Here is a 68,924-nt window from a genome sequence, read left to right as displayed (position 1 = left end):
AGAGCTCAATGAGTCCCCGAGAAAGAAGCCGAGCACATTCTGCTTGTGCTAGAGCAAGGTGATCCGGGTTCATGCCCGAATGGCTTGCTTTGGTGGGATTGATTTCTCCATTTTTCTTAAAGGGAATTTTGACAAAAAAGTCAGAGTTTTGCCAAAGAGGGTTGGAGCAGATCCGAGCAAACCGCTGATGAGATTCTGAACAATGAGAGAGAAGAGATTGATAGATGGGATCAAGGATTTCCGGTTGGATGAGAAAGAGTCTCTGGATTTCAACAAACTCTTGGAACTTCTTTTGAAATTTTAACCCCTTAGGGTTAATCTTGAGCTGTGGAAGTTTAGAGAGAATATCCCAACCAATGATGAGGTCTTTGTCATGAGATGGACATCCAAGGATTTGGGTAGTGATTTCACAACCAGGGAGGATATGAATGGTGAGAGGTTTACTACGCAGCTTTGGTAGTAAAAGTTTCTCCCGAGGTTGCCCGGAAATATCCGGTATATGGTGTCCAAGATTCTTCCGGGAGGATTTTGGTATCTAGCGGGGATGCAAATGCGCCAAGATCAATGAGGGCAATGACTTGGATGGATTTTTCTCGGAAGGTGGAGCCGGACTTGGAAAATGTGGGGGGATGGAATGTAGGGGAGTGGATTACGAAAGAATCGAGCAAGAGGAAAGAAGGAGAGAATATCTCCCGGGCCGAGTCCGAATCGAAGAGTAAGTTTCAATGGCACACAAGGTGTCTGGAGACGGTTCTTCTTCAATGGAGAAGATGGATTCAACGTCTTCATCACCGAGAGAGATCCCAGTGTTTTGAGAGATTTTCCGGATCATGTAATCGCCCTGTTTCTTTGCTTGGGGGCATTTCTTTGCAAAATGACCCTTTTTGTTGCGTATATAACATCCGTCGGACTTGGGTTTTTTGCGGTGCTTTGCGGAACGACCGTGTGATTTCTTTCCGAGGAATTTCCACTTGCTTCTTCGAGGCTTTGCAAATGAAAACTTCTTGAAATGAACTTTCTTCTTGTGACCCGAGCAAGACGGATCATTACGCTTTACGGTGCACTTGATCTTCCATTCTCGCCTTTCACGCTTCTTGTCATACTTACGATTTTCTTTCAAGAACTGGTCGAATCGTCTTTTTCTTACGCATTTTTCTTCAATGGCAATATGAACAGCTTGCTGTATTTCTCCGAGTGTAGATTCAAGGAGAGGCCTTTGAAGATGCTTATCAACTTCATCTGCAATCTCTTTAGGGATGGAGGCTAAAAAGATTGGTTTGAGATTGATGTCTGCTCCGAGATGATAAAAGAGTCGAATCATCTCTTTGAAATGTCTGTCAAGATCTTTTCGAGAAGTGGAGCAACATTTTCTTTCGAAGAACTCCTTTCGCTTGAGCTCTTTTTCACCGGTGGGTTGACCAACAAAATACGGGTGGATGACCTGCATAGCCCGATTGAAGTTCATCGGGAGAAAAGCAATTTGGTCCTGTTTCGAGATAGAGGTCCACCAGTCTTTCGGGGTTCCAATGAACTTGCTAGTAAATTCTAAGAGAACCTCATAAGTGCTTTGTTCAGCTAGATTTCTGGCAACAAGCCATGTATGGAACTCCTGGATTTTCATGGGCCAACGATGGTAAGGAACATCATCAAAGGTAAAGTATGTGCTTGATGAGGAATGGGCCGGACGAGATGATGGGCTTGGATCCGAAGGGGTTTTAAGATTGACAAATTCCACTTCTTCATCTTCTTCTTTTGGGACTGCCGCAGCCATCATAATAGCTGGGATTTGGCCCGAAAGTTCAGGATCATTTTCGGATTCCCAAGAAGGAGATGTTTCTGACGGTGGTACAGATGATGTCGAAGAGGAATCATCTTGTTCAATGGCTTGAATTGTGGAAATGGATGGAATTTGTTTCCTCAAAAAACTTTCAATGGGATTAGAAACCATGAATGAAGGTAGCTTCTGTGAAGGGGAATGTGGAGGTGAGTCGGGAGGTTCTGGTGGTGCTGGGGAAGGAATTGGAAAAGTAGGAACCGATGATGAAGTGTCAGAGAATTTTGTTCTTTCGGCATCGGCTTGAGCCTTCTTGATTGCTTTGAGACGAGCACGAAGAGCAAGGACATTTAGACCTGAGTCCGAAGGTACTGTCTCAAGAACTTCTTGGAAAGGGGACGAAGAAGTTTGGCTAGAAGCCCGTGATGGACGAGTAGTAGGATGTGTATGAGAAGGGAATAAGGGAGCAGGGAAAGTAGATGAGGGAAAAGGTGGTCGATACTCAAGTTGAGCTTTCTGATTTTCAAGAATGAGGATCTGTCTCTTCACCTTCTCTATTTGAGGAGTCTAATCTTCTAAATAATGATGATGGAGCTGCTGATTTTCCATCATGTAGACTCTCTTTTGAAAATCTGCAAGCATCTTGCGGATGTGTGTGGAAGCTTGATCAACTCGATCTACTTGAGTGGAAACTTTCTCAAGAGCCACATTCTGGGCTAGGGCATTTTCTGTTTGCCAATTGAGAACAGTTTCGGATGGAGCTGGACCTTTCTTTTTCCCATGTGGGTCAATCTCGGTTGGTGCGGGTATTTTAGGAGCATGGTAGTACTTATTCTGAGGGTCGAAAAATTTTCTGAGTGGTGGAAAATTTAAAGTGGATGAGTGAGATTCATCTCCGGGCTGAAGGGGAGGAAAATCGCCAGGTTGGAACATACAAATGCTTGGAAGTGGTGCAGGGATAGGGGCACATGGTTTTGGGAGATCAATGGAACAAGTTGGATTTTTCTTGATCCATTTTTGGATGGGTTTATAAAAGGGACCGGTAACAGGTTTCTGAGGCGGTGTTGGTGGATATTTTGGGAGGTCTGGTTTACAAGAGGATAAAGAAGGAATTTGGGGTATTGGTGGAGTGCCATACTGAACAAGGTATTGCCAATTTCTGCCATCTTCGCCAAGAGGACCTACGGTGGGATCACCGTCAAGGTACCGCCGGTACAAAGGATCTTTCTTCTTTTTCTTTTTCTTTGAAACAGTCCTCTCATCTTCTTCAGCAGGAGAAGTACAAGAAGAACAGGAACATTCCGGATCCCAAAAGCAATGACCTGAAGGGTCTTTAAAGGCATGAATTGGTTGTCCATTAGAACCAAAGGACTGGACGAATTTCTTTGGATCCGGGTCTTCCATACTAACAGTTTCGGATGGACATGGGGTGAAACAGAGAATAGTAGGGAAAGAAGGGAAAAGGGACGAGGAGTCTTCCTTTTCTTTTGCAAACTTGATGGTCACAGTACCATCTTTCTTTTTTGCGAACCGAGGTTCAAATGACCGAACCGGTCTTGTATTCTGGTGAAGTTTTTCATAATTGGTGACCCAGCTATCGGGAAGAAGTTTGATGAGCTGGTCTCTGGGTATCTGCCCGGGAACATGAACACAGGACGTCCGGTCATGGTCTATGGAGATGATAAGAGCATCATCCGAGGTGGGATGGTTAAGATCAATGGCATGATTCTCAACCCCGTAGACCATCCGGTAATGGAGTGTAGCAGCCAATGAGTTAGGAGTCCGAGGAACTCCGGTAATCTGCAGTTGTACTTTCAAGGCCGACAGTAGTCCCGGGTCTGCAAGTGCCATGTTGAAATTTGGGAACAAGGTAACAAAGACTGTCCCAGCATTTAAAGTAGTCTGGATTGTGCCAATACGGGCATGCTGGTAGTCTAAGAACCGTGTGTCCAAAAGGGCAATTCTGGCTACAACAGGAAGACCTTTACGGCCATGGAAGGAAAGAGCAAGTCCGATGGCTCCGAAATGAAGATGGGTGAACCCTTGTTGGATCCACTGAAGTGGGAATTCGGGAGGAATCTGGAGCGTAACAAACTGTTATTGTTGTGTAGCTAGAATATGATGCTGGTCAAACTTAGAGGATCGAACATACTCTTTGACGGAGCGGGGAGTGTGTCGGATAAGGTGCTTGATGGAACGGATTGGAGAAAAGGAGGTGGGTTTGGCAAAGGCCGAATATGGGTTGATTAAAAGAAGATGGGTTTCAGAGATTTTGCTGTCTTCGAAAAAGGCTACCTCGTAGAGATAGTCAATTTTAGAAGCGATTGATCTTCGTAACTCGGGAGGTGATGCAAGAGAAAGTGGAGACCGATGCTGTATAGGGGCGAGCATGGTGTCGTCTTGCTGAGTTTCCATGGTGTATAAGAGTTTCTCTTCATCACGGACCTTCAAATACGAAAATATCAATACTAATCTATCTTCAATGGCATATGGCTCTGATACCGAAAAGGAGCGGAAGCAAGAACTTGATCTAAGACAGATATTAACCCTTTTTTTAATAATTTGGTTTAGGTGGTTAGAATGTCCAATCCAAAAATATTATCTCGTAGGTGGAGGAAGACTATATGTGAATAAGGCACATTGTAATCACACATTTAAGCGGTATAAGATTATACTAAACATTTATGATTCCTTCCATATTAATGAGGTGAATGGACACTTTTTTAATTGCTAATAAAAAGTGTAAAAAGTTTCTCTAGACATTATGAGTAATTACAACATAGAGTGGTGTTAAAAAAAATTATACTCAAGCGGCTTTATACTCATTTGAGAGAGCGGATAGCTATAATTCTCAAATCAACGGTGGATAAGACCACTTGTGTGCTCTATTTTCCCTTATTTTAATGCCACGTTTGGAGGATTACTAGGTACCGCATGTGAGAGCATTCATGTTTGACAATTTATTTGAATTTTGAATAAGTTTTGGTATATAGATCTCTCAAAGATGATAAATTTATTGAATTTACTCTTTTGAGATCATGACACGTCACATTAACGTCAAAATAAATATAAGTTTGTTGCCTCCTATTGTGAAGGAGATAAGTATTAATATCACACTTCGTATTATGAATATAATCCCGGATGAAACTTAAATTTTGTTTAAGCTGCAAGACAAAGCAAAACAAAAGGTGCGAAACTGGTCAATCTACCATAGCTAAACGATGTGTTTTTCCTTTGTGGTTGGACATCTCATATTACATGTGTTTGTCACGGTCCATAGGTTTTCACACTCGAAGGACTATGAACCATAAAAAAACGAAGTCTCTCTTGAGTTTTCTAGAATATTCCCGAGAGCAGACAATATTGTAAATCTCTCATAGTCTAGAATGTTACTTGTAATTTAACCGACAGAAAGGGAGATGCCATCTCTCATAAATCGAGGAAATAGTGATCGAGAGAGTCTTTATATAAATAGTTATCCTCTCCCCTCTCATTTGTATATCTCTGTGATCTTTTTGAGTGTGTGAGGAAAGTCTAACTTGAAAAACTAGATCGAGGAAAGTTTTTGTATAAATAGCGATCCTCTCCCCTCTCATATTCTATACTCTAGAGAGTTCATAAAATAAGGGTTGATCTTTTGCTACTGCACTTCGATTTATATATAAAAAAACTAAATTACAATAACCAAAAGCAAAAGCAGGATATTGTATTGAAGCAAATATGTTACCAAAGAAAACTTCAGAGCACAAATTGTTTTTGGAAACTCATGCCACCCCTATATCAAAATAAAAAAGTTTAAATTTGAATGTAAAACTCGGTTTTAATTTTATCTTTCTAAAAAGCTCATCCTCATTTATTGTTAACTCTGCAAAAAAGATAATAGAAATCATTGAAATTTCCACAAATATTTGTTACATTGGTCGCTAGTAAAAATGCATGCAATGCTCTTGTTGAATTAACATTTTACCTAAATGTATTAACCATTTATTTCATTAAATAATCATTTATTAGCCACCTAACAATTTTTTAGACAAACATTAGCTATTTTCTACAAAATCACAAAACCAAACATGTTTGATGATCAATATTGTTGGATTTCATTTGTTATTGATAGATAGAATTTTGAATTGATTTGTTGAAATTTTAGAAGATGATAATCTAAACACAAAAATCTGAATGGTAGGAGATATTATAATGTATATATCTAATTCTTTTGAATGGATACTCATATACATATACATATACATATACATATACATATACACATAAAGTTGCAATTAAATGATTTTTTTCTTATAAATAGGAGGTTTTCTATTATCTAACATACATTAACTAGATAAATGGACAGATCAATATATGTGTTGTCTCAATTCTATGATATAACAGAGAGCCATGTTGGAAAGATTTAAGAGTGTGACATGCATTCTGTAATGATTACTTATGCATAGAAAATAAAATAAAATAAAAACAATATGTTTTTTGAAAATTTCATCCGATATTTGACAAAATCCAGATTTCGGAAATCTGTATTCCAACTGAAGTTGAGTTGCAAAATCCCTTCTCAAAATTCCACTATAAATGGAGTCTTCTGCAGCTCTACTGCACATGTCGTTGAGTGGGAAGAAGATGGCGAAAATTTGTTACCTCATTTTCACTTTTGTCCTTCTGGCAATGGCGAATTGTCAACGAGATCTTCTTTATCCTCCATCGCTCGGATCAAGTTCTAGCTGTTCTCAGATCATTTACGACATGATCGACTGCATCTCCTTCTTGAGCGGCGCGGAAGGCTCCGCCACAAAGCCAGACGCTTTGTGTTGCTCGGGCTTCAAGTCAGTGTTAAAAGCAGATGCCCATTGTATTTGCCAAGCCATAAGAGAGGCCCCTCAAATGGGGATCAAACTGAACAAGACGAGAGCCATCGAATTACCTTCTGATTGCGGAGTTTCTCACTTTTCCGCCTCGAAAATCTGCGGCTGTAATGTGTTTTCGATTCTTTTCAATAGTATTAGGTTTACGCGTTTTTTTCCATCGATAATAATAACTCATTATGCGATTTTACGTGCAGTTTTGGACTCTCCAGGAGCTCCCTCTGGTAAATTAAATTGTAACTCAAAGAAATATCCAAGCATTTTACTTGGTAAAACCATTTTATTGACATAATTTTATTGATTGATGCAGCTAAGTCGCCAAAACTATCTCCACAGACGCCAGTGCCGCCGCCAACAAACACTCCCACCCCATCGCCGTTGCCACCGACAAAAAGTCCCGCTCCTTCGCCGCGGACAAAGCCTCTTGCTCCATCTCCAACATGGTCAACATCCAACACACCCGTTCCATCACCCGTCTCGTCACCGGCAAAATCCACGAGTAGTGCTCCATCTTCCCTAGAAAGAGGGATTAGTCAAGTTCCGGCACCTACTCCAGAAAATTTAAAATCCGGAGGATATTCCCAGAGAGCCTGCTTTGCATTGTCATTAGTCTTTGCGCGATTCATGTTCATGTTTCGGTTTAATTAAGCTGTTCAAGATTAAGCTTTTACTTGTTGGAAGTTTTATTTTCATTGCTTTCCGAGGTTTTGTTTAGTATGCGCTTGCTTTTGCTTATTGTAATTTATTTTTTTCTGTAGACAAATGGTAGTGCCACTTTCATATACAATTACACTTTTGCATCAACAATTTCTTCTCAACAGGGATAGGATCCCAATTTATACAAAAACTTCCCCGATTACGATCGTACATTGCAACTCGAGATTGCGCCCTTTTTACCCCTTGCGCACAAAAACCCCCAAAGCCCCGAGCCTAGCAATGGGTTCTCAATCCCAGGCATTAGGGTCCCGGGCCTGGGTCCTATCAATGCCTAGGCAGTGGGCACCTAGGCCGGGCACGGGTTTGGTCTCAATGGTTCCAAAAGTACCTGTCTCGGCCAAATACCAGAAAATAATGTCATTTTTTGTAAAAAAATTCGAAAAACATTTTTCAGAAATAAACGGAGCTTAGTGTTTATATGTTATTGTGATGTTAAAGTCGAGCATATTGTGAATAGTAAGAGAAATTACCAAGTCTGACCACAATTTTGGATTTGCTTTGGATTACAACTTGCAAGTAAGGCACCCTTAACAAGGTAGATCTCGAAAGATATGAAAGAAAGATCTTCCACCAAAGGATAACAGAAATAATATAGGCTTATCTATTACCTCTGGCATCTTTCAAAATCCAAATTAATTTAATTGACACAGTTGCTATTGTCTCTAACATAATTTTGATTTAATTTGTAACGATTTATAAAAAAAAATTGATTTTCGAATGTTGGGGCACATGTTGCTATTATCTCCAAGGGAAACATGTTGCTATTATCTCCAACAACTTTGATTTTCCAGAATCAGTTGACACACGTTATTATCACCTAACTGCATGATAAAATAGCCCACGAGTTCTTGATTTTAAATGTTATTTGTTTTCCTTTTGGGTTTCAGATGTGTATCTTAGCCTACAAGAGTCATTTGACAAACGTTATCATCACCTAACTGCATGATAAAATTGCGTACAAGTTCTTGACTTTAAATGATATTTGTTTTCCTTTTGGGTTTCAGATGTGTATCTTAGTTATCTGTTAAACCTTACATGTATACCATTCATTTAACCATTTTCTTAAAATTATAATTGATAATGAGTGTGATAAATCGAAATGATTTTTACTTTATTAATATTTCATATTATTTGCATATCTAAAATATGAGTTGTGGTCATTAAATTGTAACAGCAAATAACGATTATCAAAGGTGACGATTCATTGTAACGGTTCAATTAAGAGTACAATTGAAACTAAATTAAGAGTATGTGACAGGATAGGTTCTAGATAAATTTCAAATTCCAAAAATTGGAGAATAGATTCTAACCGATAGGTTTCAAGTTCCAAGTGGAACCTGGACCAACCTCGGAACCACTCACCCCTATGTATGGTAGAAAACAAGCACACTCATTTTATGTAAAAGGACAATGAAAAAAATGTGTTAAAAAAATAATGTTCCCAATTTGGGTCCGTTTTGGAAAAATTATAGTTAAATTGTTAACATGCAAATGTTTCGATTGTATATATACCGGTTAGTCAAAATGGAGAATGAGGACAAGTTTTAACAGATTCAGACACAACATGAAAGTTTTAAGACTCAAGATACATTCATTTAATAAGGTTTGGGATTTCCATCGTAATCGTTCCAATTTAATATTTCAAAAGTGTATTTTTTTTTTCTCATCACTCAATTGCATTATCATTATTCCCCATGGTAAGTTAAATCATTTTTATTTCACAAGCATTTAAATTCATTTTTCCCAAATTTTTCAATGATTTTTTTTCTTTCTTAGATTATTTTAAAAAAGATTAAATATATCTTACTTCACAAAAAGTTCAATTTCATTTTCCTAAACGCCTCTATCGAAAGCGTTACCAAATGGAGACATGGCAAGTTGGGGTCTCCAATTGCATAAATTGAGAGATCTCTAGGTGCCCAATTGCATATATCACGTAACTCGGAGGACTAAAACTGAATTTGTCTTCGGGAGTCAAATTGCAACATAGAAGTCCCACCAACCTGAGAGAAAGAGAGAGAGAGAGAGTCAGAGTGCCTAGCCTTGTCAGGAGGTGGATGCATCAACCCGCATCAGTTGTTCGCTTTCAGGAGACGCGGAAGACGACGAGAACAGCAATGATTCCCTGCCAAATGATTGCATCATAACTCGCTCTCCAGGTGATTGTTTTTTCGCTTTTCCTGTCTCTCTTTCTCTTGTGGGTTCTTCTTGCGCGAACAATTCTTTCTACTTCGCGATCGTTCTCTTGTTGCAGTGGCATGTTGTTGGTTGCGTGTTATTTATGTCAACGGGCATGTCATTGAATGATTCATGGGAAAATAAATAAACAAGAAAGTGAGAAGGAATCATATTTAGGCCGCATCATCTTACGACTCGCTCTCACCTCGTTTTGTCATACCTTAGAGATCTGTGGTGAGTTCGATTGATTCTGTTGAAAATTTTTCAGCGGGATCGGACGTTGATTGTCACCGGGTAAGAATCTTGAAAGGATCCCCTCCTGATTCTAAGTTCGTGTGACTTCATTTTCTTGGTTTGTACTTATACAGGGTTAAAGTTCTTTAATTCTTCGGGGTTTCTTGAATTCATTGGGTGCTTCCGCGGGTCATCCTCTTGCTATGAGAGTCATTTTACTGGAAATGCATGAAGTTCAGAATGGTTTCAACTTAGTCATCTTTGATGGTCGTCGACAAGGGCATTGTTCATTCTGTCTTACTTTTCGTTTGCCTAATTTGCTTTTGATGAAGTACATCCAGCCTGTTGTTGTATCTTATAAATGGGATCCTTTACATGTGCTTGACTAGTGTTAGAGAATGTCTGCTTAAGAAGATACTAGTGTTGGGTTTAATGTCTTCAAAGTTCTAATGGTATGCGGTTCATCTTGGAACTCCAGAATGGATGCTGCTGTCTGTAATCCATTTCTTGGAACTTCTTCTTCTCGTTGTTATGTAAGTAGCAGACCCTGCGTCTGTCCGGATTTGAGGGGCAGCTCAATGAGATTATCTTCGGAATTTTTCAAGGTTGAGATTGGCAGGTCGGAAAGAAGTCTTTTCCAATCTAGCGGAAAGAAACCCAGTCCCATCATAGCTTTAGCTTCTCAAACATCAGTTTCTGATCCATTTTCCACATCTTCAAAGAACAATTACAGTGACTCATCAAAGAAATCAAGTATGTACATTCACTCTCTACCACATTGCCCATAGATGATTGTTTGAGTGAAGAACTAAAGACTTCACTAGTATTTTCTATTTGCTTAATCACACTTAGAAAAAGCTTCTAACCCACTTCATTTTAAAATGCATAGACCTGTCGGATGAGTAATTCTAGATGCTAAACATCAAAGGCCAGTCTACAGAATTGATTTCCAAGAGTAATGTGACAAACTTTCATTGCTATTTAAACAAGTGAGCCAAATTCAAGCACCCAATAGAATCTGGCCACACCACTCTGTAAACCAATAATGTAAATCCATTTTGGTAATTTTAGTATTGTTTTTTTCAACTCATAATTGACCCTAGACAAAGCCATGTGTCTTCTAATGACTAGAAAACTGGACAGCTTTTTAGAGTGATATCTTATGATCTGTCTTCTCTGTCATTTCAGATGAAGCAGCATTGATCCTAATTCGACATGGGGAGTCCCTATGGAATGAAAAGAACCTATTTACGGGTAGTGTTGATGTGCCACTTACCAAGAAGGGTGTGGAAGAGGCGATTGAAGCAGGTAAGAGGATCAGCAACATACCTGTTGACATGATATATACGTCATCATTAATCCGTGCACAGATGACTGCAATGCTTGCCATGACTCAGCACCGCCAACGGAAGGTACAAGCTTAGCCCCTCTCTTGCCATGCAGACTAGTCAATATAAACAAAAATAATCATGCATTTTCCATCTGTCAGCTGTCTTAACTCTTAGGGCTGATTATTACATACTCAAGTGGTTTAGGCTATTGGGTGTCTTATACATGCAGATCCGGGTAGGATATTGATAGGCCTGGTGCATAATTTGGGATTTGTTTGTTCAGTTCCATGAGCATTGTCTTCCATGAATGAGAAACCCTAAGGACATTCATGAGTTGCGGTCCTCTGCAATTTTTAGACTCAGCATATGTTAAGTTTGAGGTTGTATTTCTAGAAAGTGGGTTTCTCTCTAGTGCTGTTGAGAATTCTCCTCCGTTTAATCTATTTTTAGCTGGCATGTAGGTGCCAATCATATTGCATGATGAGAATGAGAGGGCAAGAACATGGAGTCGTATTTACAGTGAAGAGACCAAAAAGCAATCCATTCCAGTTATAACAGATTGGCAATTGAATGAGAGAATGTATAGATCTCTTCCCTCACTGACATTTCTTCTGTTTTTACTTCTTCATTTAACACGTGCATAAACAATTATTTTCTCAGGTATGGTGAGTTGCAAGGTCTCAATAAACAGGAAACAGCAGAGAGATATGGGAAGGAACAAGTTCATGAGTGGCGGCGAAGTTATGACATTCCCCCACCTAATGGGGAGAGCTTGGAAATGTGCGCTCAAAGAGCTGTCATGTATTTCCGCAATGAGGTGTTTGAATGACGACCCTAGATCTTTACTTTTTTAATTTGCCATAATGACATAGTAACTGGTCTGACAATCAACCTCCCATAGCTTACAAGGCCACATTCATGCCATTAATTATCCTGTTACGGTGGATAATTGGTCTTGCAGATTGAACCTCAACTTTTTGCTGGAAAAAATGTGATGATTGCAGCCCATGGCAATTCACTGAGATCCATCATCATGTGTCTGGACAAATTAACTTCTCAAGAGGTGAAGTGCCGTTTTTGGGGGATATAATTGCTCCTGCTGATCTTTCCTATTCATACTGAATTGCGTGAGAAGTTAAATTTTCTTTCTTGGCAGGTTATAAGTTTGGAGCTGTCAACTGGAATTCCGCTACTGTACATTTTCAAAGAGGGAAGATACGTAAGGAGAGGTAGTCCAGTGGGACCTACTGAAGCTGGTGTCTATGCTTATACTAGGGTATGCTGCTGCTGAGAGTCTCACTCTATAATTCTGGTTGTGCTTACTCTCAAGATCTATATGCAGAATGCAGCTATTTAATCTTGGTATCAGTTTGACTTTTTCCTCGGTTCCTGCCTTACATTGTGCTTAAGCAAGAGATAATAGTCTGGTCTCCTAGTCTTTGAAAGAAATATTTGGATGAACAAGTGGTTTTCATCATCCTCGTGGCCCCCACCTTTAAAAGTTACAACATTCATTGTATGGAAATCATGCTGTTTAAACAAGACATGAGTTAGGAAAAGCAATATGGGAGTTCCTGAAAGAGGCCAGGTGGTCATGTAAGATTGTCTTTGAGAACTGTTCTGAAGAACTCGCCTCTCAGACCATTTGATGTCCTTCAGTACAGAAATATTGCGGTTCGCGAATATGCTCTTGAGGAATTTATTGTACAAGCCAACTTTTTGAAATTAGTTTCTTATTAAGGGTTACTACAACTTGTGATTATTGGTCTTTGCTCATTTTGGTGTGAACTTCTTAAATATTTAGGTGTAAATATTTGGAAAAATCTCCACTTGTTTCATGACAGATTTTCGTCGATCAGACATGAAAATGGGTACTGCTAAGAATTCCTTTCCCAGCAATCGTTTATAAGAAACATATAAATTTAGAAAAAAGAGCTAACAGTTTTGGAGCAGTTTCCATTGTCAACTCGATTCTCCTTTCTGATCCAATAGTTGTATTCTAGAGTTCACGCGTTTCCACTTGCTTAACTTCATAAGGCCTTGCTCTCTAAAGGTCAGGCGGGCCAATGCACCAGCCTTGTTCTTATTCATCTTCATTCTTCATTAACTATAAGAAGCCTGCCCTTGGTGATAATTTGAATACCAGGGACCTCGTTAGGGTTGCAAAAGATTGATATACCCCTTTGCCCTCCCTACAAGTTTGCAAGAATATGTTTTAAATGTGGATAAGCTTTGTCACCAGCCTATTATACTGAGGTAGAGAGCATTAACTTTAGTACTCTTTGTCGTGAATTTTGCTACAGACATTGGCTCAGTACAGGCAGAACTTGGATGAGATGTCATATTAATGTCCAAGCAATTAAAAGGTATTCCTCTTATATTTTCTCCGTTGCTTGTAGCTTCTTAATATGCTATCACATGACATCAACTAAACACTCCTTTCTCTCTGTTCTGGTCATTTGCAGGGGCTATGTTCTAGTTGGGTTGTAACGACGAAGACAGTTATTGGCTTGCTGGAGTATAATGTTGAAATTTGAAGAGTAGAAGAGCTAGATGTACCTCTCTCTCTCAGAATATGGTTCCCTCAAATTTCTTTGGTTAGGTCCTACCGAAAGGTTTGGTCTAGTGACTTAGACTTCTTGTGCAATATATCTTTTGGAAGTAAAAATGAGAAAACAAGACACTCTGCACTGAGGATGTTCCATTAGGCTTGTGTTCACTTTCTTGCACATTAAAACGGATGGACGCGGTGGGTTTTCTTCCCGAATGTCACGTCTGATGGTCTGAGGATGCGCTTGGCACATCAAATGTCGTTATAAAGAGAACATCTCATACAGTCCGAAGGAACATGTCCTAAGAGCAGGTTCATCATGTTAAGATGCAGCAACCTTACCACCAACAGATCCATTTCAAAGAGAAAAACGCCCAACCATTGGCTATGGCTGTATCGGCAATACGTGGGTTTGTGTATCATGGTTGAAGAAGGATGAAGACTGGAATAGCAAGAAAGGGGACTGAACAGATATAAAATAGGAACAGAGCCAGAGGCAGGCGATGTGCCGATGACCAAAAACAGGACCGCTGTAATAGAACATAAATTGTCCTTGTAAATTATCCACATGGTAATATGGCGCTGAAGAACTGGCAATCCGATCCTTGTGGCAAATTTAAATGGCTTTTAACCCTTAGGATGTTCTTCGTTTATCCATAGCGTGAATATAGATATACACGTTTGCAAACATGTTTTGAACAAATACCAACAGCATAAAGACCAACAATGAAACGATTCAAGCCATCGATAATGATGGGTAGACCAGTGCAGATGGCAATGAAATGCCCAGGAAAACCTTGTTGGCACCCATAGTTATCTCAATGACACCACATTGGCCTTAAACAGTATCGAACAAACAGCTCAGATTTGAAAAGCGTAAACTTCTTTGGATGTTTTCCACAACAAAAGAAAAAAAAAATTGGACTACAACAAAAGGGAGATAAGTTTCCTTCCAACGAACAAGATTCTTGAACCCTCGTGATGTATAACTGCAGAATAATTAGAACACATCAAAAGGAACCATTGAACATGACCTGAAACTCCACATTAGAAAGTCACTTGACGTCACAAGGCAACTTCATCTAGTAAATAATCGACAGAGGATCACTTCAAGCTCCTAACTAAAATCCCGAATTGGTCAGAGTGTAAAATCCACACTTACTTGTCGAGGTTAGAATGACAGCAAAGCTTGCACCAGTTATCTTTCAAGAATGCACGCTCTCACTGCGGTTATCACTTAAATTTTTTGCTCTCACGGCATCAATGGGAGATGCTATCTCCGACTCTACCCTACCCATCAGATCCTCTGCCTTCTCGTTGTCTGAGGGATCAGAGTCTGATAAAGTAATGGAATCTAAAGAAGCGGAAACAGTTACGACTGCTGCTGGGGTTGCCAACGGAATGTTCCCTCTTGTCCAAGATGATGGCACCCTCTTGTCGTCTTCTCTCATCCTCTCCGCATACTTACCAATCTCAAAACCTGTAGCATCATTGCCTCCAAATGCGGATTCAAGCTGATCCATATCAAATAGATCCTCCATTATTTTCTTCGAGTTGAGGTCATCTGGGTAGACAAACTTCACCTTATTGTAAGTTTTGGGCTCAAGGAACGGTTTTACCACCTGAAGTAAAACAATATAGTGTTACAGCAACCGACTTATTAAGAATGACTGTATCCATCATAATATATTATGTGCAAAACTAGTCAACAATCACAATTTCCTATTAGCTTAGTTTATGCAACGAAAAAGTAACAAGTGAGACAAAATGCTGTTCATGCAGGCAGTTGTAATCCATTTTATCTGCTTTTTTTTATTTCAGAAAGGGTACGTACATGATAACACTAACAATATGGTGCAAGGGTTAAGGTGAAAGTACCATAGAAAAAGATAAAAGGGAGAGGACAGAAGGAGAAATTAGAAAGTCATACCGAAAAGAATGGTTCAAAGAATTTGGGAGGGTTATAGAGAATGGCAACACCAAGACGTTCAGGGTAATGATCCTGTAATACATGGGCCGTCTCTTTTGTCACCTTCACTGATAAGTGTGACAGATTGAAACCCTGGAAATCTATCAGCCAGACCATCTGCTCCTGGTTGGATGGCAGGTTCAAAATAGCATTTTCCATGCAATAAACCAAGTACTTAATTTGTCCTTTTGTTGACTTCGAGTTCTGCATTTAAAACGAAGTCTAAGTAAACAATTATAAGACAGTGCATGGCATCGCATTCCAATAAACTAGGTTGCCTTCTTGTTAGACTGCCCGAACAATTCAAGTTCATTCTACTTTAAGCCACACAAGTATCTGTGAGAGAGTCATCTTATCAAACAGTGTGCAGTTTCTTTAAAAAGATGAACTATTCCGACATATGAATCTATGAAATGATCTTTCTTCATAATGTGAACTTCCCAAGATGCATTGCATAAGAACAGGTCAACAATCCAATTTCTTGCATAAAGCAGCTGATTTGTTCATGGACTAATATCTCTTGCATGATTTCCACATAAATCAATTTACTCGTCACTGCAACCGTGAAAGGAAGAAGAATGATGTAACCTGGCAACTAGGTCTCATGACCAGAACTGTCCTGCCATGTTTATCTATATAATTTGTTCTGTAGATTTTCCCAGTCTCGGCTTCTTGAGCAATGTCTTCCTGCATGATACATTGAACTGTGTCAAACTGGGAAAATCTGCCCAACTGGCTTAGCAGAGAATGTTCAATTATTACTCGGTTAAGCGAAACAAAATAAAAAGAACATACATACTTTACACAGTTAGGTCAAGATAATATTCTATTCCTAATTATGCTTGAGCAAAAGCAATAGTACAGGCCTGATTGGCTGTGCGAGCCAATCTTTTAGCAATTGGTCTCACTTGAATCCACAAGAAGTTTGAAAAAACTAAAGAGCAATTAAGAACTACCTCCCATCGGAAAAGAAGCATTGAAATTGTGGAGGATAAATTGGGAACTCAATGCGATACAACATACCCAGCGAATTTCTTCAGGCTTATATTCTGATCTCCACTTCAAGGTATCTTTGAGCATCTTAGATGCTTTCTTCACATTCCAGTTCCGAGCCCTTAAATGTCTAGCAAGTGACGCGTCCGAACAATAAACCGATAACTTCTCCGGCAATGCTGCCGTGCCAATCAATCTCCTCACCTCGTTAATCTACAAAACAGGAAGCATCGTAAGTAGACTAGTTTGCTCCCGTGACATGATATTCGCATACACAATGTTCAAAATTGGGAAAGGGGGAGTAGTAAGGTACAGTCCAACTCATGCACTGAATTCTATATACCTTTGCCTGCTGTTCTCCAGATGTTAAAACTTTCTCATTCCCATTTGAAGAGGATTTCTTAGACTCAGAGCTCATCGCTTCAAAGAAGTCGCTACTAGATCAGCTGTCGGCACTTCAATAACAAAAGGAATTATCTCTACTGCTGTTAGCATTTTCACGTTATCAGTATTGCTAATATCAAAATTAAGTGATAAAATCTACTTTAAGAATCAACAAACTGAAGCAGTACAACCCTGTTCAAAACTCAAGTTAGAAATACATACTTGAAGGAACTTTCAAGAAAATCTGCCCAAAATTAGTGTCAATTATCCCGGGAAAAAAGAAAGAAAGAAAGAAAGAATGTGCAATCCTAGGAAGTAACATGCTAGACCGAGCGTCTTGGAAAGCCCCAGTTAGGGTGGTGATGGAAATTTGAAAATTTAATTAACAGTTTGTATAGGAAAGATATTCACCAGGTCGTTTGGACAAAACTCTTAACTGACAAGAAAATATGGCAACCAACAAAACCTTCAGATTATCTCCTTGATTTCTCTTTTGCCCAATTCTCTCATGTATATGTGATACGTTGGTAACTGTCAATCCGTAATGTCCCAAAATTGCCTTAGACGTACAAATAAATCACCCAGAGTAACTCGCTTCTTGGAATGTAGCACTTCAAAAGACTGATGTGCCATGTACTTAGCAACTCTAGAGCAAAATTAAGCTCATCAGGCTTGCAGACTATATGCAAATCTACCATCAGGAAAACTGCTGACAAATCAACCTTGCTGGGAAAATTGCTGCTGCAATCATGAGACATTAGCCTTATTTCCTTTTAGTAACGTTATTTCTAAAGTTTCGATCAAGTAACTCAAGCTTTTCAATGATACAGTGTGCACACAGCTAATTAGGTTGCAGAGTCACAAAGTAGGACATTGTAGCGCAGATCCATATTTCAGGGTTAGAGGAGAGGATTATACTTGAACTTAGCCTAACATTACCGAGAGGTTACTTCCTGGGTTCGGACTTATGACCTCAGGAAGCGACCTAACTGTTACACCAGCTGACTTCTACTTTCGTCACGGGAACTCTTTTGGTAACCAGGCTTTTTCCAGGGGCAAAAAGTACGCCACTTTGTCTAGGATAAGTTCCAAAGAAGATGGAACAATAGAAAAATGAACCCTCAACCCACTAACTGATTCTTAACCAAAGTTCACTGTTTTTTCACCATTTACCCAAAAAGCAATTCCCCAAGCTTCTATGTTCCACAAAAGTTGGATTCGGATGGCATGTGCATTTTAAACACCAAAATCATTATCTTCTTCTTTTTCCCTGGAAAACGAAATGGCGAATGTCGTTCGTCCCCAAACACATCAACCAGCTCAAGTCATTTTTGACGTGATGGACCAATCAGCATTAAGTACAGCACACGAAGATTCAATGTGATAAAGACCCGGTTATCTCTTTCGACAGGAATTCGCAGGACCCGATTGGATTTGGACCATCTACAACGAAAATAACGGTCGAACGACCAGCGACCGAACAGTAACACTCGAGGGAAAATCATGAAATTCAGCTCCCGACTGCCTCGGGATCTTCTTATCCGAAAGACGATAATAACACCCAAATATACTGAAAGTTTCTGATCATAATCTTCTCCCCCCTCCTTTTTCAAAACCATAAACATCCACCGACAATTCAAAAAAAAAAAAAAAAGAGAGAAAAATTATGGAATCCGACGGTGTAAAACGAGGAGCGAATGAGATGGCGATATCCCAAAGTGAGAGTCCAACCTGGAGCGAATCAAAGAAACGGGGAGAGGTAAACCGATGCTTCAGGAGATCCACAAGAAGCTGCCTCGAGAAACAGAGGGGAAAAACAGGGTCAACCTTCCAGCAAGGGAAACTCCGTACAAATAGAAGAGGTAGAGGAAGGAGGAGAAGAAGTCGGAGGGGGGGCACTTGCTTTTTGATTGCTTCTGACGGAATATTACGCGGATCTCTAGTTGCGGGCACGGCGTAGGGGAGGATTGAGAGCTACGAAATCGGCTCGTGCGTTCTCTCTTGTCCCACATGGAAACGTCAATACAAAATCTTCCCCTGTTTTTATCTCTGTTTTTTCTCCCTCCCAATCCGAAAATATTACAAATTTCACGGCCCGCGAAACAAACATTTTTCGCCCCCTTTAATTTTTTTTTTCCCAACCGATTCGAGCGATCATTTTTCACAAAATGATTTTTAAATTATTTGTGTTTCGCAATGAAATTCTTTCGAGATTCCGGTAGGATTTCGAAGCTTTTATTCCTATCTTGCCTTTGCTTTTGGATAATGAGAGAAATGAAGAAGACAGAGAGTGGCTTCCCTAGTTGGGAAATGGAAGCTAAGCCTTTGCTTTTAACTACCCACCTTAGCCCCTCCTTTTGCTAGATGGCGCAAAGGCAGATCTCATTGAAACCAGCCCCCACCACCACCCAAGCAGCCACCCACCCATCCGCCCACGACTTTTAAAAATTCCTCGAGACCGAACAAATCACACTTTTCAATCTTCAGAGGAGGGAAAAAAAAGTAGAGGACCAGGTCAGGTGTACTCCTCGAAAAATTAAGTTTTCAAAACAGTTGACCCGTTCCCACGAGATCTCGTGGGACTGACACAGAGCTGATATACCATAAAAAAAAAAAATCTCAAATCGATATATCCATATCATATTTACGTTTAAATTAACTTTTATGTAACAAAAAAATTCCAGATTAGTATATGCATGCCATTTTATACCCCAAATTGTAATAAATTTTGAATTTTTTTAGTCAACATGACACGGGTATATAAGTTTAGCGGAGGTACTGATTTATGATTTTTTGCTATCTAAAAATTAGCTTTCATGTGAATGTGGTACTGGTGCACCTATTTGGGATAAATCGTTGGGGTAAATGTCACATGTGTGCATTAAATTGGGGTTCTTGGTGGTATTGACCCTAAAATGTAATCAAACGGCGTTGAGTTAAATTTCTCGGGAACTACACAAAACTCCACCAATTTTAAAGATAATTTATAGTTATTCATAAACCTTAGGGAAAAAGCAACCAAAAATCTCAAATTATGCCCATCGTAACATATTTACCCCTGAACTTTTTTTTTGTGACATAAAAAATCCCAAACTATACTTAGTATGATATATTTATCCTAAACTATTTTTTGTGACACCAGAAATTCTAAACTTGCGCTCGTGTGACACATTTATCCCACATTATGTTTCCGTCAGAAATCACCGTTAAAAGTCCTACGTGGCCATTGACTTGGACGATTGACTTCAAACGTTGCTAACATGGCGCCAGCGTGGATTAAGTGAACAAAAGCCACGATTTTTTTTTTTTTTTAACTTTACGTGGCTGAAATATTGGAGAACGTCATTCACGGGGGCTCCACCTATCTTTTCCCCCTTCTCCGTGTTTGAAGCTCTCCTTACTCGAACTCCTTCTGCCGAAGCTCCATGCTCTATCTCTCTCTCTCTCACTTGGTCCACGTTCAAAGCGTTATTACGCCATGCTCGAGGGCTCTATCTAAAGCTCCATTTGTCCACATGAACAACGTTATTTTCCTCTTTCGCGATTTGTCCACAAGACTTGATTTGAGAATTTAAGGTTAGTATTCCGCTCGATTCTCTCTCGTGCAAGCTTGATTTGATCGAAGCTTGTTTTCTAGATGACTGGGTGGAGGCGATTTGGGGCTTAAGGGTTCCCTACGTTGGTGGTTTCTTCTTGGATTTTAAGATTCTCTATAAAATCTGAATGTGAGGTGAAGGCGATTTGGGGCTTAAGGGTTCCCCACGTTGGTGGTTTCTTCTTGGATTTTAAGATTCTCTATAAAATCTGAATGTGAGGTGAAGGCGATTTGGGGCTTTAGGGTTCCCTACGTTGGTGGTTTCTTCTTGGATTTTAAGATTCTCTATAAAATCTGAATGTGAGGGAATAGAATGTCAATTTGAGGTTGAGCGAATTGCCGTTAATGATTTAGCTTTACAATTCCAGCGCCAAATTGTTGATGATGCACTAATGAAATATATGCTCGACTTTGACCATGTGCGCTCAACGATTGGTCATGAATTTACTAAAAAATGACATATGCCCGCCCCGTACAAGGATTGTGATGATACATTTCTTGGGTCTAAGGAGCTCGATTCATGACCGAAGCACGAGTGCTCTCTGTGTCTCCATCTACCCAACCGGGCACTCGAATTGTAAAAGTTAAATCATTAATGGCAATTCGTTCGGTCTCAAATTGGAGAATCTTAATATCCAGTAAGAAACCACCAAAGTACAAAACCCCGAATCGCCTTCACCTTGTCATCCAGAAAACAAGCTTCGAACAAATCGAGCTTCCTCAAGAGAGAGAATTGAGCGAAATACTAACCTTGAAGTCCCAAATCGAGTTATGCGAACCAATCACGACAGAGAAAACAACGTGGCTCGTGTGGACAAATGGAGCCTCAGATAGAGCCCACGAGCACGGAGCAATGAAGCTTTGAAGGTGGACCAAGTGAGAGAGGGACGGAGCATGGTGCTTTGGCAGAGAGAACTCGAGCAAGGAGAGCTTCGAACATGGAGAAGGGGAAAGGAAGACGGAGCCCTGGCAAACGACGTCCTCCAATATGTCAGCCACGTGAAATTAAAAAAAAATTGTTAGTTTCTTTCACTTAATCCACGCTGGTGCCATGTCAGCGGCGTTTGAAGTCAGTCATCCAAATCAGCAGCCACATAGGACTTTTAACGGTGATTTCTGACAGAAACATAATGGAAAGTAATATATGTCACACGGGTGCAAGTTTAATACTTTTAGTGCCACAAAAAAAATTTAGAGCAAATGTGTCACAGTAGACATAATTTGGGATTTTCGCGTCACAAAAAAGGTTCGGAATAAATATGTCATAAGGAGCATAGTTTGAGATGTTTAGTGGCTTTTTTCCTAAACCTTATGTTGTTGCGGATTATCTCAATGGACTTTCATTTTGTTTCGGTCGTTAATCTTGATTTTTTCAATTAGCGTGGGACATTCAAGAGGGTAAATATGTATTTTTATATTAATTTCTTTTTAAGAAAATCTCTCTTTTACCATTGAACTCTGTGAAGAAGTGAAGAAACAAAGAAAATGGATAAAAATAAAATAAATAAATAAATAAATAAATAAAGGTAAGAAGCCCTTTATTATCCTCGTTGGTGCCCAACGTACCCTCTCGAGAGTTGATAAAGACGTCAAACGGCCAAGATCCATCGGCGGCTCAAATCTTTCAGCTTTATCGTCGACGAACTCGTAGCTTCACGAGAAGGAATACTCAGATTTGATCGCTCAAGGTAGTGACCATAGGAGACTTAAGGGCCAGTTTGATACGTTTACGTTCTCGAGAATAATTTCTGATCGGAAATAATTTTTATTTTATTTTATTCTCGAGAATAGTTTTGGAGCAGAACAAATAGAAAAGAGAACAGAAATGCATTTGATACGACTGGCAACGGCGGCGGGTGGTGTTCTATTTCTAAAATGACATTGTTTCTGATTTTATAACGAGAAACAAAAAAGCTACTTTTTTTTTTTTTTTTTGAATAAAAAATCAATTTGCATTTCCAAACAGAATTTTATTCCTTTTTGGTTCTCAAGAACAAAAGAACATGAAACAGAAAACATGAAGTATTACCAAACAAGCCCTAATTGATCAAATTTGGAGTTTGAGGGATCGAGATGAAATACTATACAAATTTAATATTTTGAAAATCTTTTCTTTTTTATTTAGAAAAATTTCAAATAAGAATTCGAAGTCCTCTCATTTTTTCAAATAAAAGCTTCGAGTGAACTTTGTTTCAAATAAGGGCATGAAGTAGCATAGTATGTTTCAAATAAGGGCATAGTTTCAAAAAAGGCCTAGTCTAAACGGCATTTTCGTGATTTTTCATTTTGATTTTTTCTTTATTTTTCTCTATTTTTCCTTTTTATTTTTTTAATAATTTTTTCAAAATTTTAAAAATGGGAAAGGAAAAGTCTAATAAAAAAGAAAAAAATCAAATAAGTAAAAAAACAAAAATGCCTTTAAAAACATGTCATTTTTTGAGATTTTATGGGCATTTCAGATTCTTATTTCAAATAACGTTCATTTTAAATTTTTATTTGAGAAAATGAGAGCAATTCATGGCTTTATTTAAAATAAAATTTACTTAAGGTTTTTATTATTTTTATTTGAGAAAAGGATAGAATTTCGGACTTTATTTGAAATTTGTCCTTTTTATTTTTTTTCTCGTTAACATTTGACCATTCTTCCATCGGAACTCCCCGACAAGACACTCGAACCGGCGGAAGCGATCGAGCAAAAATGAAAGGCCACCGCTGCAAAAATGGCCGATCCTCCGAATCCTCAAAACCCTAATAAATTTCCGGCTCCTCGTACTTGAATTTGCCCCCCTCGGAATCATGCTAATCTCATGGCGGTCGGCCTTGTCCCTGCTACTAGCCTCTTCCCTCTTCTTCTTCGACGAGTGGATCTCCACCCCGTCTTGCAGATTCGTTCCTCGCGCGGACCACGACCCCCGCGATGCGGCGGCGGATGATCGCGACGGTCTGAAGGTGATGATTGCCTCCGACTTGCTCTTGATGGGGTCTGACGCTGGCTTTGTGGACACCTACTTCGGGGACTATTACCTCTCCAAGTTCTTCAAGGTATGTCCTTACATGGCGGACTTCGTGTAGTTGGATCGTGTCTTGTCATTAGGGTTTTGGTTTGCTTTAATCGCGGTGATCTTTGATTGGGATTGTTTATAGGAGTAGTGGGTGAATGCTGGTAGATGGTATCTTCCATCAATGTAGAAAAAGAACTTTCAGTAGGAAAGAAGCTGAAAATGTCAGCTTTTTGGGCAATGTTGGCTTAAAATCGTGAGTTACTCTATTTTATTTTATTTTTTTGGTCGAAATGAGTTATCTAGTTGAAACGGTTGATTAGCCTCCTGTTGCTACTCCTTAGTTTTTTTTCTGTTTTTGTGCAAAAGACTATTACCTTTTCGGTGGCTCTGGCATCTGCACATGAGGTACTTCGTGATTTCCACATCGTTTGTTCTTGATTGCATCTTGGGTTAAACATGATTTCATTGAGCATTACGCATTCTCACACCAATGTTCTCTTGTGCATGGATTTCGCACATTTGCTGATAGTTGGCCTGAAATAGTTGCAAAAGTGAAACACTGTTTATGTTCTGCTGTGAATAGGTGAAATCTTTTTCAAAATGATTACATTTCTTGGGGAGTCGATGAATTAGACTTGCTAAATCTTTAAACTTCTATTTATAACACTTGAATACTGAAGTAATTAAGGAGAAGGTCAATACAAGTGCTTATGGTCAATCTGTGTTAGGGTAATGGACCACTGAATAGTTAATGAACTTTTATTATACGTTTCTTTCCGCTTCCACTCTATATCCCTTTTTCGCTTTGTAATATGTAAACAGAAATCATTTCAAACTCTCAAGCCTGATATGCTGGTGGTCTTGGGCGATTTTTCTGCCAGAGGTTCGGAGCTGACGAGACGCAAATGGGTCCCTGTACTTCGTCAATTTCATAGATTGATAGGATCCCTCATTACGCTCCCTTTCCATGTCATTTTGGGTGACAGGGATATTGGAGATTGCAGTGAACTAGATTCTCAGTTGGTTGACTGGATATCCAGTCATCTCCCTGGATTAGATTCAGCTGGTTGCGGTGCCTTTGAGATGGAAAACATTACCTTTCTCTCTCTTAATAGTGTTGCATTGCTTTGTGGCAACAATGCCCTGCGATTTGGCGTGGAAGAAGTGATAGAGAGGGAAAGCTTAGACTTCCAGACAGAAATTGAAGGGGCGAGAACGGAAATGACCAATGACTTTAGTTTAGGTAAGGAAATGTCTCCAAACTTTGCGTGGAGAGAGAATTCTATGGAATCTGGCTCTGGTCCTGTTCTCTTGCTTCACTTCCCATTACACCCAACGGGAAGGAGCAGAAATGATGGGCAACATTGTCATGAGAAAGCTTATAGCAACTCATTGGTGGATGTCAACGAACTGTGGCAGAGGTACACTTAATTCGGCCATTTCCAGTTTCATATTTTAGTAAATTCTGTAAGAAGTCAATGTTGATTGGATTGTGGTTGTTAGTTTTCATTTAACATTTCTATAAGGCTCACTCTTCTTCTTCTCAAATGTTTAGTCATGTGCACGTTATAACTAGTAAACCTATGTAGTTATCCCTCATAGATGTATTATGTACTGCTGCGGACAAGTTTGAATGGAATAATGAGAAGTACTTGTATTTTTTTGTTTTAGAGAAGATGCAAATTTTTACTTTATTTTTTGATAGTTGGGGACTAGATAGCAGTTTACCTGTTGCCATAACGTTAAATGTGCAACTGTTCTTTACGTTGAACACCCAAGATCTTTTTATGGCACATGAATGTGCCAAACTGCTAAGACATGAAAGCAAAAATATAAAAGCTTTGGGCCAATATTTTGAGGTAGAATGCAAATGCAACTTAAGATGATAGTAGAATTAGCTAAAATAGCAGATATTTATTGCTTCATGTGCCACTGTATGGAAGAGAAGTACCCCTTGAAGTGCCAAAAGAATTATGCACTACCAGCTGAAAATAAGTGTGTTGCAGGTTCCCTTGTTTGGGTGCCAGTGGCTTTGTGTTCACTATACAGACAAGATGCTTAAGATTCTGATTGATCCTTCTACTATTCTTATTATAAAGTAATTATGTTTGAATTACTGGAAGTTTCATTGCTTAGTCCCTTGTTGGACATCCCTTTTGGTCAGAAGGCTTGCTGGGAGTGGGCCCTATGAGTCATCACATAATATCCCTCCAAATGCAACAGAATATATCTTCCAAGCTCTGAGACCAAGGTAGAGGAAATTTTTTTGTGCTTCTCATTTTCCATACTGTATTTTCAGTTCAACAAGGCTGTAGCCTTTTATGGAGTTTCAGTTGTTTCTACCATGCGACTTCCAACTGATATCACGTGAGCTCTATGTGAAGAATTGAAAATGAACTCAAAGGGAAAGGGCATCATCCCTTGAGAGGGAGGGAGAGAGGGTCACGATGTTGTGTAAAGGACATAGGGTTGCCACCATTCACTGGCTACACCACAGAGTCATACCCTTTGCTGACAGCGGTAGAGGGTGACATTCCTTTGTTCACCATTGTACCTTATGGGTCTCTACCACTGTTAGCGAAAGTCATGTGGGGACTCTTACCCTTTTTCCGTGCTTTCTTCTTTGTTTTCTTTTTATCTTAATGCTATTCACGGAGAAAGACATTTTAGCTTTTGGTCAAAATTTTGGTTGAAAGAGGTCATAAGTGCATAACTAGAAAGTTTCCAAGTTCATGACATTGGGTAACACCAATTCGAAGTTTGATGATTCAATTGAAAAAGTTTTAGTGACCCCAAGGAATAGTGACATTTAGCAAGATCTAAACCAAGAAGTACAGTTTAGTTACACAAAAATCTGCATTTAGAAGGGTATGATGGTTGTTATGGTTAATTACTTGATGATAAACCTAGTTTCAGTCGGAGAATATATTTGTTGCCATATGGTTGTCATGGAGCGAGGTAAATGCTGGCAAGGCACATTAATATTCTTGGCTGCGTGACATCAGTAAGACGGAGCTGATTAGTCTAAAGCTAGTTTATTTTGCTTTCATAAAATTAACCCCATTATCCTATAGTAAGATCTATTATTGTTTTCGTGTTCATTATAGCTGTAGTCACCTGTATTTGTATCTTAACTATATGCCTCTGTCACTGCAGAATTGTTTTTAGTGGGCACAGTCTTGATTTTTGTGATTACCGACACCAGGATGGAACTCGTGAAGTAACTGTTCCAGCCATGTCTTGGCATGCCAGGGATGATCCTGGATTTGTCATCGCCACATTTAGACCAGGGAAATCTGTAGGTATCAGTCATTGTTCTCTGGGTAGGCAATCATATGCAATCATCTATATCTTTATGTTGGTTCTGTTGATGTTAATGATACTTCTCGTGAAGTTTTTGACAACATTCCGGACTATAATGATGGCTGTAGCTCTCCTGTAACATTTCTTTTCACATGATATATAATTTCTCATACCGAATGCGGCTGTTTATCGCCTCTAACTTTGAAGTACCGTCTGATCATGGACTTTTGGCCAAGTCGGTTCAACTCTGGGTGGACCTGAACCAGCTAAGATGTGTTAACAGGTTCAAGTATAGATTTGTCTCCTCAACTTGCCATTTCCCTTTTGCATAGTAGTACTCCAATTTGGAAGAACTTTCGATTTCGATCCCTACAATTCAATTCTCGATAAATTTCTCCCACATGGACAATCAGAGACTTTTATGACTCCCTTGAATCGTCCTAATTTTATTCTTTACAAATAGGCAAATTAGGCTTCCGAACATAGTTTGGCACACGACTAGTTCTCAAGGCGATGGAATTAATGGAAAAGTACTTGACAATTCATTATGCTCGTTACTTATTGATCCCTCTCACCTGCAAATGGGGAGAGGTTGCCATTCGAATCTTTTCGTGTTACACTTGCCAATTGAAATGCTAATTGAATTATGTAGCAAGCAATAAGATCCTTAAAATTGCAAGATGAGCGACTGCCAAATCCAAATATCAGGCCATCACAGTGATCGGGTACTCTTGATCTCCCACCTCCAAGAAGCGCCACCCTTCTTCTATTATCATCACGCCGTTTTCATCGGCTCGGCTCAGGTGGTCGCAAGGGTTCAATGCCAATTGGACCTCCACAGTTTGGCCCCCCTTCAGTTCCACACTCTGGAAGGCCACCAGCTGCTTCATCGGACTCCCGCTGCTCCGCTTGGCATGCCTCACGAAGAGCAACACCGGGTGCTTGCCCACTGTGTCTCCATGGTTCTTGACTTTGACTGTGACCACAGACTTGCTCTTCTTGCAAAACTCTGCTCCCAAGTCTGAAACCGGTCTGTACCGAGGGGAGGCATCCGAGCCTTCGTCAGGTTTAGATTCAGGGGATTGGTTCAGGTAGAAAAGTTCCTTGGTAACAGATATGAACTTGTAAGAATATTCCGTGTAGCTAAGCCCGTATCCATACTCGTAAACCGATTGGCCTTCGTAGAACCGGTATGTACGGCCGGGATAGCCAGTGGATGCTTCAGGCCTCATCCTCATGTCCGTCATTGGCACTCTGGTGAATTCTTGTGGGTACCAAGTTACTGGCAATCTCCCTCCTGTTTCAGAAGTGGAAGAATTTAATCACGACCTCCTGATTTTGTCAAGAAACTCAGGTACAAGAACGAAGAAATGAAGAGGGATCATAGGATTTTACCAGGATTATGTTCACCAAAGATGATTTCTGACAACGCCATTCCGCCAGCCTCACCAGGATAACCGGCCCACAAGATGCTTCCGATGTTCTGATCATCTCTGGCAAATCTTATGTCGACAGGACCTCCACAAAGAAGCACCAAAATGACCGGCTTCTTTGCAGCTCGGGCGACTGTCGTTATGAGCTCCTGCTGCCTGCCGGGGAGGACCAAATCTACACGATCGAAGTCCTCCCTCTCTTGAGTTTGATCTAACCCCATGATCAGCACCACGTGATCTGCCGCTTTCGCTACTTCCACTGCCTGGGCAATCGACGGTGACAAACACGCCACATCGTCACAACCTGGCTGATACCTCGTGTCCTTCACGTAACTCTGCAGAGCCTGCAGCAGCGTCACGGACTTGCACGGCGGTCCTGCATAGTTCCCAAGCAGCTTCCAGGCATTGTTAGCATTGGGGCCTATTACAGCAAGCGACGTGGACTTCGATCTCTGAAGAGGCAGACGCTTTTCTTTGTTCTTCAGAAGCACAATGCCACTTCGAGCAGCCTCGAGAGCCAAATCTTGATGCTTTCGGGAGCAGACCTGATCCGGGCCTATGTTGCCAAAAGGTTGTTTCTTGGGGTCGCCATTGAAGAGTCCTAGCCTCATTCTTACCGAGAAGAGGTTGTGAAGCGCTCTGTCTATCTCGGATACTGGCAGTTTTCTTTGCTGGACGGCGGATTTGGTGTGTTTCTGCAGGTAGGTTCCGCAGTTGACATCCATTCCTGCCGGTTTACGTACCATTCAATGAACCTTTCATTCTCCAGCGTCATCAATTCATGAGTGAAAACGAAAACTGGAAAGTTCCAATGCCGAACATTGTATGCATGCATGCATGCATGAATGAAAGTTCCAAAAAAAAAAGGCCATGCCGAGGCCCGACTAGCCGGAAATCAAAGAGAGATATTCTAATGCTGGACCATTCATCGGAAATCAAATCTCGAATCCCAAAAAGATCTCATTTGCCAGAAACATCAAGAAAATATGCGAAAAAGATACTGAGAAAAAAATACAGAATCAAAAGAATACATGCAGACTACTTGGGACAGATTCACAGAAGGTGGTGAAGAAAAGGCAACACGAAGGGCCAAAGGCAATTGACTCTTGAGGATAGAAGTGATGGACCAATCTGAACCATAAGGGAGCCCAAGTCATCAACTCTCACCAGCATGCGGTGGTCCCATTCGTATCCTCAACTCTCGTATTCATCTACCAAGATTGAAGGATTAACCCATTTTTTTTTTATAATTGATTAACAATATAATCTCGTTTCGAATGTAATGATTCCATCACTATTACTATCCGATATCTTGTAAGGCATGCATGATTTGAAAAGGTTATAACAATAGTGATTTTCTTTATAGAGTGATCTCTCTCTTTAGGTTACTCTCTGGTAATCAACATCTCGTGAGTGTTTTTTCTACCGGTAGGACAAATGTTAGGTGATTATCTTTACACAGCATCGCCTAATGAGATGCACTTGACATACCCTTAGGATATAGGGCTGCGCAACATTTTACCGATGGACACGACTCAATGTAAATTTTTTAGGCTAGCCATGAGCTTGTGTCACGAAAATGCAAAGGAATGCGTTGACAAACCGGCTTTGAGGGCATCCGCGACGGCGTCCTCCGGCGTCTTGGCGTACCCTTGATTGTCGTGCATGATGGAGACGGCGTCGCAGTCCGATGTTATGTACCTGCCATACCTCAGCTCCTATCAGCCGACACGCCATCATCACCTTCTCTACGAAAGCCATCTACCTAAAAAACGAGGACACGCTGCTTTCGCTTATCTTACCCGTGGAAAGACCATTGTCGGCGGGCGGTGTTGGATAGGAGGTCGTAGTTGGCGCAGCTGGGGACGCCGTTGACCCGGTTATAAGCGCACATGATCCCGCTGGCCTTCCCGTCCTGAATGCACCTCTGAAACGGCGGCTGGAACGTGTCCGCCATGTCTTGTGCCGTCACCTGAATCGACCCGACACAAATACCTCAAGTTAATTAAGGCCAAGCAGCCCAAACAGCGACCCGAATCTCACCACAACTGTTCCTAATCAGGTCAAAATGGCAACCTAAGAAGCGAACTTCCACGGTCCATGCCTTAAGGCGCCGGAGCGAGAATCAAGCTCATTCCATTGTCGGTGGTTTCATGATATCTTCATTTAGATTAATTATGACGGGAAAATCATTCATTATAAAAGTACCCTTTTTTACCCTCACAATGAGTAAATTCACCTACCATGAAGGCATTGGGTTAAAAAGCTATCTTCCTAATCCTAGCTATTTGTAAACCGGAAAAAAAAAATGAAATAAGAACAAGAAAACCCTCGAGAACATCTTTCTAGGGAAGTGTGAACAGTAGAGCTCAGACGTCTTTCAGATCATGACCCACATGATGTCTTATAAAATTCACTCATGTATGGGCCGAATTCGATTTTGGGTTTTTTTTTTTCCTGTACCAGCGATTTTTTTTTTTTTTTTCTCTGCTCTTTATCCTAGAATATTATAAAACAGCAGATTTGCAGCACTTTAATTAGTGAAAAAGCCCAACAAACAGTCAACACACCATTAAATTGGATAGACACTCGTGATCTGCTTCTGCTCTAAATCACATGCGTTAATCGGCATTAAACTTATGGTTGGTTGGACAGAGGAATCTTTGAACCCTGTCCTAAAACCGCATCAAAAACCAGACACAAACTTCCAAAACGCTCCTGAGCCGCAATTACCAATTAGCCCCCCAAAAGAAGAAAGACACTTGGGAATTCCGGCAAAAAGTGGAAAGAAACGAATACGGACAGAGGAAAAGATGCGTGGGAAAAAGAGTACGCGTGCTAGCGGTCGTCCGTCTGTCACTGACCCGGGCATCGAAGACGAACCGGTTCACGCCCTTCCAGTTGTCCAGATCGTATGCGGTGAAGTGCTTGCAGCAAGCGGACGCCTGGAGTTCCCCGCGGGGCTTCCCTCCGCCTTGGAAGGCGTCGCCCTGGACGCCTCGCACGTACGAGACCGCGTACTTGCCGGTGACCAGCGGATCCTCGCCGGGCGTCTCCTGCCCTCTCCCCCACCTCGGGTCTCTGAATATGTTGATGTTCGGCGCCCAGAACGTCATCCCCGTCGCCTGCCCCGAGTTGTACACTGCCCTCGCCTCAGTCCCTATCACCTGCAATGCCACCGATTCGGGTCGGGTCACGGTTGGGGTGAACCGTTTCTTGAAATGGGATTGGTCCTTTGGGGGTCGAGAGCTCACCTGGCCGATGCGGTACCAGAGTTCGGCGTCGAAGGAGGCGGCGGTGAGGATGACCTGAGGGAAGCTGGTGGCGGACTGGATGGTACCGTTGAAGCGGATGCCGCGGCCGGCGTTGGAGACGCCGTGGAGGGACTCGGACCACCACTCGTAGGCGGGGACGCCGAGCCGGGGGATGGCCGGGGCGGAGCTGACAAGCTGCGAGATCTTCTCGTCCAATGTGAGCCTGGAGACGAGGTCCTGGGCTCGCTTGCTGATGGGGAGGGAGGCCCTGCAGAAGGCGAAGGACTTGGGGGAGGGGCCTGATGATGGGTTGCACGAGAACGGCGAGGCCTGGGCGGAGGCGGCGGGAGGGGAGAGGAGGGCGGCGACGGAGGCGAAAGCGACGAGGAGAGAGAGGATTTGGACTTGGCGGTTCCTCATCATGGTGGAATGGTGGGGCTCTTGGAGGATGGTGAGAGTGTTGTGTGGCTTTTGAAGAGGAGAGTGTGAGTGAGAGCAGCGGGTGAAGTGAAGAGAACTCCATTCTTGACCTTTGCATTACTTTTCTTTCTCAGCAGCCAAAAAAAGGAAAAAAAAAAAAAAAAGCTCTTGGAAAATCTTTTAGGGATAACTAGAGATGTCGGTATGGGTCTTTGCCGCACTTTTTAATCCGTTTTTATTCAATTGGGTCTTATATGAGTTCAACAAATTTGAAAAATGAATCAAATATGGATCGAGACTTATAAAACCTATTCAAATATGGACCTTAATATAACCCATTTTCGACTTATTTTTCGCCCCATGACTGCAGCTTCCCAACCTACTTATAAATGGACTTCAACTCAAGCACATTAGTTTATATTTTTTCGCTCTTTATTTTTATTTTAATAGTTATAAGCAAAACAAAGAAAGAAAAATAAAAGTAAAAAAAATAAAATAAAAACTGTTATATAATGTTGTCGATTGCCGCCCATCGACCGTCATTCGCCGCCACTCGTCTATTGCCTCCACCTCCGACTAGAAATGATCCATGAACTTTAACTCATTATGCAATGCGATCCTTGAACTCTTAATTTGATCAATATGGGCTCTAAGCTATTTAACCAATATGTTCCATAAACTTTTGAAGCTTGTTCAACTTAGTCCCTAAACTATAGAAAGATGTTCAATGTGATTCTTCAATTAATTCAAATTTAGGGACGATATTGAATTTTTTTTTTTATAGTTCATGGACCAAGTTAAACATATTTCAAAATATTCGAAAATCACATTGAACAAATTGAAAATTCATTGACAACGTTGCATATTGGGCAAAAAATTAGGGACCATTTGTGTCATTTTTCCAAATTTTTATTGGATAGAAGGGCAAAATATGATTCGAAAATACCATTAAATGCCACTATCCATACTCACCCACTCCTTCGAATGCACTTTATGTACGATATTATGACACATAAATTATAAAATTAAGTACACAAAATCTTGTAAAGATTCGTAAATTTTAGGACGTCGCCCTTGGAGTTACGCAATTTCTAGTACGGCTTATGAGTTTTCGACCGATACTAGGAAAGCAACAAAACAATCTCCTGTTGGATAATTGATTGGCCTCCGCCCATTCAGGGGTGGGCCCCTTCTTTTCTGCGGAGAAAAGTCAAAGCTCTTCGACTTAGGGTCGTGCATCAATCATTTAATGCTGACTGGCATTCGGATAGCAGCATTTAACGAATCAGATTTGACTGACGCGAAAAGTTGATCATTTTTGTTTCGCCATACTCAATCAAATGTAAGTCCATTCCATGATGTTCGTAGTAGTACTAGGTTACAAATGTATTTTGAAGTATCTTTTACCAAGATGTCGGTCTCGACAGACCCCTCCCCTCCTTCACAGGTTTCCTCTTTCGTAGAAGAACAGATTTAAAAACTTGCCAAACCTCTTGCGTTTACCGTTTGAGCGATATGGTGAATGATTGAAAGATAATGAAAATAAAGGGAGGCAATCATATCTTAATCTAAGACAATATTCTCCGTAATTGTAACAACCGCTGTGATCTTCATTTCCTTATAAAAAAAAAGAACAATGAAGTCGGAACTTCCCGTCTAGAACTTTTTACTTAATAAATCTTTTGCTTCGCCACCTTTTGCTATTATGCAAAACCAAACCGTGGGAGTGAAGTCAAGATAGAATTGAATAAAATTCAATTAGGGAACCGGTTCCGATGAGTAATTTTCATGTGGAACCTAAACTGGCCCTCCACATTACTCTATTCGAAAGGCTCAAAACTCATATAGTGGGGAATCCCTTCCGTTCCTATCCCCTCCTTCACAAATGTCTCTTTTCAAGAGAGAAAAAACTCCAAACTCTTCAACCTAGGAGTTTGCCGTCTGAGTGAGATGGTGAAAGATTGAAAGATAATTTAAAATAACGTCCTTTTTGAAAGTCACTAGTGATCTTAGTTTTCTTGCTGGAAAGCTCAAAAAAATCGAGACTTCTTGTCTGTTAACGTTCTTACTCGATTCAGACAATTCATCCTCGTATATCTTTTGCTTCACAACCTTCCATTATTATGCAAAACCGACCCCGTAGAATGAAATCGAGATGGAATTGAATGAAATGGAACGACTCCTCTAACTTCTCCCCTCGGTGCTAAATTCCTGGTATCCACACCATTCACCAACCTTCATGGGCCCGGAACGGTATAACAGGAAAACTGCTGGACCAAATGTTTGGCCCATTAAGGGAAGGTTTGCTTTTAGCAGATTTGAGCCCAAGGCCCATCAGTCTTGGGCTTGGCAAGCGTTGTTCCTTTGTCCTGGCCCTTGTAAACTGTAAGGTGTAAGTCGAAACACTCTTTGGTTACACCGGCATCTTTTTTTCTCTCTTTTCACGTATAAACATCCTAAATTACGCTCGCTTTCATATCTTATAGTCACCTATTTCATACATAATTACTCATTTTCCCCCTTAACCCTAGTATAAATTAAGGATCGATCTCAAATGCACGGCATGTGGAACCCTTTCTTTTACAGTCCACATTCGTGGTTGTTGATTTCAATAGCTGATTAATTTGTCAAACCATAGCTACAAATTGAGATGGTGATGGATCTGAATCGCGTTATAAATGAATCGACAAAATACATACTGTATGAAAGTTCATATAAAATAACCGTCTTGTTGTTTTTCGGTTTTACGCTTATCACGATAAGATGTTGTGGGGAAGTAATCATCTACTTGAAGAATTCATTTCTTATCATTTATATAACATGTCCACCTAAGTTTTCTCTCGACTGATATATTCACGCAGCAGGTCCAATTGGAATCTCACTAATGCTCCCCAGAGATACCCAATTGCGATTCCCGCAAGGAGCATCGTCAAGTCAAATGTATTCAATCAGCACGGCGTAACTTATCGTGGCTCGGAGAAATTTCCACGAGAGCTCCCTTACGTTTCGGTAATGTCGTGCGTAGCACTTGTTCACGTTCATACTTCATGTAGAAGAAGGAAGGAAGATGGTAAAGAGCCTCTATCACAAGCAATTAATGTCTTGACAAAGTTAAATTTGACATGCCCCATCAATATAATTTAAGCTTTAGGCAGGATTAGGCAACGCCTTATCTTCCCGTCAAAGCCAAAAAAACCTGACGTAAAGTGACGTTTAATGTTGCTTTTTCCATCATCTAACAGTCAATGCTAGCGTTGGTAATAGTTCGATAATTTCTCTCGCTTAGCCTCAACTTCAAAATTCAAGACAAGTTGTGCTCATCATGCAAGATTGATACGCCCACTTATTTCTATAAAAGAGCTAAGGAAGGGAAACTGTAATGTCATTACCATGCATCGACTATCATCCCAAAGATGGGAAAAGGAGTGTTCGGGTTCAGATGATGAAAGGTAAGGTTAGAGTGAGGTGTCACGGGCCACAGATCCATGGCAGCGAAATAGCTCGTGCAACGCTTAGTGAGCCGAGGACACCGAGCAAGCCTTCCTTCTATAGTTATTTATCCAGTTTAGGTTAGTCATCTATTCCCTCGAGCGAGACACACAATCCACTTCAACATGATAATTGATTTCGGCCTGTCATGATCTTATCAAGATAGCGACATCGGCTCCATGATCGGTTTGTGCACGGGAGGCCAACCCTATCTTTAAAACTCCTCCGAGTATTTTTCACCGTACATTCGCGTGCCGAACCACGCACAATCATTTTTACAAACAACACTCAAGAACTATAAATTTTGCAAAACAAAAACACCCAAACAACGATCGATGCGCAATCTATTGTAACCACAACACGCCTTGTCGTTGCCGCCCCACCAAGTGCTGCCTTCAACATTGCCTCTTGTTGTCGCCCGCCGTCGCTGTACCTTGCCAATGTATCCGATATCGAGTTAACAACAACAACAGTACGTTAGCTGCCGAGGTAGTCATAGTATCATAGTTACGGATGTAAGCACCAACGGTCTCTAAAAAGAGAGTAGCCATTCATATTAATCAAATAAAAGAGCATCGTAGCACAAACTTAGTGAAAAATTTAACTTACCTAACTATTTTATATCAGTAATTCAACTTAATATGCAATGCGGTTTACCCTAATACATCTTTTTATACTAGTAATTCAACAATGAAGTCATGCCTATTTCAGTATTCAAATCCGATTGGCTTGAGAGAGTCATGTGACCATAGAAGAGATCCTATGCTTGAATGATGATAGTTGGACTAGGAACTTTTTCCTAATATCAAAAGGTCAAAAGGAGGACGGTCGCTATAAAGTGTGATTGAAGACAAGTCAAGCAATTTCCCGATGGATCATGACCCAGATATTTTCCCTTATAGCTATACAAAAATACAATGCATTGTTAAAGTGAAATAAATAAGAAAAAAGGTTCTTGGAATTGTCGTACTTCGTCCCACATGCGTCGACTCACCAAAAGTCATGACAGCATGTGGGCTTGGTACGTCTAAGTCGTTTTCCTGAAAAAATAACAAATCTTGTCCCTCACCACTTGTCGTCCTCTATTTCTCAAAGTAACTGCTTGGCATCATGAGTTTTTACAATTGGTACCAATTTGGATCTCGCCACAATCATTGTATATCAAAGACCTGTTAGGATTATGCGCACAAGCACAGCGAAATAAAAAGTAAAAGCGAGAAAGAATAATCGAGGCCTAAGATTCATCCGATTCATCCTTAAACCCGGATTACATCCATGAGATGATTGTATTAAAATTATCACTTTTTCCACTTCTCTATTACAACTCTCAATTATAAGATAAACAAATTATTATAACAGTAGTTACTTATGTGTCTAAGCTCAAATTGTTGAGGTTGATGTCTTGTATTCTGTTATTCAAGAGATTATGAGGCGGTTCCGAAAGGCCCCCTACGACCGGACAACACGCGGGTCCCGCTCCCCGGTGAGCGGGCGGGGGTCCGGGGGAGCCGCCCCGGCGAGGGTCGCGGGGGCAGCGCGCCCGAGCCGCCAGAGGCGTTTTATGTTCGGTTATAGAAGGATTTCTATGGGAAAATTAAATATTTTAGGCTATGTGGGCAATTTTGTAATTTGTGCCATGTAGGGTTTCGCTATATATGTTTAGGGCGAAACAGGTTTCTATAATAGAAATGGTGTGAGAAAGAGCGGTTGTACACTTTTCTACGTTATTAGTGAAACAGATCTCATCTCCCAGTGAACGTAGGTAGGCGGAACATCTCCATCGCCGAACCACGTAAATTCTTGTGTTGTGCGAATTTCCATTACTTTCTTACATCGTTGATAGGATCAAATTTAGATATTCGACACAAACTATCAATCAAATTGGAACTCAAATTATAAAAACCTCCTAAAGTCTCGGGAGCGTCGCCTCCGCAATTAACTTTCATGCTCTTTTATGGATGGGAAGTATAATTATACCCCAACAAAATTGGTCGTGATTGGAACTCGAATTAAACCGATTTAAGATTAAACCGATTTAAGGGGCGCTTCAATCGCTCGACCGGAGAATCGGATGGGTGTTTGAACCGCATCATCCCCGGTTATGCTCTGCTTTGAACGTGACTTGCAGATTGACTTCCATTTTGGACCGTCGATGGGGCCGACCTGCTCATCCGTGGGCACAGGGATGTGATCTATGTCAGGTCCAAAAGAGATGGATTGGAATGTAATATGCTTTGTGGGATTTGGATTGCCTAACATTGAGATTTTCATGACATGCGTGACATTATTTAAATCAGGCCGCCCAAATGAAAATAGACGGTTTGATTTAAGCCATGTCGTGTGTTGAAAGGGAGGGAAAAAAATGTGGGCGGAAATTTTTTTGGAGTTTGAAAAATTTTCAATCCCAAACGTGACTCAAATCAGGCCGTCCATTTTTATTTAGAAGGCCTGATTTAAGTAACATCATGCATGTCACGTAAATCCTAATGTTAGGCGATTCGGATCCATTCTTTGTGGGTGTTGGTGACTTTGCATACCAGGGTGTTTTGGAGGCCAAGGTATGAGTTTTGTTTAGTTTTTTCTAAGGGAGGGTAATTTTGTCTTTTCAATTATGAGCTTTTTATCTTGAGATTTGAAGTGGTATTGTGAAAAACATGAGTATGGAAAGTGACAAGAAAGTGAATTAAATAATTCAGTGCGCAAATCTTGTGAAGATCGGACCGTGATACTTGGAAAAGCAAGAATCAATCAAAGGCCCAGTTTATTTCGGAAAAAAATCAGTGATTTAAAAATTACTTTTAAGAAAATAATCACTTCTATTGTTTATAAAAATTAATAAATAAAAAATATTTTCAATCGGCTACATAAATATTTAAATAAAAAAATTTATTAATAAAAAAAATATGCTTTATTGAATAATTATTTCACGATACCCACGATAATCATTTTCGTGAAACAGAACCTTTTCAGCCGAGTGCCCATGGGCTATTCAGATCAGATCAGGATGGGACAAGTTATTCTCTTGTTGGATAATTGATTGGTCTTGGCCCATTTGGGAGTGGGCCCCCTTTTTCCTGCGGGGAAAAGTCAAAGCTCTTGGGCTCACGGGTCGTGGTTGAATGAGATAATGCCGACCGGGATTCGGACAGGTGCGTTTCAAGAAATCCGATTTGACTGGTGCCAACTTTTTTTTTTTTTTTTTTGATAACCGAGGTTTCCACGTGCAATGGACCATTCCTCGGGATGGTGGGGGTATAAGTGTCAATGCCACCGGTTAAGTCCCTCAAGACTGGTGCCAATGTTTGTTCGTATAGATTTCGTAGATGTTTGCTCCGAAAAGTTCATCCTTTTTGTTTCGCCATGCTCTAGCAAATGTAATCCAATCGATGCCTTTCGTATATGTTCCTAGGAGTTTACTGTGTTACAGCCGTATTTTGAAGTATCTTGACCGAGATCTCGGCCTCGACAGATGATGTAAATCTACCAGCAATGCAATCGCCTTTCAACGTGGTGGATTCCCCTCCCCTCCCTTCCTTCGAAAGTTTCCTCTTTTGTGAGAAAAAATTGAAAGATGGTGGAAATAAGGTGGCAATCGTATCTTACTATAAGACAATGTACTCCGTAACGATTGAGATGATCTTTTCGTTTTCTTATAATAACAATTAGAAAAAAAAAAATAGCCCCGATAAAGTTGGAACTTCCCGTCTAGAACCTTTTTGCTCGATTCATGCAACCATTCCGATAATTCCTTTACTTCACGACCTTCCGCTATTATGTGAAATCGAGCTATGAAAATGAAATCGAGATAGAAATGAATGAAATGAAACGGCTACCGATAGTTCTGAAAGGACAAATTGCCTTATCTTTTCTTTCATCTGGGGCAAATGGAAATTCGGTGCCAAATTGCTTATATCATAACCATTCAGCAACCTTCGTTCTTGGGCTTGGCAAGCATCTTCCCTTTGTTCTCACGATAGATACCCGAATGCGATTCCAGCAAAGGAAGCATCGTCGAGTCAACCGCATTAAATAAAAGGTGGCGTGACTTGTCGGAGGCTCGGAGAAATTTCCAGGAGGGTTCCTTTAATTTAGGATAATGATGTCATTGTCATGTACAGTGCTCGCTCATCTTCAAACTTCGTGTAGAAGGAAAGAAGCGAGGGAGATGGTAAAGTGCCGCTATCGCAAGCAATTACTGTCGGGACGAAGTTAAATCTGGCACGCTTTAAATCTGAGCTGTAGGCAGGATTAACCTAAAAGCCATCTTGGAGAAAGACGAGCATGTTTATCTGCGCGTCAAAAGCGAAAAACCTTGACGTAAACTGACATTTAACGTTGCTTTTTTTTTGCTTCATCTAATAGTCAATGCTGGTTGTGGGAATGGTTCGATAATTTCTCCCGTTTTTCCCCAACGTCAATCACCAATTCATACTCTAATCCCAAATGTAACCCCACATTAGCCTTATGGCCAAAATGCCATTAGTGGCCTCTAGTCTTCATATCTAAGAACGTTTATTTTTTTGGAGATAATTTTGCATGCCACATTGTTGATGTGAATTTGTTATCGACTCGGAAATATCACGTCAAATTGGGATTGGATCGTGGGAGTTAGATTTCAGAATAGATTAAAAGTAGATAATTTCTTTCAACAAAGCTAAATTTGGGGCAAGACCTAAAATTTGGGAATCTTTTCTCTAAGACAAAAAAAGTTTGAGGCAGATTTGGGATTTGGAGTTTTTTCCGAGGCAACAAAAAAAAATTGTTATAGAATTGGAATTTTGATGGTTTTTCTACGGAATTAGGCCCAATTTTTATACTGGTAATTCAACAAATAAGTCGTGCCTATTTTATAGTAGGGATATGTTTACTAGAAGTTTTAAAACTTATCATTGTAATTGAGTATTAAAACTTTCATAAAATGCAATCGAGTCATTCCGTTAATTCCGTCCAATTTGACTAACGAAAAATGTTGATGTAGCATTTTTTATTACTTTCTCTCTCCTATGTGGCACTAATACGGTTGAAACAATAAATATAAGTCTAAAACAACGTCGTTTTGGTTATTTTTTTTTTAAATACTAGTTAAATTAAATTAAAAATAACCTAATTTTTTTTTTTTAAAAAGGGCAAAAGCAGCGAGGCCAAGGGTCCTTGTTGTTGTCGCCCCCTACCATCACTGGAGGGCCTGCAATGGTGGGTTTAGGATTGATTGGAGTCGCGTGGGCTTCGGCCAATGGCCGGTGACCCTTGCCTAGACCAGTGCGAGGGCTGTGGCTAGCCAAGATAGGTCCGGGTGGCGACCCCGCCAACAATGGCCCTCAGCTTGGTCAGGGTGAGGGCCGGTGACCCCCTTATTCGATGTGCGAGAGGGCTACAACCTCTGGGTGAGGGCTTCCAGGCTCTCATTTGTTGTCAGCAAAGGTCGCTGGCCACTAGCTTGGGCCCAGTGACTTTGGTTGACCCTCACCCCACCATCATCGGCCCTTTCAACAATGTAGGGGTGGGAGGGGGGGGAGGTGGCGAGGGTCAATAGGGTCCCTTACAAGTTTTGCTTCTTCTTTTTTTTAATTTAATTTAATTTAATTAATACATATATTAAAAATCAAATTTTGACCAAAATAATTTTGTTTTGGACTTATCTTTTTAGTTTCAGCCACATTAACGCCAAATAGGAGAGAGAAAGTAATAAAAAAATGCCTCATCGGCATTTTTCATTATTCGAATTAGACGGAGTTAACGGAATAACTCAATTGCACCAATTTGATGAGTTTTAAGACTTTATTGTACATTCTACAAGTTTTATGACTCAATTACATTTTAATACTAAGGTTTAGGGTGTTTAGTGAACATATCCCTTTATAGTACTCATTTTACTCAAAAAGTCATGTGACCACGTAAGAGATCATATGCTTGAATGATGATAAGGTACTAGGCGCTTTTTTGCCCTTTTTGATCAATTTTTTTTTCATTTTTATTAAAGGTAGTTCAGTGATCACCCCAAATCTTGTGATCCACATAAGTAAGTACGCAATTATGTCAATATTCATGGATATTCTATTAAACGAAAAGGGAAAACTCCAAAAAGGACCCCAAGTGTTCTTTCATTTTGTTTAATAAGGGCACGAAGTTGATTTTGTTTCAAATAAGGACTTGAAGTAGCTATGGTTATTTTAAATAAAGGCTTGATCTCGTTGGTCGGCCAATGTTTTCGGCCGATCAATGGCATTTTTGTAAAAATATAAATTTAATCTAAACTTTTGTTAAATTAAATTAAAACTAAATAGAAATTTTATAACCTCCCGCCCGTGGCCGCCGGGGTTGTCGACGCCTCGACGAGGGCCGATAAACCCTCCAACCGGATGCGACCGAGCTCCGACGACCCCGACGGCCATAACTACCGTTCCAACCGTGGTGGGGCGGCGACTTTTTTTTTTTTTTTTTTTTCCAAAATACCTTGAAAAGAAAAAAGAAAAAATAAAATAAAATAGTAAATTACAAAAAAAATGCACTAAACTAAAGTAACTCAAGCCTGTTTTTGAGATAAATATAGTTGCTTCAAGTTTTTATTTAAAACAATATGTACTTCATGTCATTCTTTGAGATAATGAGGGTACTTCATGCCCTTATTTGAAATAAAGTTTATTTCATATTTTTATTTGAGAAAATAAGGACACTTAAAGCTCTTTTTTTGAAATTTTTCCAAACGAAAAAGACAATGTTAGAAAAAAAAAAAAAAAAGGGAAGAAAAAGAGGATTGCTCTAAGGTCTGATCGAAGCCAAGCCAAGCATTTCCCGACGCATGACCCAGATATTTTCCCAGCTAAAAATGTACGAAAATACAATGCATCGTTGAAGTAAAGAAGAGTTCTTGGAACAGTAGTACTTCGTCCCACGTGCATCGACTCCCCAAAGTCAAGACAGCACGTGGGTTTCGTACATCTTACGTTGTTTTCCTCTTTTTTTAAGGAACAAAATACCAAATCTTGTCCCTCACCTACTACTCGTCATCCTCTATTTCTCAAAATACTACCTCGGCATCATCAGTTTTCACCTCCGGTACCAAGTTGCATCTCACCTCAATGTTTTCAATTCGAAAACATCTTATAATCAGGCGTGCGAATATAAAGAAATAGAGGCTAAATGCGAGGAAGATAAATCGAGACTCAAAATTTATCTCGTGTAACCCAGCATAAAATTTGACTATTATTAACATACTCAATATTTCTATTACAACTATCAATTATAAAAAAAAAAATGTATTACATATAATATTAGCTACTCATGGGCCAATATCCAAACTGCTAATGAAATACGCATTCAAATAATAAAAGTCCTCTAGCGTTTTGGGAGCACTGCCTCCAATAATATCCTCTTGGATAACCTCGAATTCCCGTTTCATTCTATCTATGAAGAGTATGGACCACGTATTAATAAAATTGAAGCTCGTTCTGCTTTTAATTAGCTCGGATGCGATTGGATCAGAACAGAACCCTCACTCTCACCAACTCATCTGGGGGGGGTCCAAAAGAGAGAGATTGGAATGTAACACGCTTTGTGGGGTTTTATTAAATTTCGCTGACTAGGGTGTTTGGAGGCTTGAGGTAAGTGTTTTGTTTTTGAAGGGAGGGTAGTATAGTCTTTTCAGTTTTGAGCTTTTTATCTCGAGATTTGAAGTGGTCTTGTGGAAAATAGAGGATGGAAAGTGATAAGAAAGTGCCAGGAAGATCGGTAGGGTTTCTCTCAAATGTCTAAGGGAGTGCATGACGGCCATTTTACTTCTCTATTTTTATTCCAAATTTATTTCTGAAATAGATTTGAAACAGAAACTCATCTGGTAACGTAATTCTATTTTTCTATTTTTGAAATAAAAATTTGTTCCAAAAATAGATTTTGAAGGGAAATCAAAAATAAAAAATTTCAGCTTTTCGAAGAAACAAAAATCAGAAATAATAACCCCTTACTTTTTTTCAAATACCCGTCATGACCAATCACCACTAGCCACCGCCTGCCGTCGCCCCCCACCTCATTGTCGGCCTCTGCCCGCCATTGCTGGCCGCCACCAACCATCACCTATCGCCAACCATTGCCCATCGCCACCCTTTGTCAACCTCCGCCGGCCGTCGTCAACCACCGCCCACCGCCGACCTTTGTCTCCGCTAACTACTGCCCTTGGTCGCCCATCGCCGGTCACCGTCGACCACTACCCGCAGTCGCCTCCCGCCTCATTGTGGCCACCCACAACCTTTCTCCGCCGCTAACCGCCGACCTTAGTCGTAGGCAACCATTGTCCTTGGTTGCCCATCGTCGGCCATCGTCGCCTCCTGCCTCACCTATGGCCGCTGCCACCCACCGCCTACAATCGCCACCGCTTACTCACCACCACCCTCCGTCGGTTGTTGCAACCACCGCCATCTGTTGCCAACCATCGTCGACCTCAGAGGACAACCACAACCGGCCGCTGCAGCCGCCGCCCTCGGGCAGAATAAAAAATAAATAATATTTTTTTAATTTTAAAATAGTAAATAATAATTTATAGAAGTAGAAATTTTCAATTGTTATCAAACAAACTTCGGTTTCAGGATCATAAATTTTATGTCATTATCAAACGCATTTTTTTGCTAAAAAACTCATCCAAAAACAAGAAATAGGAAAATCTATTTCGGCCAAAAATCTATTTACGGAACGGAATGATTGTCATGGACCCCTTAAGAGAAACCAATCATAATTAATAAAAGTGAAATTACATGGCTCAGTAAGCCAAAAAATAAAAAATACATGGCTCTAGAGGAAAAAAAACACACACACACACATATATATAGATATATGGTAAAATCGAATTAAATTGTGCTCCAATCACTCCGGTGTATATTTGTAATAGTGAGAGACACATTCCGACTCTTTAATGGCTCATTGGAATGAAATGGCCGGCTAAAATGCTCTTTCGATGACGGTCAAAGCAACAACAACTAGAAAATATTTGGATTTGGATTGCCTAACATTGAGATTTACGTGACATGCATGTCGTTACTCAAATCAGATTGTGCAAATGAAAATGGACAACTTGATTTGAGTCACGTTATTTATTGAAATGAAGAGAAAAAATATGGGCGGTAATTTTTTTGGAGTATGCAAAATTTTGAATTTCAAACGTGGCTCAAATCGGGCTTTCTAATTTCATTTGGACCGCCTGATTCGAATAATGTCACGCATATCATAAAAATCTCAATATTAGCCTATCCGAATCCAAAATATTTAGCCCCTTCACGTCGCCGTGGTTTCAACCTATCAATGAACGGGCCTTTTCGTTGTTGTTGCTGCTTTGACCGTAGCGAAAAGAGCGATTCAGCCAGCTGTTTCCTTTTAGAGAGCCATTACAAAGGAGGCGTCCTTCTCGTATCACTTGCTTCTACACGTGTGCATAGGAGTGATCACGGCACGATCTAATTCGATCTTATCTATATATATGTGTGTTCCTCCATAAGCCATGTAATTTCACTTGGAATAATTATGCTTTTGTTCGTTTTAGATGTTTTGAAAGGAACCCTAGCGATCGTCTTCGCGTCTTTTATTTTGTGGTCACTTTCCATCTTCTCTTTCCCACGATACCACTTCAAATCTCAAGATAAGAGGGGTCGTGATTAAAAAGACTATATTACCCTCAAGTGGAAAACACTAAAAAAAACACGATGCCTTATTAGCCCCGTTGGAGCCAGCAGCTTGCGCCGCAACCGCCAATCAAAGCCGCCTTCAATGTCCTTTTCGCCTTTAATAAACGGGAGACCCGACCCAACCCAGCCCAACCATGGTAAAAAAGAACTCAACCACGGTTAAACTCGCCAAGCTACAAGGCGAAAGGAACATTTTGACAGCTGGGGACGCCCTCGCGGCCGAATAAGCATCGCATGTGCTCAGCCCACGGTGAGGCCATTCTACCTCAGCCGTCGGATCATACGTGGAGCCCACAACATCCAACAGTCAAGACGGACCGAGCTCACGCGTTCCGAAAGCACGCAAATAATTTCCCCTCTCCCGACGATCTCGTTTCCGCGTTGCTTCGCGCGCGGGGATAAGATAACAAATCGCGAAAAGCCGCAAATAACCGCGAATTGGCCCTTCCCTTTTAATTAAACGACCCACCGTTTTCCCTTTTCGATCTTTTTTAACTTTTAAGGTTCCGGGATTAGGTTTGACGGGGTGGCGAATAAACAAGTGGATGGCATATGACTCGGACGTGGTGCGGAGGCCAGTGGCCACAATCCACACACTTCCCTTCTATTTGAGTGGCCCTCAGGCCCCTTTCGGCTCGCATAAAAAATCAAATTCGAATATTCTTATTTTATCATTAGCCTAATTTAAAAAAAAAAAGACAATTGATTTTAGAGGCTCTTATCTACAAATCGATCGTGGCCCTTATACGCTGAAGCTGGACATAAAGTCAATCTAGGAGGATAGGCTAATCATGATTAGATTCAATGATTAATTTTAATCCCGGGGCTCGACAAGCGGGCAACCGATTACGGCAAACAATTAGAGAAAAGAGTGAAGGGCTACGTTCGCTTCATACTCACGCGTACTTGACGGGATTCCAGCTAGTGGGAGTGTGGGGGCCCCACCCCTGCTGGCATGTTGATTGTAACGTGCAACGCTCCCGGTCAAAGCTTTAGTGGCGGGGTCCAAATTTGCTGTTGACCACTTCACTCCCTCTCGAACCTTCATTTCACAGTCCTCATCTAGAATAGGCGTTTTGGCAAATTTCAAATATTCGTTCTTACCACTCTCATTTTTTTTTTTTCAAATTTCATTTTTTCCAAGGGTGTAATTTCGGAGAGAGTAGAGATGGACTCGCAGGTTTAAAGACCCGGAGTTATTTGATGATTAGGATTCAAATTAGTAGTCCGATAATCATTCGGACGTGTGCTGATGTTAAATCGTTCAGTAGGGTCCGGTCGGGGTCGCGTCGCGTCAGCGGATTGCTGTAAAAATGGTCGAGATCGATCAAAAGGGACGAGTCACGCGCGCCGTGTGAAGATTTAATTTTACTGAAAGGGAAAGGTAAAAGGGGAGCTCGGAAGTTCTGATTTCACATGGCAAAGGCGAGGTGCGCAAATTTGTCAAAAGGTGGGGTTAGGGATGGAGAAAGGGGCAAAAAAGAAGAAATCGGGGACGTGATCCTGATGGCAAAAGCATAACCACTCCACAGTCTGAACGCGTCCGCAGACGAAACTTTAGAAAAAAACCGAATCGCGCCTCGATGGCTCCGAAAGCCCTTACCGACACCGTTTGGGTTGGTGACGGACACGTGTCGACGCCTCGGCCGTTTGGGGACACGCGTCGCCCCGTGGTTCGGCAAAGGGCAGCGTGGTAGAGAAGGCGAGGCATCATCATTCATCATTACTGCCACTGGTAGATGGCCAAACAGTTGGACACGGGGGGCATAACGGTCAATTCGCGGGCGAGGGAGGATCGAGACGAGGAGAAATCGTAAACAATGCTCCAAGGGTCTATATAATGTTAAGGGACGACGCGCCCATGGTGCGATCAAAGAAGCGAGGTCTGAGTGATTCATACAAAAGTAGCAGGAAAAGAGTGCTCGCGTCTTCTCCTTCTCCTTCTCCTTCTCCTTCCTCGACGCTCCCTCCTCCTTCCCCCCCCTTCTGTAACATCCCGCTTCTCCGACTCCCTTTCTGTTAATCATCTGTCTTTCTACGAAGTTGCGATTTCTTTCTTTCTCAAAGGTTTGTCCTCGGGATTTTTTTCAGAAACAAACTTAGAAGAGAAAAAATTGAATTTTCCCGAAAGCCAGGTGTTTTCAGAATCGAGATCCAGGAGCCCCCTGTTTTCTCTTTCTTTTGTTGGGTTTTGTTTTTTCATTTGAATCGGCCGAGAGGGTGATTTTTGGTCCCTCCCAGGTTGATCTCTAGGTGTTCTTGGAGTGACAGAGGTTGTGTATTTGTTAACCTCTTGAACCTTGTGAAAAAAAAAATTCTTCTTTTTTCGTTCTTTCTTGTAAAGCTTGCAGATTTCCAGGTGTTATTATGGCAGCTACCATGGAGTTCTACAGTAGTAGGTCGGCTCTCCCGTCGTATCCATTTTCCAACGGCGGTGATGAGCTGATGGAAGCTCTCTGCCCTTTCATCGGCGGCAACGGTGTTTCCACATCTACCCCTTCTGTTTCCTCCCTCTCCTCCCCTTCTTCTCTCTTCTCTTTTGAGCCCGTGTCGTACCCAGATGGTTGCTCGGTCCGGCCGAACCTACTCGGCCTCGAGCTACCCGGTCCGATCGGGCTCAACCACCTCACCCCATCTCAGATCAACCAGATCCAAGCACAGATGCAGTTCCCAAGCCCCAGCGTGCCCTCCTACCGCAGCTACAACTACCACCCCAACATGCTCCTGGGCCCGAAGCCCGTGTCCATGAAGGTCTCGGGCTCGACGGCCAAACCGGCCACGAAGCTGTACCGGGGCGTGAGGCAGAGGCACTGGGGCAAGTGGGTCGCCGAGATCCGGTTGCCCAAGAACAGGACCCGGCTCTGGCTCGGCACCTTCGACACAGCGGAGGAAGCCGCCCTCGCATACGACAGGGCCGCCTACAAGCTGAGGGGCGACTTCGCCCGGCTAAACTTCCCCCATCTCAAGAACTGCGCCTCGGCCGACCTCGGCGACGGAAGCTTCAAGCCGCTGCACTCGGCGGTCGACGCGAAGCTGGAGGCCATCTGCCAGACCCTCGCCGAGAAGCAAGCCGACGGCGCCAAGAAGCCCACGGCCTCAGGCCGGTCCCGAGCCACCGCAGCGGCAGCCGCAGCCGCAGCGGCCGCTGCCGCGCGGGAGGCTTCTTCGGCCGAGGTCTCGGAGGCGACGGAGGTGAAGGGATCCGAACCAGAGAGCGAAGGGTCGGCGGGGTCGTCGCCGCTGTCGGATCTGACGTTCGACGACTTCGCGGAGACGACGTGGGAGTGCATATCGTTTACGGAGACGTCGACCTTGGAGAAGTATCCGTCGGAGATCGACTGGGACGCAATCTGATGTGGAAAAATTGTTTCTTTTTCCTGTTTGTGTTTCTGTGTAGTCGTCAATAGTTAGCTCGTGTCTTTGCTTAGATCAAAATTCAGGAAGGGCGGGGAGTGGTCGCTGCGATGGAGTTTTTGGGAGTCGCAGTAGAGACCGCTCTCTCTCTCTTTGCCCCGTTGTTAGGAAGGATTAATAGTTTTACTTTGGGTCAAAACCATGGATTCCATTGTAATTAGCTAGTTAGCAGCAGGCTGTAGCTAAGAAGTGTGCCCTGTTCAGCTGAAAGTTTTTTCTCTGCTGGGCGATGGCTGTTCTTACTTCTCTTATGTAATTCGTTTGTCTATGTAAAGATTATGGCTTTTTCTAATTCTATAAATATGACGATCCCCGCTTGTCCCTTACAATCTTTTCAGTTTCGTTTCTGCTGTGTAAACTGAGACTCGACAGCAAGTGCAAAATCAGATCCAGATAGCTCAGTTCAGAACATTGGTTTTGTAATAATCGACGGATGATGAAAGCGTAAAAGAAATTTGTCATCTGAAACTTGACCCCCCCATCTTCAGATAACATAAGAACCCTTTCTTGCACGTCGGATGATTCTTTGCTTGCCTGATGGGCTCTGCTTAGTTTATGTGAATTTGTCGAACGTCATTCATTTCCTTCCTGTACGTAACTTGGGGCGTGCGGGTGGCTGTGGCCACGTCTGTGGTTTTTCACCCGCATATTTCGTGCTTTGCTTCAGAAATCTTGCTCGAGTTTCGCGTTCATCTATCGTCTGAAAATTGACGGAGGGTCATCACCGCAAAACCTCGTCGATTTTTATTATCACCAAGTTTATCTCAAGCAGAAAGCATCGCGAGTAGAATGGGATGGATGAAGTTGAACCTGAACCGTCTCTGTAGCTGAGGTTATGAGCAGGCGAGCTTTCAATCCTTTCTAATGGAGAGGAAAATCACAAAGTCGAGAGTTGAATTGGCTTTCAAGAACGGTAGCCTTTTGGATTTGTTGAACTTGTTGCCTTGTCCTAGACGAAAAAGAAGAAGAAGAAGAAGAAGGGTATCGATGGAGTCACAACCCTGCAACTAACGAAACATAAAAGAGTGAAAATATGGGGAAAACAAGCGTGCCTTCTTGCGAAAAGTGGAATTTTTTTGTGTATTATTTTTTTAATTTTCGACCCACGAAAAAATTGCCCGAAAAATATTTTCTGGACCGAGTCGACGCACGATATTTTGTTTAATTGCACACCGATTCAATTCCATGGTTCATCTAATAACTTATGGACCGTCTTTTTCGACTTGTTGCGAACTACTACTAGACTTTGAATCTTAAGACAAATTAGACCCAAAAATAAAAGAAAAAAATCCGAAGCCAACAACTTGAATGAGCGAATATCCACGGAATCTTCAACTCGGGGTACCTGTGGCTGTGTATCCATCAAATTGTTTTTTCATTATTCGTTGCTGTCGGTGAGCAAGAAGGTGAAATTTACTATTAAACGAAACCCCACACATGGTCGGTCAGTCAGATCCAACACGCCCGGCCGGAGCCACCGCGCGATGCCCGGGGAAAGGTCCAAGTCCATTGGATTCACTTCACCATTTGGGGGGGGAGGGGATTAAAGAAACGAGACAAGTACGATGAAAGCAAAATTGGCAAGAGGCTCGTTTCGTTGAATCTGGCTCACGAGCTTGTTCCCTCAATCAAAGCCTTTTTTTTGTCTAAAGTATTATAGCCGGGACTTGGGGGAGTCTCCGGCAATCGCGCATGTTGTCTGAACATGTGGGGACGTTGCCCCCCCGCGATTTAATGAACGCCGGGACTCAACCGATTCCAGCAAAAATCCGATCGAGTGGGAAAAAGAGAGGGAAGCATGCGGCTCATCTTCTTTGGCAGCTCTCGGGGCAGGCCAGATCTCTGATGATTTGCCGCTTTGATTCGTGTGCGGCGACCAAGTCCTGTCCACTGACTTACCGTCCTTATTCCCTTAAAAAATCTCAAATTTTAGGTCAGGTCTTAAATTTATGTCGGACTCTTTTTTTTTTAATTTTAATTTTAAGAAAAATCTCCAACTTTAAATTCAGTTTCGAATTATTTCAAATTTATCCCAAATTTTATTTTGTCTGAAAATATCACAAATTTTCTATATATTCTCAAATCTACCTCGTGATCTAGTCCCAATTTGAAGTGGCCTTTCCACGTCGACAAAAAATCCACATTAGCAAAGTAATGAGGCGATAGGTACGGACCGGCGTGTCATTTTCACGTGGATATTAAATCCACCCAAATGAAGAAGAAATCCAAAATGAAACCGTTTCAAGATGTGAAAATTATGGACGACCGACGACGGGGTTTTGGACAGAGAGGGCTATTGGAGCATATTTGAGATTAGCGAAAAAGATTGATGATTTTTTCTTAGATAAAAAAAAATTCGAGTAGATTTGAGATTAGACCTAAAGTTTAGGATTTTTTTTTGGACAAAAATGTTCGGGGCATGTTTGGAACTAAATCTAAAGTTGATGTTTTTTCCGAAACAAAAAAAAAGTTCAAGCCATATTCGAGAATTTGACCTAAAATTGGGGATTTTTTTAGGGAATTCGGCCCGAATCTGCCTCTTGCCTACGTTCCTTTTACCAAATCACGTGCAAGTTTGAACCTTAGAGCCCATAAATGAGACTTCAAACAAAGTAGATCTCTCGTGAGAATTGGGCTTACAAGACAGATATGAGGAAAGGCATTTTGTCCGTTTAGGCTTTAGCTAACCAGTCCGTAATTTTATTGGCCCGCCTACCGCGATGGCCTAGTTCAATATTTTTAGGACAGGGCAACGCTGTCAAGTAGGAGAAAAGAATCTCCGACAAATGTGCAAGTGTGCAAGTTTCGAATTTGTTTAGAGGTCCATCTCCAAAAAATTCAGTCTACTTATGTTTAATTCAACGAATAATCATCGAGATTGACAATCTGCGTTCGCGGGCTAAATTCGGATTATCAATTCGACCCGGATCGCATCGTTGCGGAACATCAAGGTCTTTATTAAATATGCTAAAAACACATGCTTCATTGTTTTTTTTTTTTGGTCAATTCAGTTTGCTTTTGGATATATTAAAATGTGGTTTTTTTTTTTTCAAAAGTGGGTCGAATTGTATCAAATCAAATGAATATTTCAACCTTGCTTATGGTCAAACCGCTGGGATCATAAATCATCAATGCACCGCATTATGAAGAGGTGTATCTACTAGGGGTGATCGGTTCCCGGTCTGGTCCGATCCGATTCCCCTCAAGAACCGAGAATCGGACCGGTGGTTCTGGTTCTCAACTTTCCGGAATCGGGAACCGAACCACCAATTCGGTTTGGTTCCCAAGCGGTTTCATTAGATTGAAGACATGCAAAAAAAAAAAAAAAATGCACCATTCCTGGACTGTCCTAGCCCAGAAAATATAGAGGCCGGACATAAAAAAAATTTCGAGTTCATTTTCCGAAACGGGTCTTTCAAGACAAAGTTGAGAACTTTTTGGAAGATTGTTTCCAAATGCATATGTGATTCAAGCAGAAACGATCTCCCTTCGAGTCAAAAATGGTTCAGGAACCAACCGAGGCAAGATTGAGATGAGGATTTCGTTTGGGGACTAAAAAGACAAGATTGAGAAAACTCCATGCGCATGGAGTTTTCTTGATCAAAATAAAAAAAAATTTCGATTAGTTTGGTCCGGGCGGACTCTAGAATCGAGAATTGGACCACTCCCTCTAGAGTTGGAAATCGGACCATCGGTCCGGATGGTCCCATTTGCTCACCCCTAGTATCTACAATTGCTCGGAAAGCGGACAAGGCGGCTTGATGCTTGGTAATAAGCTTTCTAAGCGATTGTCGAGGATTCAACTATTTGCCTCCACGAAGAATGGGGCATCATATGCCTAATGTCCCTTGAAGGCTTAACATTCCCTACCATTTCGCCATTTGAATTAGCAATACAAGAGAGGAAATCAGCAATATTCGGTACATTATCAAATAAAAAGTACATGAGCCGATTTATTTGTTAAGCTTTATGGGGTGACTATTTAAAATACTAGAAGGGAGTCGCTAGCCTGACAATTTGATAGTACTGTCGGTTATTTCTGGCCATGCGATTTTCCAATTAACGAATGCTTTATGTAAAACACGCGATAATAGTATGTGGATCTGCGGTTGAAATTGTCCCGTTCCTAACAGTACCGTCGAGAAATCATTTCCCATACTAGAATAACCATTATAATTAATCAGAATCAATTAAGGAAAATATAAATAATCTCCTAAGTATATCTCTAACTTCCCCTCAAACTAGAGGTGATTTGAAAGAGATCAACGCCTAGGGGGATGTGTTTTGATGAAGATATCAATAGTCTATTCGGGAGAGAGTAAATTCAAGTATCACAACAACAACTTAGAGTCACATTAGAACAAGTAAAGATGGGAAAACCAAGATACAATTATAGAGCACCTCCTTTGCAGTAGGGACAAGTCTAATGGTACAACGAAGAATGTCATATCAGATGAAACGACAGTTTATTTCAATGTGTTTGGTGCATTCATGGAAGACATTATTATGTGCTGTTTGGATAGCATTTTGGTTGTCACAATAAATGACCCTTCCGCTATTATGACGCACTCCCATGTCTTCTAATAGCCATTACAATCATAGTAATTCTTATATCGACAAGAACTTGATATTCTACTTATGTACTAGAGAAATAGATAGTGGTTTTTCTTTTGCTATGGTATGAGATAAGTGAGTTGCCAAGAAAATAGTAGCTGTAGTGGAGTTACAATCTAGAGGGTCACCAACCTAGTCATTATTAGAATAAGCTATCAACTACAAGGAGAATTAGCAGAAAAGTGAAGATTATGAAATAACATATCCTTGAATATTGAAGAATTCAAAGGATTGTAGCAAAACGAGCTGTGTGGGGCACGGGCATATATTGATTAACAATGTGAACAACATAGGCGATGTCGGGTAGAGTAACGGTGAGATATATAAGAATACCAACCAACTATCGATAATAGAGTTCAAAATTCGGAAGATGAATCCCATCTTTGACATCAAATTTCGCATTGGTCTCAATAGGAGTTGTAGTGGCCCTAGTATCAATTAGTATAGCTTGAGAAAGAAGATCGATGGTATATTTTGATTGTGAAAGATAATAACCAAAGGAATATGAATTAACCTCCAAGCCAAAAAAGTGGTTGAATCACCCAAGATATTTCGTTTCAAACTGTTATTAGAGTTCTTGACCAACAAAAAAAAAAAAAAAAAAAAACTGTTGATAAAGATATTGCTTGCATTTTGAAATGTCAATATGATCATTGCTAGTAAAACCGTGCCGTCAACAAATAAGAGCAGCATAATACACCCACAAAATGTTCTCCAAACAAAAAAGAGCATGGTCACAAGGACTAGATTTGAAGTCAAGACATTTCATGGTTAAGCTAAACTTGGAATGCGATACACGATGAACATGTTTCATGACATGTAATGCTTGACATAATTGACATACTTTGTTGGAACGATATCTAAGAGGAGGCACCATATAAACTTCCTCGGTGAGATTTCCACTTAGGAATGCATTATGAAGATCCATATGAAATATAGACCAAAACTTGACTGCAGTAGAAACTAGATGAGTATGACAGAGGTAAAATATGATCAAAAGTTTCTTCATAGTCAATTATGTGTTCATGAGTAAAATCTTTCACCACTAGCCGAGCTTTCTATCGATCCATAATAGCATGTATCATTGTTTTAATCCAATATACCCATTTACAACCTATATCATACCTGTCAAGAGGCAAATCAACCAAACCTCACGTATGAGATTTGTCCAAGGCTTGTAACTCATGTGCCATTCTTGCTGCTACAGAGGATTAGTACTTGCTGTTTTATGTGTGCGGGGTTCATAAAAAGAAGCAATGGTAATTACGAAGTCGAACAAAAGGTTGATTTAGAGGATGGAGCAAACATGTCAAAAGCTGTCGATGTTGTATCACCGCAAGCACTTGCTCTAAAACCAAGTTAAGAATTGTGTCTAAAGTAGCATAATATCAATTACAATCAATCATGACCAATTAAGGGAAATATACAAAATCTCCCAAATATTTCTCTAACATTCGGGTTGAGCTTTTCTTCGACATAGTTATCGATGAAGTCAATCTGTTTAACTGTATATTCAACACTTGACACAGTTCTACAATGTTCCGTTCCATCGATACGAAAACAGACCGCGTGCTTACTTTCATGGTTGAACTTGTTCCTCAAATGTTAAAGAGTCTTGACCTAAAATGGTTGGGACTGAACGACCGCCAGGACCAGAAGGAAATGGCAAGCTGACACCTACTAATGTATGGAAAATTGCCATAGAATATTAAGCAAACCGACACTAACTCGAACTTTGTCGTCCTTAAGAAAGCATCGATTCCTTCTTCATTGTCTATTTCTCTGTCTTTTGTGTCTGAAAGTCCATTCTTATTCCACGTGAAGGAACTTTGAAGCTCCTCTGAGGTTCCTTCAGAGTGTTCTTCGCTCCCATAAAGGGTCAAACCAGGTGGCCCTGGAGATGCCATGAGGCTCCCCAAGTCGGAGAATTAAGAAGGGAGGGTCTCATTCCACGGTTCTAAATGTTCATAATGCTTGAGAGATCTGTCAAAAGGAAGGGGAGAATTAGGCAGCTCAAAAGGGAGGCTGAAAAAGAGGTGTCACGGTTGATTCGAGGGTCTTATTAAATAGAGAGAATATATCAAGCTTTCCAAGAAAAAAAAAAAACATATAGAATCTCATTTCTCTCTCTAATTTCGAAATTTCAAACTTGTGCATCCTCTCTTTACCATCTTTGAATAATCCGACGGCTGTCCGGTACGTCGAACGGGTGCTATCGTTCGAGGAATAGTCCAGTGCTCCCCTACAGTAAAGTAAAAAAAGATCTAAAACAGAAAATTGCTAAGAATTTCTTTGGTATTGATTCTTCTTCTTCTTCTTCTTTTGCACGTGTTTGAATTTTCAAAAGATAAAATATTGAATTGGGGTCTCAACTAAAACCCTTTACAAAAAGGACAGGTGGTATTTTGTGCAGAATAATATATGTGAAGTTGCAAACCAAACTGAACATACAAGAATGTATGAATCGTATTATATGTCGGGCCTATTGGGAAATGTACGAGACCTTCGACTTGCCTTTAAAATGGACTACAACGTAAGATGACTTTCATTCGTTGGGTCACCGGTCGAATATTATTTAAATCGACGTGGACCCTTTTAATGTTCTTCTCCTATTCGTGGTGGATCACATGGCAATAAACATTGTCAATCAATGGTCAGCAAGGGGCAAAATCTTCAACAAAATAATCTATTTGCTTTGTATTGTGAATTGTCGAGCTGTTCATCTGTAGGATAATTTAAGAACATTCACATTTGCTTGTCTTTTGAAAATAACTTTCTTTGATAAATAATTTCCACAAATTACTTTTTTCGCCCCAAAACATGGAACTTCAAGTTATTATATAGCGAAGTTGTCGGTCTAACTTTTTGGGCCAACCCTTAAAAAGAACATCATAAAGTGCTCTTCTTATTTTTTTTATATGTTGGTTTGACAACATTTCTGGTTGCTAAGGAAGAACTCCAGTGCACGAACATGGAAAAGCACCTACAAATCATATTATTCAAAGAAATAGTGTTCTAGTGAAATGAAGGATACCAATTTGCAGAAGTCTCAAGATACTTCTCTCTCCCCTCTTTATGTCAAATGATCTCAATTTAGAGGAGACAAATCGGGTCGATTTATATTTGAAATTACGATATAATGATGAGAACATATGCACTCACCTCATACTGAATTGCGCTTAGTACCATTCCGTATTTAATGTTAGATCCAATCTCAAGGCAGAATTCTTCTTTTTCCTTGCTAAAAATTGCGGATATTTTCCCGTAACAGTACATTTCGTGATGAGTTGTCAAGTGTAAAAAAATTGTTGGTAAAAGAGTCACCGATGAATATATTTTTCGAAAAACCCGTTGTTACTTAGAGATACTCTTCTGAAGTTGCCAAAACTCTTATTTTACAAATTAGCAAGTTTTGTACAAACTGACCAATTTTGTTTGCATGACTTACCAATGCTTCGAACTCACTAACATTTCGTATGAAATTACCAAATTTGGAGTGATTTGCCAACTTTTATAAGGTTAAAATGCCAAACTAAAAATGTTACTTCATAAATTATGAGAATCTCGATCCTTCATCCCCAGCTAACTTTCTCTCAGTTTTCCTTAGTAACAAACCTAGGAGTCCCCCAAAGTTTTAGAAAAGTCCCCATAATTAAAGTACTTACTATATACTTCCTTGTCGGTTGAAATCTTTAGAAAAAGAAACAAATTTGGTTTTCCTTTTAAGACAATATGTCAACAGAAAAGACTCAAGCATTGAATAGAAGAGAGCCTGTTTGAACAATCTCGGCACGACAAATCTTCGAACCGCTCAACATAACACTCATTTTTGAATCACTTTGGCCTTAGACAGTCTCAAAAGTTCTTGACTGCTGTCGACAGCCTTACAACCTCGCGACATGCCATGTCCAAGTAATGTGCACACTTGCTGTTGGTTTTGGGCAAAAAGGGAACATGGGTTAGGTCGGGCAACCAGATTCAATGGTCTTTCCAAGGGGCGGTGGCAGATGTGATCTTTATTACCGTCCGAATATATGCCGGTGTTTTCAAAACTTGGGTCGTCAAAATTGAAAAATTGTAGGTGTACACATGCCCAGAACTTTGAAAAGTCCTTCGACATCAATGCGGGGATCTTTCTTAGGGTCTTCTTTGACCATCTGGAAGGGCCGTATCTCGATGCATTGCCCTTGAACGATCAACTCAGTTCATAAAGCATGATAATTAAACTATAACTCGTTCACATGAAGCTTCTCTAGGACAATTATTTACAAGCTACATCTCTGCTCCAATGTTGCTTATGACTTTCTGAATTTTCCTACACTAGTTGTCCCCACTAATTTTTCACCAGCTTTTGGAGGGAGGGTCCCACAGTGTGCATCTTATTTTATTGCAAGATGAAATCCGCATGGGCGTTTCAACACCACACTATCGACATATAAAAAGCATTAATATATTGCTCCATTTCGCTTGACAACAAGTCCTACATACTCTTTCTGTTGTTGTGGCCTCCTTTCACCTCACAGTTTAAACTTTTGGGTCGGACTTTCTTAATGAAACTTAATATGAGAATTTACGTAAATAAGTCCATGCAATTTGCAGCATGGTAAGGTTTATGGAAAAAGTGAAAACTAAAGCCATGATCATCATGCAAGCCGGAAATAATTGGTGCAGTGAGAAAGGGAGAAACAGTGCAAAAGAGTCAAATTCGAGTATTCTTCGCGAGAAAAAGCGCAAAAGAGTCTGATGAAGAAGGTTCCAGGCATAATGCTCCTCTATAAATCCTGCTGCACAACCCCAACTCCCATACCGTGGTTGCGTCTTAAATTGCAAGCTAGAGTTCAAGCGCGCTTCTGATTCTCTCTCAGTTTCGCAATCTCATCAATCATTTCTTTTCATTAAACCTATTCCATTCTCGCCCTCTCTTCTCCATTCAAATTCAGGTACATATTTGTTTTCATGTAGGTCTGGTATGACCTAAGTACATCAACTTGATGGTGAATGAGTCGTTTGGTTTTAGGAAGGATTTGGCGGACAGAGAGAGCGAGAGCGAGAGAGAGATGATGATGTCGGGTGTTCGCACGAACATTTCCATGTTCTCAAGCCCGTCGTCATGGTTCCGAAACAAGAAGCTTCCGAGGATTGAGCCCGGCGGAGGAGAAGAAGGTGAATGCGTGGCAAAAAACCATGCGTGGGTCGATTCAATGAGAGATTCTTCTCCAACTCGCGTCAAGTTTCCGGGGACCGGAGAACATAATTCCTGGAATGTAAGTACACAGTCTCATACGCCAAGTCTCTCAACCCCTTCCATAGCTTTCAACTAAAAGGGTATAGGAACAATCTAAAAGGAGGACAATCTGAAAGATTCTCCTCTTTAGGACTTAAAAATCAATTCTTTACAAGATAGAAATCGAGTTTGAAAAGGAGTTTTCCGATTAAGCCATGAAAAGTGATTCGAAATTCTAAGTCCAGACCCTCTGAAGAGTACCGTAACATGAAACGACTAGGAGAACTTTGATATTTCTCGAGATCTCCAGAGAATCTTGGTTGATATAATCTCATATAAGTTCAAAAACTCGACAGATTCATCATCCTTCGGCGTTGAAGATGTTCGACCTGATAACGAATGCCGCGAAGGGGAAGGAGATAGTAATTTTCCTTGATTACGACGGCACCCTCTCACCAATTGTTGAGGACCCCGATCGAGCTTTCATGTCTAGTCAGGTTTGTTTTCTTCCTCACCCATTATAATTACTTGTTTTTTTCATAACTCAAGGGTACATACGCATAAGCCGAGCTATATGAAGTCATGAAACACCCTGCAAACCCACGGACTGAATAAGTCCACGCCTATGACCTGTGTAGGTGGTCCTGAACTAGTTTGCATGTATAATCACTCCGGTCATGTATAAACTTCTTTCCTTTTGCACATATCAGATGAAAGAAGCTGTCAAGGAAGCAGCAAGGTATTTTCCAACAGCAATAATAAGCGGGAGAAGCAGGGACAAGGTGCACTTTGGTTACTGTAAAAACTAAATGCATGTTTGAATTGTTCCTATAGTGTCGTCTTCTTCTTGTCCTATTATTTTATGATCCTTTTTACCTTTTTCCCAAGAGTTTGTGCATGTGTTTGGGTTCCATATATTGATTTGTTTTTTTTTTTTCTATTCTTTTTGGCCTCATGCAGGTATACGACTTTGTGAAGCTACCGGGGCTGTACTATGCAGGAAGCCATGGGATGGATATAAGAGGACCTTCCAAAAATCAACTCAAAAGCAAGAAAGTGAGCATTTCATGTTCTTCTTTTCTAAAAGATCCCCTCACCTATAATTCTATCATATTTCATGTTTTTTTTTTTGCCGCTTAGTAGTAATCGAAATGCTTTAATGTGATCACTAGGATGATGAAGGTGTCCTTTTCCAACCCGCAAGTGAATTTTTGCCCATGATCAATGAGGTAATTTCATGTCCATCATTTATATAAGTCCCACTCGAGGCCGGCATCAAGGTGGTCACCATATCATACCAATTTTTCTTGCATCCATGCAGGTGTATAGAACTCTGTTAAATAGAACAAAATCAATTCCTGATGCTAAAGTGGAGAACAACAAATTTTGTTTGTCCGTTCACTACCGCAACGTTGATGAAAAGGTAAAACAGCGAATCCGGAAATAACATCCCGTCGAAATGTTTGAATAACCTGTAATTTCTAAAACCAGATAACGTTCATCAGCTCCTGTTTTATCCGGCTTCTAAGATCACTGGCCACTCCCTTTTTCACTCTACATACATTCTTCACCTTTGCAGAGGTGGGCTGCATTAGCTGAGCAAGTAAGATCAGTTCTCAGCGAGTACCCAAAGCTCAAACTCACTCAAGGAAGAAAGGTATATTATTATCTTACGACATAAATTTTTCTTATGTGGTTCTAGCAAAAGAGGATCCGATTATTTGTTTTAAATTACCGACGATATAACTCTCACGCTAAGCAGGTGCTCGAAATTCGCCCGATTATCAACTGGGACAAGGGGAAGGCTCTTGAATACTTGCTAGAGTCGCTAGGTGAGTTTCTGGTCCATATTGATAAGTTCCTTAATCCCACACAAGCACCCTACGTTTATCAGTTATAGTCATGGAAATTTGTTCATGGTACTTGTGATTATCAGGACTTGACATATAACTGAAAGACATATTCCTCAACTGGTTTCCTTATCTTATTTAATGCATGAGTAGAAGCATTTGCCTCCTGTACCTCCACAATGTGAATTTTTTGGGCACGTTTACTGCTTAGACCAATGTCAGAAAGAAAGAGTTACTATACTGATTCATGCACTGACTGTGCCTGTTATCCTGTGACATATAATTCACGTAGGATATGCTCATGATAGCAACGTCCTACCCATCTATATCGGAGACGATCGGACGGACGAAGATGCGTTTAAGGTACAATAATTTCTAGGGCACAAACATGATGCTTATTCCTTAAATGCATTTTTGGGTCCTGGCATTGTTGGAGTGATTCTTACGAGTTCGACGGTTTTAGGTTTTACGTGACAGAGGACGAGGAATTGGAATCCTCGTCTCGAAAGTAGCAAAAGAAACACGTGCCTCTTATTCTTTGCAAGACCCGCCGGAGGTATTGACATACCCAGAGAACTTCTTGCGCCCGCCTGCAATTATTGTGCTTTTGCTTTTTGAATAATGGTGGATTCTTACCTGTAGATGCTTACGACTTGTGGTGATGTAACAGGTGATGAGCTTTTTGATGCGCCTGGTGGAGTGGAAACGGCAAACGAGCCGAGCACATCATGTGCTGTAAGCAGCAGAGGAAATTTGGTCTTGATGCCTAATTTGTAATAGTTCCATATGAAAGATGACAGACCCTTAATTAAATACATGATATTCTTGTCAACAAAGATTGAGCTTGTACTACTGATCAGATGGTTACAACCTAGAAAAGAACTTGAACTAGGCTGAATGATGACTCAGAACTAAAACTCTGTCAGCTCAAGCTCAAAGCAAACTCACAGGAACTTCAATGAAATAGGTTAAATCTCGCAGTCTGTTGACAATGAAGTACCATCAGCTTCTTTATCAGGGAAACATATGAGCTTAGTTAGCTACATGGTATTGGCTTGGTGATTAAGGAATGAATAAGAAGGTCTCGACTAAACGCACCAACAAAACTTTGAAGCAGATATGCTGATATAATTAGCTTAATCCAACACCCCAAACATGTTGCATAATCCTTTTCAAGCGTTGCCCCAAACAGGAATCAACACTTTTCAAGAGCATATTCATGCTACTTTTGTCTAAAGGCATGACAACACTTCCAAACATTAGTCAACAACCGTTTCAGTAAGCAACATTTGCTCCTATTGCTGTCATAGTACTATTAGTTGCCCATGTTTATTCGATGTAATACGACAAATTAAACGTTGCTGTTACGACTCTAAAGCAGCGTTTCTTTTTCTTAGAGCAACACAGCAAAAACAATAGGGATGAGCACCCTTACCAAAAAAAAAAAAACAATAGGGATGAGCATACTTCCAGGGCAGAACCTAGAATCGGACGGTGGGGAATTGCTGCAATATAAATCTTGTAATGTAAATCTTGACACCTAGATTCACATATAATTGCTGCAGAATTTTTTTATGTTAACTTTGGTTAATATGTTATATTTTAGCGATAAAATAACTATTTTTTTCCTTACTTTTGATAGGTCGAAACAAACAAACCCTAAGAAGAAACGAGGATCGCTATTACAGAAAAAGAAAAAAAAAAAACTCGACCTAACTAGTATCAATATAAGAGGTGCAAAAACATGTGAAATATACATATACACGATGGAGACAACCTGTATACAGTACAGCCCCATGGCAGGAGTGATGATAAGATGAACTCTACAAATTTAGGGTTTCAAAGATGAAGAAGAGGTACGGAAGGACTCGAACAAGTTCCTCCTTAGGGTTCGCCCTTGCAAACACTGCAATCGAAGAAGGAAGAAGCTAGCCAAAAACAAAAAAATTTCAATTTGAATATCACCACAATTTTTTTTTCACCACTAGCTTCAAATAGAAGAAATAAAGAACATGGCCTCATAAAAATGACGATTTCGATCGTTCCAATTCCAAGATTTCGTCACATTTCACCACGTCAAAGTACATCCTTGCAATCCATGCCATCTTTAGTAAGTTGATGATTTTTCTCAAAGGTCCTCTCGCTCCGTCTCGCAACTCTGGGAAAGAACACGAGCATCTTTTCCCAGCGTATCGACCGTGAATTGGCACGAAGCGACATACCTTGAGATCGAACCGTTTAGCTTCCAGATCTTCCTTCTGGCCGGAACGTCCACACGCAACGCGAACGTCACGTGATTCTTGGTCTTTTGGTCGCTTGTCAAGCTTTTTTGCATCTCCTTGGGTAATGCAGTATTCGAACCGTTGAGGACGATATCGATGGCCTTCGACGACTTCCTGTCTTGGTCGAAAGGCGTGAACTTCCCTGTCGCGACCGCCTTTTGTTTGAAAGAGAGCGAGATGACCCCGCCTTGCTCGTAGATGAAGCTCGTATACGGATTCGGGTTCTCGACCTTCAATTTGACGTCGTATGCGAGTTTGGTGTTTTTGTCATGCGACTTCGTCAGGTTCTTGACGAGGAAATGGTCGACATGGAAATTAGGGTTTTTCAGCTTCAAGAAGAAGGAGGAAACGACGGCGAGGACGCCCAAGGCGAGGAAGATCACGATGACGGTCACGAAGAGGCAGCAGCAGCAAGAAGAACAACACCACGACCGCTTCTTCGCCCCCGCGGGCTTCCGGTGGCGCTCGACGATCAAGGCGTTCTCCGGGGGTGGCACGCGGTAGATCTGGTCCTTGGGGATCTGGACGACATAGGTGTCGGAGGCGAACACGTGCTCGGGATTGCCGGGTTTGGGCACGAGAGTGAGGTCGGGGTTGGCTTCGTGATCGCCGCCGCCGACGCTGCCGCCGTGGCGGCCGCTCGCATGGGGGGGAGGTGAGAACCGCTCCTCCATGGGGAGATGGGGAGCGGTGGAGAGAAGTGGGAGGGATGGATTGTGATATCAGAGGAGAGGCTGGCTTGGCTTGCATGGGGGAGGGTTTGGTGGTTGCATGAATTGCTGGATTTCGTGGGAGAGAGACAATTTCACAAGGGAAAGGTTATAATTAGAGATTGCTTTACTGGGTCAATCGGTTTCATTAACCGCTTCTAATGTGCATTAGTCTTTTTCGTTTTCGAGCTTCTGAGGCATCTAGGCTGAAGGCCTCACGACTGTCCAACATCGTTTTATTAGCATCAATTCGCTGGTCGATCGTGTGAAAGACTAGCTCGTCGCGAGGAGGAAGAACACCATTGGGAAGTAACAAACGAGCTAGACTCAAACTTGGTCAATTCTCAACACTAAGGGCCTGTTTGATATAGAATTTGAAATAGGCTTTGGGGCTTTAACGTCCCTTAACCTAATGCAAATGGCGTTTGTTCTACAAGCCTTTGGCGCAAGGCAGGTCCGAAGATACCGTTCTTTCGTTTTCGTTAAATCGTGTTAATATCACGAAAAATTCTAAATTGATACATCCGTGACAAATATAAGATAAAAACTCCAAAATAGTACACCTATCGATCGCCACATGTCATCCAACTCAATAATTTGATGGTAAAATTTAATGAAAAACTAACGGAAGGGTAAATGTATCACAAGTATACCATTATGGGGTGAATTTGTTATATGTGTACTAATTTGGGATTTATTATGGTCAAAACAATAGTTTAGAGTACATTTATCATATGTGTACCGGTTTTGGATCTTTGTCAAAAGGACCCGATAATCGAAAACATGTTAGTTGCACTCGAATCATGAGATCCACTTAAATGATGTGGATCTCACGTGAGACGCACTTAATGATATCCAACAGTATATGTAAGCCGGGTCACATAATCCGAACGCACGCGATACCTACTCTTAGCAATTTTGTCAAGAGCATGCCGGAAAACCATTGCCACACAGCGTTGCGTTAGCATATTGCCAAGGGATGTAAGGTGAGAGTCCTAGACTTGATCACGTTAATTTAGATGAAACCCATCAATTTGATAATGGACAAATTGGGCCAAAAACAATGAAAAAATATGTTGGATGATACCAAATATGGTCAGGAATCCTTGGTCGGTTTCACTGAATTTCAATCTCATTCGGCGAATGTCTAGAAAGGCTTGGCACCAATAGGCCCGAGGCCCACTGGTACGAATCTAACATATATTCACATCCCTCATTGTCCCATCCCCCGAAAATGTGATTAACATGAACGAGGAAGCACATCAATCTTTGTCAAATAGCAAGTCTAAACTTGGCCATTCTATGATATGAAACCGTCCCTAGCGGTCGTTGGTTGTCCTCGGGGAAGCCGAACGGCGCCGAGGATCAACACGCCAGGCGGTCCTAGCGGGCACCTCAACATGCAAAACTCGAGTCGTGGCCAACTCGCCCAGCTCCCTCGCTCGATGTATACCGAGTTAAACACATCCGGGGTCGGCGTTTATTCTCAGTGAAAAAGAGAATAGAAACATCAAAACATAGGAAAAAGAAAAAAAGGGCGGCGTCTACCAAATGATGGAAAGGAGGAAGAGGAAGAGGAAGTGTCGGAATCTTCATGGGTCCGGAAGGAAGCCAAGTTCCTCACTTCTCTTCCCCACAAAGTGAAACGATTACATGCACATCCCCGGATCGAGCGGAGCACATGCATGCACCCCTTTCCTAACATAAAAGCTCATTAAACAATGTCCCTCACATTCGATTTGCTGGCTTTTGGCGCAGCTTTTCTCTGCCCTCCCCCTCTCTTTTTGCTTTTTCTCACTCGGAACTCTTTTCTCTTCGAAGCAACACAAACTTTGTGAGGTTCACAAAGCTTATCGACTTCGCTTCGCATGGACCCCAAGTCCATGGAGCGTGTAAGGTCGCATCGTACAAGACTAATCGAGTCCAATCGCCTCTCGCGACAGAGCGTTCCTAACCCCGTTCCGGATCGCTGCTCTCCGAGCATTTCTGAACATCTTTCCCACGACGGCATCGTGCGTCTCGCTTATCGTTCGAAAGTTGGAACAGCCGAGAGGGGGTCGGTCCCAGGCCAAAAGGGGCGAAGGGAGGGCCGAACTAAAAAATCGATCCTCATCCTAACACGCAAAGGTGGGTAATGTGGGTTGAGGGGCCAACCCCGTCTCGCATGCTCTCGATTGCTGGCCGCATCCATAATTGCATCCTCATTCCACACTCGCAAACTTTCTTCGTGGCCCCTCCCTAAGAATTCCCCTTCTTTATTAATGAGGATGGTCATGAGCAAAAAGTCGATAACCAATAATTCGAGCTAGAATCGAATCTAACTTCATATTGATATTCCTTTTTATATTGACTTTTATCATGTCGTAGGGTTGGGGGGAGGGGTGGGGGGGCGTCCGTCCATTCTATAACGAAAAGTAGCGAAACCAAATGATTTTGTTCAGCCTTACATTATAAGTTCTCTACGAAGCTGGCCAAACCAATCACTTCCTAACTTTACATTGTCCAAGTCCATACACAAAATAAGTACTTTTTTCCCCATATCAAGAATGTTCAACTGCCGGTTTTTGCTACGTGTATGGGATGATCGGTTCCAAGATCGATCCAGGTTCTAGGGAACCTACAATGTCGGGACCCGTTCTTTAGTTTTCGGAACTTAAAATGTACCTTGCATACCTTGGAATATGAGACCTACCTTATCAATCGGTTCCAAGGTATATTCTAGAATCTACCCAATAATCGACAATTTTTTTTCCTTCCTTTTTTTTCTTCATTTTTAGTTAGGCAAAATGAAGTGAATGCAATAACAAAAATCCCCATTTATCAATAGTAACAATACATAAAAGATGAACACATAAAATAAAATAAACAATAAAAAGTTCAAAACACGTAACATAAAAAGGTTTTCGGTTCCCGGTTCTCGATTCTTAGTTCGGTTCCTACACAGGAAGTGAATTGCACAGATCCGATTCCACTTTTTTTTTTTAGAACCGGGAATCGGACCAGTAATCACGGGAACCTGGAACTGGACCGATTCCAATGGCCGGTTCGATCTGATTCACGATTCTATCCCGGACCCATACTTACCCCTAGTATGAATAGACCTTTTTCCCCCTTTTTTCCATCGTTATAGAAGAGAATGATACTTCAAAAACACCGCCACACCATCTACTGGTTGTCCTAGGAGTGAAGTCCAACCTTTTACATGTTTTGCTGAAAAACTGCAACAAAAGTATCGCCCGACAACGAGCTAATCTGAATCACCACAAGTTGAAAGTGGTAAAGGTAAAGCTAAAAAGGAGAGGGCAATGGAATGGTGGCTGATGTACCAGTGGCCATTGGAAATGGGCAGTGAGTATGATCTGTCCAAGGCATAGAAGATGAGGGGTAGGACAGTGTGGTGGGCTTTGTTAACTTTGATCTATCTTTCCACTTACATTAAACAATGCTAAAGTATGCCAACACTGATTTGCAAGATTAACATACTAACCGGTAAAGCAGATTCTTCTTAAGAGTTTAGCATGAAACCCCTTGTTTAAAGACCGGCTTACGGTCGGTACGCGTACGAATTTTGTAGTCCGATCTCGATATACCTTAGCATCACTTCCAAATATTTAAAGGGTCTGGCAATCTTTTGATGGAAAAAAGTAAAGGCCAAGAACGAAATTCCCCTTGAACCGTGACCCCATTTCATTTGGGAAGCAAAAAGCAGTGCCAAACCACCCCCAATGAACTAACAAATTGTAAAAGAAGGAAACCAAAAGAAAGAGCAGAGGAGAAAGGCAAGGAAAAGCTGTCCCTCCTCACCTTTCCTCCCTCCAACTTTCTTTAAAAACCCACCAGCAAATCACACCTCAAAAGCCCAAAAGCACACACTCGGTCCAGAACCAACTCACAAACATCATCCAAGTCACAAAACTTAACCAGCAAAGGAGGAAGTCCCTAGAGAGAAACAAGGAAAACAGAGGAGACACCATGAGAAGAAGAGAAGCAATCAAACTAGGAGCTCCTTCAACGGATTTCCTAGTGTGCTTCCCTCCTAGGGCCCACTTACAGCTGATGCCGAAGCCGGTTAGTAGCCCGGCAAGACCCTCGGAACCCAGCAAACTCCACCCCCATTCCCACCACCAACACCAGCTGCTGCGGCACCGCCATTGCCGGTCCAAGTCTTTCAGCAAAGGTGCCCAAGCAAGCCCTGTCTTGTGGGTCAAAACCAAGCAAATTGGCCCGGTGACGTCTGAGCCGACCTCCCCGAAAGTCACATGCGCCGGGCAGATCAAGGTCAGGACCAAGACTGGAGCTTGCAAGAGCTGGCAGTCGGTGATGGCAGAGATCGAAAGGATTCACAACGATGACAAGCGTAAGAAGAGGCCAACGTGGGGGGAGGCGCTTGGCTTCAACAAGGACATAATGCAGTTCTTGACATGTTTGAGGAACATAAAGTTTAAATTTCGATGTTTTGGCTCTTTTCCTGATGCACAGATCACTAGTGATGAGGAAGTTGATGAAGACGACGAATGCCGTGACCATGACGACGACCGCGCGGCGACAGACAGAAATGATAGCAGCGAGACTTCAAGGACCGCATTCTCTAAATGGTTTACGTTGTTACAGGAGGGCAATACCAAGATCAAAGACTTGTCCAAACACGACAGGAAAGAGAAAGGAAGGTCTTGGGATGATGGGTGTTTTGATGCACCTGTTGCTCCTCCGCCAAATGCTCTGCTGCTTATGCGGTGTCGGTCTGCTCCGGCCAAGGCCTGGCTGGTTGAAAGAGAAGAACAAGAACATGAGCAAGACGCGGATAGAGAAATAGAGACTAAGAAGAACTTGAAGTTGCTAATCGACGAGGCAAAGAGGGAAGAAGAGGAGGAGAGGAAGCAGAAAGAGTGCTTCATGATGAGATACGATGCAGATTACTATAATATCTCAACCGATATCGCAAAGGAAACTTGGGTATCCGGCGGACACAGAGACGCACATTTGAGAAGTCGAAGTTCCAAGAGTTGATGTTGGCAGCTATATGGTTTTCTGTTTTGTTTCCGTCGTCCTTTTTTTGCTTTCTTGTGCTTTGCTTCTCCAGATATTCTGTCTTTCCAAGGGACAGATGACTGCTAATACCAATCTCGAGAAGTATTGTCGTTTTCGTCCACGGTTTAACATTGATTGCAACTGTACAGCTTCCTGGTATCCTATCAGCATCAGTGTAAATCTTGGATTGTACTCATTGACCTATATAAAGATTGCGTTGCTTCGATTGTTTGATTCTCCAACATCTTCTGCATATTCTGTAACATTTTGACAATGGGGTCCTTTACTTAGTAAAGCCCCGAGTCTTATGCACAAAGAAAGAGAGTTAGGAATATGCTTTAGTCGAATAGACAAACCGGTGGAACGCGAACAGAGGATTGTTATTTGTACCATCACAAAGATAATTTGAGCATGGAAGAGTTCTGGCATTTTGAATTTCCTGAGGAATCCATGCCTGATATGCTCGACTGATGTTGCCGTGCGGCACCGTTGCCACTTTTTCGTCTCGCATATCAGGAACATCAGGATGGTTGGATTTGTTCTTTCCATTTGGACATTCTGCAAGAGAAACAAACTGGACACAGCATGGCTTGAGGGGGCAAAGCTCGCTTTTCCAGTGACTGTAGAGGGGAAAAAAGT

General features: G+C 41.2%; 8 protein-coding genes across 17 annotated transcripts; 5 read left to right on the top strand and 3 right to left on the bottom strand.

The window, feature by feature from the left end:
* Positions 1-9,362: 9,362 nt before the first annotated feature.
* On the top strand, positions 9,363-13,718 carry LOC115751480 (2,3-bisphosphoglycerate-dependent phosphoglycerate mutase 1-like). Of its 2 annotated transcripts, none has more exons than XM_048274457.1 (9): positions 9,363-9,518; positions 10,250-10,524; positions 10,960-11,183; positions 11,564-11,682; positions 11,763-11,919; positions 12,064-12,165; positions 12,259-12,378; positions 13,406-13,468; positions 13,568-13,718. In XM_048274457.1, the coding sequence occupies exons 2-8, from the start codon at positions 10,251-10,253 to the stop codon at positions 13,448-13,450; spliced, it is 1,041 nt and encodes a 346-aa protein (XP_048130414.1). In that variant the 5' UTR covers positions 9,363-9,518; position 10,250; the 3' UTR covers positions 13,451-13,468; positions 13,568-13,718. The 2 variants fall into 2 exon arrangements, with proteins under 2 accessions (XP_048130414.1, XP_048130413.1); XM_048274456.1 differs by lacking the exon at positions 9,363-9,518 and adding an exon at positions 9,558-9,771 and having other exon boundaries at positions 9,906-10,524.
* A 932-nt stretch (positions 13,719-14,650) lies between these two features.
* Positions 14,651-19,034, bottom strand: LOC115751400 (phosphatidylinositol transfer protein 3). Of its 4 annotated transcripts, none has more exons than XM_030689302.2 (6): positions 18,731-19,034; positions 16,959-17,100; positions 16,646-16,828; positions 16,211-16,309; positions 15,584-15,826; positions 14,651-15,275 (listed from the first exon to the last, which is right to left on the bottom strand). In XM_030689302.2, the coding sequence occupies exons 2-6, from the start codon at positions 17,031-17,033 to the stop codon at positions 14,859-14,861; spliced, it is 1,017 nt and encodes a 338-aa protein (XP_030545162.1). In that variant the 5' UTR covers positions 17,034-17,100; positions 18,731-19,034; the 3' UTR covers positions 14,651-14,858. The 4 variants fall into 4 exon arrangements, with proteins under 4 accessions (XP_030545162.1, XP_030545161.1, XP_030545163.1 ...); XM_030689301.2 differs by having other exon boundaries at positions 16,959-17,097; XM_030689303.2 differs by having other exon boundaries at positions 16,959-17,070.
* Positions 19,035-23,217: 4,183 nt separating this feature from the next.
* On the top strand, positions 23,218-27,072 carry LOC115751399 (metallophosphoesterase 1-like). 5 transcript variants are annotated; one of them, XM_030689300.2, is made up of 5 exons: positions 23,218-23,636; positions 24,419-24,839; positions 24,936-25,017; positions 25,764-25,847; positions 26,753-27,072. In XM_030689300.2, the coding sequence occupies exons 1-5, from the start codon at positions 23,391-23,393 to the stop codon at positions 27,036-27,038; spliced, it is 1,119 nt and encodes a 372-aa protein (XP_030545160.1). In that variant the 5' UTR covers positions 23,218-23,390; the 3' UTR covers positions 27,039-27,072. The 5 variants fall into 5 exon arrangements, with proteins under 5 accessions (XP_030545160.1, XP_030545159.1, XP_048129902.1 ...); XM_030689299.2 differs by having other exon boundaries at positions 25,761-25,847; XM_048273945.1 differs by having other exon boundaries at positions 24,419-25,012; positions 25,759-25,847.
* A 346-nt stretch (positions 27,073-27,418) lies between these two features.
* Positions 27,419-32,033, bottom strand: LOC115751398 (probable beta-D-xylosidase 7). The gene is made up of 6 exons (XM_030689296.2): positions 31,587-32,033; positions 31,197-31,499; positions 30,135-30,304; positions 29,936-30,033; positions 28,295-29,059; positions 27,419-28,196 (listed from the first exon to the last, which is right to left on the bottom strand). Exons 1-6 carry the CDS (start codon positions 32,007-32,009, stop codon positions 27,604-27,606), a joined length of 2,352 nt encoding a protein of 783 aa, XP_030545156.1. The 5' UTR covers positions 32,010-32,033; the 3' UTR covers positions 27,419-27,603.
* A 15,052-nt stretch (positions 32,034-47,085) lies between these two features.
* LOC115751413 (ethylene-responsive transcription factor RAP2-4-like) lies at positions 47,086-48,520 on the top strand. The gene has a single exon (XM_030689324.2). It carries the CDS (start codon positions 47,531-47,533, stop codon positions 48,515-48,517), a length of 987 nt encoding a protein of 328 aa, XP_030545184.1. The 5' UTR covers positions 47,086-47,530; the 3' UTR covers positions 48,518-48,520.
* Positions 48,521-57,989: 9,469 nt separating this feature from the next.
* LOC115751478 (probable trehalose-phosphate phosphatase C) lies at positions 57,990-61,013 on the top strand. Of its 2 annotated transcripts, none has more exons than XM_048275226.1 (12): positions 57,990-58,131; positions 58,209-58,455; positions 58,772-58,912; positions 59,126-59,197; positions 59,376-59,471; positions 59,588-59,644; positions 59,737-59,838; positions 59,995-60,072; positions 60,178-60,247; positions 60,558-60,628; positions 60,729-60,821; positions 60,936-61,013. In XM_048275226.1, the coding sequence occupies exons 2-12, from the start codon at positions 58,249-58,251 to the stop codon at positions 61,002-61,004; spliced, it is 1,056 nt and encodes a 351-aa protein (XP_048131183.1). In that variant the 5' UTR covers positions 57,990-58,131; positions 58,209-58,248; the 3' UTR covers positions 61,005-61,013. The 2 variants fall into 2 exon arrangements, with proteins under 2 accessions (XP_048131183.1, XP_030545259.2); XM_030689399.2 differs by having other exon boundaries at positions 57,991-58,131; positions 58,213-58,455.
* A 1,222-nt stretch (positions 61,014-62,235) lies between these two features.
* LOC115751425 (NDR1/HIN1-like protein 13) lies at positions 62,236-63,307 on the bottom strand. Its single transcript, XM_030689334.2, has one exon. The coding sequence runs from the start codon at positions 63,219-63,221 to the stop codon at positions 62,394-62,396; it is 828 nt and encodes a 275-aa protein (XP_030545194.1). The 5' UTR covers positions 63,222-63,307; the 3' UTR covers positions 62,236-62,393.
* A 3,922-nt stretch (positions 63,308-67,229) lies between these two features.
* LOC115751426 lies at positions 67,230-68,556 on the top strand. The gene is made up of 2 exons (XM_030689335.2): positions 67,230-68,210; positions 68,338-68,556. Exons 1-2 carry the CDS (start codon positions 67,230-67,232, stop codon positions 68,554-68,556), a joined length of 1,200 nt encoding a protein of 399 aa, XP_030545195.2.
* Positions 68,557-68,924: the final 368 nt, after the last annotated feature.

The sequence above is a fragment of the Rhodamnia argentea genome, chromosome 2 (genome assembly GCF_020921035.1).
Source record: "Rhodamnia argentea isolate NSW1041297 chromosome 2, ASM2092103v1, whole genome shotgun sequence".
Lineage (NCBI taxonomy): Eukaryota > Viridiplantae > Streptophyta > Magnoliopsida > Myrtales > Myrtaceae > Rhodamnia > Rhodamnia argentea.
This window is presented reverse-complemented; position numbering and strand designations above follow the sequence as displayed.

Coding starts and splice junctions, on each gene's coding strand:
- LOC115751478 (XM_048275226.1), top strand. CDS start 58,249: ATGATGATGTCGGGTGTTCGCACGAACATTTCCATGTTCTCAAGCCCG. Junction 59,472..59,587: donor ATCAACTCAAAAGCAAGAAA/GTGAGCATTTCA, acceptor TGTGATCACTAG/GATGATGAAGGTGTCCTTTT. Junction 60,248..60,557: donor ATACTTGCTAGAGTCGCTAG/GTGAGTTTCTGG, acceptor TAATTCACGTAG/GATATGCTCATGATAGCAAC.
- LOC115751399 (XM_030689297.2), top strand. CDS start 23,391: ATGCTAATCTCATGGCGGTCGGCCTTGTCCCTGCTACTAGCCTCTTCC. Junction 25,018..25,760: donor GTCAACGAACTGTGGCAGAG/GTACACTTAATT, acceptor CCTTTTGGTCAG/AAGGCTTGCTGGGAGTGGGC. Junction 25,848..26,752: donor TTCCAAGCTCTGAGACCAAG/GTAGAGGAAATT, acceptor CTGTCACTGCAG/AATTGTTTTTAGTGGGCACA.
- LOC115751400 (XM_030689302.2), bottom strand. CDS start 17,033: ATGAGCTCTGAGTCTAAGAAATCCTCTTCAAATGGGAATGAGAAAGTT. Junction 16,310..16,645: donor AGCCTGAAGAAATTCGCTGG/GTATGTTGTATC, acceptor TGTATCATGCAG/GAAGACATTGCTCAAGAAGC. Junction 15,827..16,210: donor TCATGAGACCTAGTTGCCAG/GTTACATCATTC, acceptor TTTTAAATGCAG/AACTCGAAGTCAACAAAAGG.
- LOC115751413 (XM_030689324.2), top strand. CDS start 47,531: ATGGCAGCTACCATGGAGTTCTACAGTAGTAGGTCGGCTCTCCCGTCG.
- LOC115751426 (XM_030689335.2), top strand. CDS start 67,230: ATGAGAAGAAGAGAAGCAATCAAACTAGGAGCTCCTTCAACGGATTTC. Junction 68,211..68,337: donor ATATCGCAAAGGAAACTTGG/GTATCCGGCGGA, acceptor TTGCTTCTCCAG/ATATTCTGTCTTTCCAAGGG.
- LOC115751425 (XM_030689334.2), bottom strand. CDS start 63,221: ATGGAGGAGCGGTTCTCACCTCCCCCCCATGCGAGCGGCCGCCACGGC.
- LOC115751480 (XM_048274456.1), top strand. CDS start 10,221: ATGGTATGCGGTTCATCTTGGAACTCCAGAATGGATGCTGCTGTCTGT. Junction 10,525..10,959: donor TGACTCATCAAAGAAATCAA/GTATGTACATTC, acceptor CTGTCATTTCAG/ATGAAGCAGCATTGATCCTA. Junction 11,920..12,063: donor TCATGTATTTCCGCAATGAG/GTGTTTGAATGA, acceptor TTGGTCTTGCAG/ATTGAACCTCAACTTTTTGC.
- LOC115751398 (XM_030689296.2), bottom strand. CDS start 32,009: ATGATGAGGAACCGCCAAGTCCAAATCCTCTCTCTCCTCGTCGCTTTC. Junction 30,305..31,196: donor GGTTCGTCTTCGATGCCCGG/GTCAGTGACAGA, acceptor GGGTCGATTCAG/GTGACGGCACAAGACATGGC. Junction 29,060..29,935: donor CGCGGATGCCCTCAAAGCCG/GTTTGTCAACGC, acceptor GTAAACCGGCAG/GAATGGATGTCAACTGCGGA.